Genomic DNA, 67270 nt, shown 5'->3' with positions numbered 1-67270 from the left:
TCCTGGTGACCATTATCTCCATATAGAGAAAGAAAATGACTAATTTTGAGTCACCAGAACAGAAATATTGGGGAAATCTTCCAATAGGGACGCTAATTCTGTTGATTTTGGTGACAACCTGCATTTCCTTTCCTGTGGCAGGATTTTCTCTCACTTCCTGTTGTGGTTATGGGACAGGAAGTGAAGGGAAATTTTCTCCTTGGAAAACAGATGGCCTAAAATATTCATACTCACGGGTTCATACTCTCCCTTACTCTATCCAAAATGAAAAAAAAAATGTTTTGGCTTTAGTTTTAGTTTTAAGTTATACAGAAACTACACAACAGAATAGGACTTGAATGGGTGTCAGCAGCTGAAGTACACCTCTGTAAACGATATTTTGCACAGGAGGGTCGGGAAGATAGCCACACAACCCTTTCCTTTGCCAATTTTTACAGAAGCCATTGCCAAATATGAACTGTTCAGCTTTTAGGAAGTCTCTGGTGCAGAACCAATGAACAAAGACTCTGCTCCAGCCTAAGCCCCGAGATCCATTTATTTTCTCATTGAACTCTGCCATCTCACATAGCGAGACGGTGAAGCCAGACTGTCAATCACAGACTGCACATCAAAGACACCTCGACCCTTCCGTGACAGTCAATGTGGCACTGGGTCTGTATTTCTACTTTTGCAGTCATATTTGAAAAACACTTTATATTTGTTACGTGATCTCATTCATAGAACATAACTTTAACAGCTTCCATACCGGGCGAATTACGTCATTCCTCACCTACACGTAAAAATCATCATTTTTTTTTTTGCTAGAAAATTACTCAGAACCCCCAAACATTATATGCTGTATGATTTTTTAGCAGAGACCCCAGGGAAGAAAATGGTGGTCATTGCAATTTTTTATGTTGCAGGGTATTTGCGCAGCAATTTTTCGAATGCAATTTTTTTGGGGGGAAAAACACTTTCATGAATTTAAAAAAAAAAAAACAGTAAAGTTAGCCCAATTTTTTTGTATAATGTGAAAGATGTTGTTACGCTGAGTAAATAGATACCCAACATGTCACGGTTTAAAAAAATTGCGCACACTCGTGGAATAGGACTAAACTTCGGTACTTGAAAATCCTTATAGGCTACGCTTTCAAATTTTTTACAGGTAACCACTTTAGAGTTACAGAGGAGGACTTGTGCTAAAATGATTGCTCTCTCTCTCTAACGTGCGCTGCAATACCTCACATGTGTGGTTTGAATATCGTTTACATATGCGGACGTGACCTACTTGGGGACTGGGGCGCTTTCATTTTTTTTTATTTTTATTTTAACTTTTTTATTTTTAGGCTGGCCATACACTATACAATTTTCTTGTTCAATTTCCTTTAGATTTACCTTCAACTGTGTAGTGCAAGGCGTGGCCTGATTCCATACAAATTGAAAGTGTTTAGGTTTGACCTCATATTATATGTTTTTTTGTAAATCTAAAGGAAAATTGATCAGGAAAATTGTATAGCAAAAAGAGAGAAATTCCCCTATGGGTGGGACTTTATAGGCACTTGATATACACAAATAGAGTTTCAAAATGTTTATTAGAAAATTTAATACAGAAAGTAAAAAAAATGGCAAGCTGTGTAATACATCACATTTGATAGATGGACAGTGACCACATGGCCCCAGGGTAAGTACCCAACGCGTTTCGGAGTGACAGTAATAGTCCTTCCTCAGGGGTGCCCTTAGAGAGTGGTCTGTAAATAATTAGTTCAATAAAAAATCATTTTACAATGATGACATCACATAATATTATCAAAAATATTTTTGAAAAATATATAGTAACAAACTTACATAATCCACTGTGGTGATTTTGAACAAATAGCTTGCCCAAATATTAAAAACAAGTAATCAGGGTGCTTCAGCCGAACATCAGGAGTGCCATTTGAAACTGATGACAAAGACTCTGAAACTGAACAGAGTCTCAGTTATACAGCTTTGGTATTGTGTGCTGACCAGCCTCAAAATGGGCTGGGTGGGGACAGCTGGAACCCAGGAAGATAGCAATGCTGCTGAACAAAAATCAAACAATCAGGTAATTGTGTCTCTATGAGGAACCAGGGTTAGAAGAAATCATTTGCCGGAAACAAAGGGAGCTGAAGGACCGATACTTTTGCGAAAGCTAGACACATAGCAGGTAATGATTTTATAAACGACTTGCATGTTACTCCAATTGCAAGAGGATCCAGAATGGCTCTAAGAAACCTTACAATGGTAATCAGAGCATTATATAGGAGATAGACTGATGCAAATGAATTTTAGTAATGGTAATACATCTATTTATCCACCAATAAGTCATTATTGTTGATCTCATTCCCCAATACCTGCTTTGTTCTTAGTATAAAGTGAAAATTGAGGCATTTCTAAAGTTACTTCTTTGCCTATATCTTATTACTTGTCACAAAGTAGGATTTGTCCCATATATGTAACAATTTCAGGAATCTGTATTGATTTCTTCTAACCCTGGTTCCTCATAGAGACACAATTACCTGATTGTTTGATTTTTGTTCAGCAGGATTGCTATTTTTACTATATATATAGTTTGTTACTTTTTATTTTTCAAAAATATGTTTGATAATATTATGTGATGTCATCATTGTAAAATGATTTTTTATTGAACTAATTATTTACAGACCACTCTCTAAGGGCACCCCTGAGGAAGGAGTATTACTGACACTCTGAAACGCGTTGGGTACTTACCCTGGGGCCATGTGGTCACTGTCCATCTGTCAAATGTGATGTATTACACAGCTTGCCAATTTTTTAACTTTCTGTATTCAATTTTCTAATAAACATTTTGAAACTCTATTTGTGTATATGTTATAATCAAGTGCCTATAAAGTCCCACCCATAGGGGAATTTCTCTCTTTTTGCTATATATTTGGGATGTGGCACTTTTGGGAACATACAACATGAGCACAATTTGCAGAAAAATTGTATAATGTATTGCCAGCCTTACACTTTCTCTTTAAAGGTTTTTTTTTTTGTTTTCTTTTTAAATCACTTTTATTGATAATACAAGGAATGTAAAGATCCCTTGTAAAAGGAATAGGGCACGGCAGATCCTCTTTGTGGAGGGATGTGGGGTCTATAAGCCCCCACGACTCTCCTCTAGTCTGAATTTATTGTTTTTACTGTGCAGGTAATCGCGGGAAGAAAAAAAAAAAAGATATCTGAATGATGCCTGGAGCTGCAGACATAATTCAAATATCTCCACTGAAAGCCCAGAATGTCATATGATGTTCAGCAGTATGGAAGTGGTAAAAATATTTAAAAACTGCTGCTTGGTTTTTTTTTTACTTGCTCTTACATTTCACTCCTTAACTAATGTAGCCCTGTCCCCGTAGGGCTTGCTGTGTGATGACTTCTTGGGCCTCCTCTGATTACCTGCAGGCAGTCACTAGGGAACAGTTCACTCATCCAACCTTACTCCCAGTTGCTCGTTACTCAATAAACAGCCCAGGGGATTGGGTTTTTTTGGTATTTATTGTGGAACTTGTATGGGAGAAGAGAATAGTGGGATACTCCAACTTAAATTTATTCACAGTTGATAAGGACAACTAAAGCCTCGTACACATGATCAGATTATCGAACGATCTGTCATCCAATTTTTGTGGCATGTTTGTCTCATATGGAAAGTGAAGAGGTTATTTTCATATGAAAATTCCCGTAAGACGGAATTCTACTTCAGAAGTGATGTCATATGTTGAATTGTTTTGTATGTGTTTTTTCGTCTCTGAGCATGCCTAGTCTTGCTCTTACGATTTTTTCGTATGAAAACTGTACTAATTAAACGAAAATCGGACGTTGTGTTGACGTACAATAAAAAATGTTATAGCCTGCACATTAGGGCTGTGCATCTTCACTTACCTCACGATTCGATGCGATTACGATTACGATTATTAGGGTCGCGATTCGATACGATTCGATTCCGCGATGCATCACGATTACTGCCCAATGCCCATGCCCAGCCCACTGCCCAATGGTTTTCAAAACTTTATAAAAAAAAACAAACAATCAAGCAGTCACAAATAAAAGAATCCTTTTTATTTTCATTTGCTTCAAAGGACACTTTCCTGGACCCTGTCATGGCCTGCAAGCCCTGCATACTTTAGTGCACTTGCACTGCAAACATATAGGAAGGTCTGAAAATGCAAACAGCATAGCAGAGACAGACAACAACACTAGTATTTTACTAGAAGTAACAGTAAAATTAGTAAAAAACTTGTAAACTAAGCCGCAACAAGTCAACCAAGCAACATCTTTCATAAAATATGACTGTCTGTCTGTCTGTCAGACTCCCTTCCTTGCATGCACTGAGCCAAAACCCCCGGGGCCCTGTAGTATGGTAAGCAACGGGTTAAGTTGCTGTCTGCAAAATGTTACAATTATGTATATGTCTGGGAGCTGGGTGTGGCTGAAGTTAGTTGTATGCTGATGTGCAGTGAATAAAGAAGCAACCTGTACAGCTTGTCTGTGTTAATACACTACATTTTGGCGACGAGGATGGCTAGCTTTCTGGATTTACCGGCTATCGGACCGTTTGATGTGTCTGGAGACCACACTAGTCTCTCACAGCGCTGGGACAAGTGGAAGAAGGGATTTCAGCTCTATGTTATAGCCACAGGAGTGACTGCACCTGCTCAGAAGAGAGCCATGCTGCTGCATCTAGCTGGACCTCAAGTTCAGGACATTTTTGAAACCCTGGGAGCAACAGGGGAAGATTCAGACTATGAGACAGCCATGAATAGACTGAGTGAGTACTTTGAGCCAAAGAAAAATATTCCCTATGAAAGATATAAGTTTAGACAGGCTGTGCAAGAACTGGGAGAAACCACAGACAGTTATGTGACTAGGCTGAAATATCTGGCAAAGTCTTGTGATTTTGGGACTGTAACTGAGGAGATAATCAGAGATCAGGTCATAGAGAAATGCACATCTGTGCACCTCAGGAGGAGATTATTGAGAGAACCTAGTCTCACACTTACTAGTCTGCAGGAGATTGCAAGAGCCATTGAACTGTCTGAGCTCCAGGCTTTGCATATTGAAACCAAGAACACTGCATCTGTCAATACAGTCTCCAAACCTACCTATAATAATAGGAATATCTGGAGTAGGAAAGAGAGTTTTCCAAAGAGGACTTTACATATCACCTGCAATAAATGTGGTACAGAATAAAATGTGCTATGCTTGTGGAAAGACAGGTCATTTTGCAGCTGTGTGTAGAAGTACAACCAGAGATAACAAAACCAAAGGACAATCTGCACAAGTAAATGTTATAGCTGAGGATAAAGAGAGTGCTCCTGACTGTGAATTTATATTCTCCCTGTGTTCTCTGCAAGCTGGGACATTAACCATTAAGATTGGAAATACAGATGTGTCAGTGTTGATTGACTCTGGAGCTACATGCAATGTTATGGACTTGGCTTCTTGGCACAGTCTTAATGGCAGAGGAAATCACCTTAAATTGTGTAACACCACTAAACAGATTTATACTTATGGCTCCAGTACACCACTGCAACTTAAAGGCAAATTTTATACCTCTGTTCAAACACATGAGACTGGTCCTCCATTGCAGACCGAATTCTATGTTGTAGATGGCACAGGGTCGCCTCTGCTTGGTCGTCAAACCGCAATGGCACTAGGGGTGTTACAGATTGGCCGTGATGTAGGCAGCGCAAGAGTGAATATGGTGTCTCCTGCTATTTCTGCATTGAAAGAGGAATTTAAAGATTGCTTCTCTGGGTTTGGAAAATTAAAGGATTTTCAGTTGGAGCTTCACATTGATCCACATGTAAAGCCTATTGCACAGCCAGTACGCAGACTTCCTTATAGCCTGAGATCACCTGTTGAGCACAAACTGGCAGAGCTGCTAGACCTTGACATTATTGAACCTGTGGAAGGGCCCACTCCGTGGGTATCGCCGTTAGTTGTTGTACCAAAGGGCACAGATATTCGGATTTGTGTGGACATGAGATGTGCTAACCAAGCTGTGCAGAGAGAGAGACATCCAATTCCCACTATTGAAGATGTTCTGCATGCAATGAATGGGGCAAGTGTCTTCAGTAAACTGGATTTGAAATGGGGTTATCATCAGATTGAATTGACCCCAGCATCTAGAGTCATCACTACATTTGCAAGCCATAAAGGTCTTTTTAGATACAAGAGGTTGATGTTTGGCGTATCGTCCGCACCGGAGGCCTATCAACATGTGATTCAGCAAGTGCTACATGGTTGTGAAGGCACGCATAACATTTCTGATGATATAATTGTGTGGGGAACAAACACACAGGAGCACGACGAACGTCTCTGTGCAGTGCTAAATCGCTTGAAGGAGAAAGGGTTAACATTAAATGAGAAGAAATGCACATTTCAAATGAATAAAATGACTTTTATGGGCCATGTGCTGTCTGACAGGGGCATTGGTCCGGAGGACTGTAAAATTAAAGCTGTGTCTGATGCCAGAAATCCTGAAAACCCTGCAGAAGTACGCAGTTTTCTTGGGCTAGTGAATTACTGTGCCAAGTTTATTCCAGATATGGCGACTGTCAGTGAACCTTTGAGAGTGTTGACTCGCAAAGCAGTCCCGTGGAAGTGGGGCTTTTTGGACCAAGGTGCATTTGATGAACTTAAGAGACGGCTGACTTGTGCCACAACTTTGGCTTATTTCAATCCTACTGCACACACCCAAGTTATTGTCGATGCTAGCCCTGTGGGGTTAGGCGCCATCTGGGTTCAGAGACAATGCACAGGCGATTACAGGCCTATTCAGTATGCAAGCAGATCCCTCACTGATGTAGAGAGACGTTATTCTCAGACCGAGAAAGAAGCTTTGGCTGTTGTTTGGGGATGTGAAAGGTTTCACACCTATCTCTACGGCCTTGATTTTGAAATCATCACAGACCACAAGCCTCTGGAAGTGATATATTCGCCACTCTCAAAACCATCCGCCAGAATTGAGAGATGGGTTCTCAGATTGTGACCATATCGCTTTACAGTGCGTACAGACCTGGACCGACTAATGCGGCAGATGCATTTTCCAGATTGCCTCAGTCTTCAGCACCTGTTCATAACCTAGCAGAAGAGTACATTCGTTTTGTGGCTACTAACGCCATGCCTCAGGCATTTACACCGCGGGAGGTTGAAGAATTGTCATCTGTGGATCCGGAAATTGCTCGGTTGAGAAAATGTGTAAGACAAGGGGTTTGGGTGGATTGTGACCCAAGCTATCACAGAATCAAACAAGAGCTGAGTATTGCAGGACAACTAGTTCTACGTGGCAATCGTATTGTGATGCCTAAAGAGTTACGGAAACGTACATTACATTTAGCCCATGAGGGCCATCAAGGCATTGTACGCACCAAACAAAGATTACGTGAGAAAGTCTGGTGGCCAGGAATTGACAAGGATGTGGAACGTTTGGTTTCTTCATGTCGAGCATGTCAGTTGGTGGGCAGCAAACCTAAACCAGAACCAGTAACTCACACTGTTCTACCTGAGGGACCATGGGAAGATTTAGCCATTGATCTGTGCGACATTCCATCTGGACACCATCTTTTAGTTGTTGTGGACTATTATTCAAGGTGGCAAGAGGTCGTAGTTCTCACTAAAGCTACATCATCAACTGTAATTGAGGGGTTGGAGAGCATTTTTGCATCTCATGGGTTGCCTAAACGGATTGTGAGTGATAATGGTGCCCAATTTAATTCTCAGGAATTTCAGGATTATCTGAAATCAAATGCTATTGAACATCATCGTACAACTCCATACTGGCCACAGGCTAACGGGGAAGTGGAACGCCAGAATCGAACCTTGCTGAAAGCTTTGCGGATTGCTCATTTAGAGAGAAGAGACTGGAAAAAGGAACTGTGGCGTTTTCTTTTGGCTTATCGCACAACTCCGCATACTGTCACTGGCGTTAGTCCTGCGGAACTTCTTTGTGGTCGCAAATTCAGGACAAAATTGCCTGACATTGGGGGTCCTCCTACAAGTCAGAAACCTTTTCGGCATATTGATGAGGAAAGGAAGATCCGGGCTGAACAGTATGCAAACCACCGCCGCCATTGTCAACCTAGTGGCCTTCAACAGGGTGATAAGGTGTTGCTTCAAAGTGATCGGTTTAACAAACTGGCTCCGTCCTTTGAACCTGAGCCTTATGTTGTAAAGGAGAAAAGAGGTACTCAAGTGGTTTTAGAGGATTTAGATGGACACACAAAAGTGCGTAATTCCTCATTTGTGAAGAAATTTATTGAGTCAGAAGGTCAAGTATCGGAAGATGGCGAACAGGCAAAGAGTAGTGATGATACTGCCAGTGATCCAGACTTCAATCCACAACCATCCACATCGGAATGGCCAAGAGAAAAACGAGCAACAAATCCACCGGCCTACCTTAAGGACTATGTGTATAGTCAGGAGTTTATAGGTTAAATTTTTAGTTGTTCATCCATGCATTTTGTTAATCTTATTAATACGTTGTGCATGTTATGTTTTATTCAAAGAGAGGAGGGAATGTAGTATGGTAAGCAACGGGTTAAGTTGCTGTCTGCAAAATGTTACAATTATGTATATGTCTGGGAGCTGGGTGTGGCTGAAGTTAGTTGTATGCTGATGTGCAGTGAATAAAGAAGCAACCTGTACAGCTTGTCTGTGTTAATACACTACAGCCCCCCCCTTACCCCACAGCTGCCTGTGACAGTGACACTGACAGAGACCCCCCCTCCCCCCACAGCTGAGCTGACTGCAGCCTGACACGCTGACAGAGACCTGGGTGGATGTCCCACACCTTCCCCAATCCCCCACAGCACTGACAAACACTGAGAGTGAGTCCCCCCCCCTTGCCCAGACCCCCACACTGACAGAGACCTGGATGTCCCACACCTTCCCCAATCCCCCACAGCACTGACAAATACTGAGTGAGTCCCCCCCTTGCCCAGACCCCCATAGCTGACTGACACTGACAGAGACCCCCAGGCCCCCACTGACACTGACCCCCCTGGCTGCCAGACTGCCACAGCAGAACAGTACCCCCGGGCCCGACCAACCGTCCCCTGTCCCAGGCCCCCCCCATCACAGACATCCCCCAGAGATACAGACGAGAGACCCCCATGAATGATTACACAATTTGTTCGGACATACCTGCTGTGTGACTGTGTGGGTTGTTGTGCACTGCATTGCAGAGGAGGACAGGTGCTGTGCTGCTCTCTGGGCTCTGTGGCGGGCGGCTGGCGTCACTGGCAGTGGCGTGGCGGCTGGGCCTCCAGGGCCTGTCGGCTGCTACGGTGAGGTGAGGCTGGCGGCGCTGGCTGGCTGCGATGGGGACGCACTTGGGGCTCCTCGCTCCTGTGTGTGGACTCACTGGACTGGCTTCTGGCTTGGCTGGCTGGCTTGGCTGCAAGGCCGCAGGTGGGACGCCGATACACGCGGGGGATGTCTTGCTGCGCCTCGGCCCGGGTCAAAGAGACGGAAGGGGAGGGGCGGAGCCTTTTTATTAAGCTCCCGCCACTAACCCACCAATCAGCTGCCGATCTTGCGATCTTGTGATTTTTTTCCCCTTGCGCGATAGGGCGTGGCCGCGGCTGATGACGTCATTTCGTATAATCGATTATGCCGGCAGCCCGCATCGATGCAGAATCGCGAAGGGTCGAATCGCGATGCATCGATCTTTCGATTATATTCCCCAGCCCTACTGCACATCCAGTTTTTGTCATCTAAAAATTCGTAATCGGCTGTCGAAAGCACCATACTAACAATCAGAAAATCGGCAGATCGTTCGTCAGACGAAATTTAACTTTTCGATTTTTGTATCATGTGTACGGGCGTTAACACTCGGCCTCACCAGGTTATTTGTGGAAGCAGACACACTGCTTTTACCATACTGCCACTTGTATGGAGGAATTAAAGTGGAGTTCCACTGAAAATTTTTTTTTCACTGTCCGCTTGCTCTAAATTACCTGTAAAACAATTGGATAATTACACTTTTTTTTTTTATCCACTTACCTTGTTTTTAAAGAAAATATACTTACCTTACTTCCTCTTCCTCCCTCTGTGGACACGGCCGCCGCCGTCACTTCCTGCTTGCGTTGACTCCTGGGAGCTGAACATCATCGCTCCCAGGAATCAATGCGCCTGCGCCGGCCCCGCTCGTCAGTTCCGGCGCAGGCGCGTCATTCCCTGCTAAACAGCTTCTGGGCATGCTAGAGGCAACGCATTTAAACGGTACTACATTATACGAGCCTTCTTTCCTCATATGTGTACCTGGAGTACATCTGGATATTGAGCTACAATGCCATAAGACCCCCATTGACAGTTCCCCGTCATGGTACATCCAGAGGAACCCAGGGAGGATCACTGAGGGGCATAGGAACCACGTCCAACCCGGAACATAGGCCCATTACCCCTGTAGGGGTTACCCTTTCTGGTAAGTGCGGTCCTGGGAGTGAGGGGAGCACAACTGACCCATCACACTGGCCACACTTAAAGAACCACTGGAAGCACTTAAGTCACCTTTGAAGGGATGCTGCACTGATTTGACCCTGCACTGGAGCACCTATTGTGCGATTGGGACTATTAATATTATCTTTTGGAAAGTTATATTTCACCCCAAACTAGTGATAGAGAACTTATTATACATGCCCTTTTGTACCTGAACTTTACCCACCTTTTTTCCATTTATTATGCGATTTTGGAATAGCATCACTTTGCACTATTATTTATTAGCACTTTCTTACTTAGATTATTAGTTGTGATACAATTCAGTATTCACTTGCACCTGCCCCTTTGGGGCTTGCTCTATTGGTTGGAGCTTATTCACAATCAGTCACTATAGCACTTTTATCTTGGATCTTGATTGTTATTTGCACTTTACTTGGTTTACAAAGAATATTTGAGTTATTAATTGGAGACACTCAGTTACTTTATATACACCCTAATTCTTGCAGGATGATAACTTTTTCAAATCACTACTGGTCACTTAGTGGTTTGTTAACCTGCATTAATATTTATTTGATGTTTTATTTATACATTTAGAGTATATTAAGTGTTTATAAGTTTTTACCAACATACGTATTTAGCACTTAGCTATTTATTTGGGACAGTGCAATCACATTTATACTTATTTATCTTTATACACCTTCATATACTTGACAGCGCCATTTACCTCCCTGTCCAACCCTCCATTTGCTGTTCACTTTTGTGAACATTTAAGAGGTAGGCTGCAGTCAAAACTCTTACACTCTCACCTATCCTAAGCACGGATTTTTCCCTTTTCTCTAGAGGCATCACCCCGGTACCGATGTCCACAGCCAACGGTCGGCTGTCTTGTAATGACAACCGATGCGGCTGAGGAGCTGCTCGCCTGTTATTCCAAGGAGCGGGAGGGGACATCCCCCCCTCCCGCCGCCTTCCGTGGTTTGTCCAGGTCTCATGTCCCACCGGGAATCCTACCTTCACTGCCGCCGTCTGACCCGGGTCTCCATTTCTTTGAATTCGGCGCCACAACGTACCCGGAAGTGATGTCATGACATCACTTCCGGGTACCGGCGGCGCCAAATTCAAAAACTTACAGCATTCAAAACAGCCAACGTCGGCAGACTTTGCAGGGGTATACCGGGATGATGCCTCTAGCTAGAGGCACCATTCCGGTACTGTGGTTAACAGCCGACGGTCGGCTTTCCGTCGGCAACGACCGATGCGGCTCGGGAGCCACTCGATCGTTACCCGGGTGAGCGGGAGGGGACGTCCCCCCTCCCGCCGCCTTCCGTGACTTTGCTCGGGGCTCCTGTCCCACCGGGAGCCCCGAGCACCCAGCCGACTGGATGGAGTCCCGATCAAAGCCGGAAATGACTTTGATCGGGTCTCCGATGACGTAACCCGGAGGCGGCGTCCATGACGTCACTTCCGGGTTACTCTGCTGCAAAAGGCGGCAGATTTAAAAAAAACGGCTGTATGCAAAAATGCCGTTTTCAGCGTTTTGCATACATGGAAGTGTAGTGGAGGGGTCTAGGGTCTTTTAGACCCTCGATCCCTGCATAAAGAGTACCTGTCACTGCATATTGGTGTCACAAGGGATGTTTACATTGCTTGTGACAGCAATAAAAGTGATCAGATTTTTATTTTTTTTTAAAAAAACCTGTAATAAAGTTAAAAAAAATAAATAAATAAAAATTGGAAAAAAAAAAATTAAAACATTTTTAGCCGCCCCCGTCACCGTTAGCTCGCGCACAAAAAAACGTATACGGAAGTCGAGCCGCGAATGAAATCGCTGTTCAAACCACACATGTGAGGTATCGCCGCGATCGCCAGAGCGTGAGCAATAATTTTAAAAAAAGAGCTACACTCTAACTCTAAACTGGTAACCGTTAAAAAAATTTAAAGCATCGCCTATTGAGATCTCTATTGACCGTAGTTTGTCGCCATTCCACGGGTGTGCGCAATTTTAAACCGTAACATGTTGGGTATCTATTTACTCAGCGTGACATCATCTTTCACAATATAGAAAAAAAATGGGCTAACTTTTCTTTAGTATTTTCTAAATGCAGTGAAATGTGATTTTTCAAAAATTTTCCAAAAAAAATGGCGTTTTAAAGACCGCTGCGCAAATACCGCATGACAAAAAATATTGCAATGACCGACATTTTATTCTCCAGAGTCTTTGCTAAAAAAATATATATATATATATAATGTTTGGGGGTTCTAAGTAGTTTTCTAGGAAAAAATACTGATTTTAACTTGTAAACAAAAAGTGTCCGAAATAGGGCTGGGGCTTAAGTGGTTAATGTCCGAAAATATTAGCAGATATCGACCGATACCCGATGACCAAAATATCGGTATCGGCGGTAAAAAAAACTATATCGGTCGATGACGATATTGCACCATGAGCAGACCTCACTAAAAGATCCTTTGCTCTGGTAGGCAGAGAGAAATATAAATTTACCTGGCACTCTCTCTGGTAAGCAGAATGATCCAAAAACTATACTCTCTCTTCTAGCACCTACCTAGGAGGGTGCTACACTACATTTTCAGGTGGAATGCAAGGGGGTTAGGGAGTTAAAGCATTCCTCCCAACAGTCCTGGAATGGGTGGGACCATCCCGAGGTTTTAATGAAATCTGGGCTAAATCCTGGAGCCCAGTGCCATAATTAAACCCCCCCTTATGGCCAGCCTAAGACAGGAAGTGGGTTATTGGCTGGATAACCAGGTGAAATAAAGGGGCAAAAAAAACAAACAAACGCATTTACCACATCTAATGCTGCCCATAGATGTTTGTTTTCATTCAGCAAGCAGGCCAAACATGTGGGGTGTCATTGTACTGTGAACCTGGAACCGCCAGCAAAATGGGTAAAATTGCTGTGAAAAAAATACCCGGTGCACCAAAAATCGCTATAGCAGCAGGATAGAGCCAAATAACACCCGCAGGGACTCACCACCTCCTTCACAGATGTGGATGCAGAGTGTCAGGCTGCACATCGTGCGGTGATCAGAGAGGAAGTTCATAGAACTGCCACTAGAGATACGCCGTCTCCAAAAACATGGCCTCCAATTGATAGCAATGGGAAACTACAAGAAAATGGCCATTGGAATACCCAAACATGGCCAATAGATACAGTAGCCATCCACAACAAAATGGCGGCTGCATGTGGCTCCCAGGACCCTCCAAGGATCACCAGGTACAGTTGGACATCAAGTGGGGCCCCCCACCAGGACCATCCCCCCTAAAAAGGAATTCGTTTAGCAGTGCACCCCCCGGCCCCTGCTTGACAACCCCACCATAAAAATTAGGCATGGCTACCCTGGTGGGGGGGGGGGGGCTTGGTATGGGTGAATGTTGGGTGGTACATAGAGGGACCCCCTATATTGAGGGGGGGGGGGGGCGAAAGGTGGGAAGGAAGGGAACTCGGGGGTCCGACCAAACCAGGGAGGGGCTCATGTCCACCCCGATGGGGCAGGGGAACACTGCTTACCACACTATGGGACCAGGCAGGCACCACTCCACACAGACCACCCACCATCTTGGAATGGGGGTGCTGTGAGCCAGAGGTACGCTGTGACTCAGGTCATGACTAGGATTGAGACCAGGGCTATACATCCTCGTGAGGCGTTTAACTCGCTGGCCAGCCCCTGTCCAGTGGGGCTATGTCGCGGCCAACCCAGCGTGGAGCTGAGGTCAGGTTGTGCCCTCTGGCCAGACTGGAAAGACCGTAAGGATCTAGAATATCCAGTCCGTTGCCCAGTCCCGCAGTTGATTGTAGTTCTCACAGAAAATAATAAAAAGGAAGAAATGCCAGGAGCAGAGATCCCAGCAAGGAACTAAATGTTTACTCCAGACTAGGCATAACTGAGTGCCTATAGCAGGAGTATACCCCCTGGGATTGCCCCATAGGTGTGGCCAGATTCTTTTCCACCTAGAGTCGTACTCCTGTAGGGGGCAGCATAACTCATCGGTCAAGAAGATCAGGAGCTGTGTCTGTCATTGAACGAAAGAGAAAATAATGTTTTTTTTAGGACTCTGCTTCCTCTTTAACCACTTACCGCATACTAACGTATATTTGCGTCGGTAAACTTTGTGGGGTTATACCGGGATGATGCCTCTAGCTAGAGACACCATCCCGGTACCGTGGTTTAGTGTCAACGGTCGGCTTTCCGTCGGTAACGACCGATGCGGCTCGGGAGCCGCTCGATCGTTACCCAGGTGAGCGGGAGGGGACGTCCCCCCCGCTGCCTTCCGTGACGCGACCCGGTGGGACGGGAGCCCCGAGCACCCAGCCGGCATGTCCACCGGCTGGATGGAGTCCCGATGAATGCCGGAAACGGCTTTGATCGGGTCTCCAATGACGTAACACGGAGGCCGCGTTCATGACGTCACTTCCAGGTTACTGTGCTGCAAATTTAAAGAACGGCTGTATGCAAAAACACCGTTTTCGGCGTTTTGCATACAGGGAAGTGTAGTGGAGGGGTCGAGGGTCTTTTAGACCCTCAATCCCTCCATAAAGTGTACCTGTCACTACATTTTGGTGTCACAAGGGATGTTTACATTGCTTGTGACAGCAATAAAAGTGATCAGATTTTTTATTTTTTTTAAAACCTGTAATAAAGTTAAAAAAAAAAAAAAATAGGAAAAAAAAAAATAATAATTTTAGCCGCCCCCCCTCTCCGTTAGCTCGCGCACGAAAAAAAACGTATACGGAAGTCAAGCAGCGAATGAAATCGCTGTTCAAACCACACGTGAGGTATCGCCGCGATTGCCAGAGCGTGGGCAATAATTAAAAAAAAAAGAGCTACACTCTAACTCTAAACTGGTAACCGTTAAATAAATTTAAAGCGTCGCAGATTGAGATCTCTATTGACCGTAGTTTGTCGCCATCCCACGGGGGGGGCGCAATTTTAAACCGTATCATGTTGGGTATCTATTTACTCGGCGTGACATCATCTTTCACAATATACAAAAAAATGGGCTAACTTTACTCTTTAGTATTTTTTAAATGCAGTGAAATGTGATTTTTCAAAATTTTCCAAAAAAATGGCGTTTTAAAGACCGCTGCGCAAATACCGCGTGACAAAAAATATTGCAATGACCGACATTTTATTCTCCAGAGTCTTTGCTAAAAAAATATATATAATGTTTGGGGGTTCTAAGTAGTTTTCTAGGAAAATGTACTGATTTTAACTTGTAAACAAAAAGTGTCTGAAATAGGGCTGGGGCTTAAGTGGTAACAGGGTGAGTTTTCCTTCAGAAACTCTTCAATGCGTGCTTTATTTTGCAGCTTTTCCTTCTATGTCTTTTCTATCTACAGTACTTGGAGTTACATTGACACTGAGCTCAGCCCGCCCTCCTCCTCCTCGCCCAGTGCAGGGCGGTGACTGGAGGCGTGACGTCAGCACATGACTACAAGTCCCATGATGCAGCGCGCCGCTTCCTCCCCCCACGTGGGGGCTGCCTGGCTGCTGAAACAGAAAGTGTGCGGACAGGGTTCACCTTCACCCTTCCAGCTTGTCACATCATCCGGGGAGGGGGGGAGACGAGGAAGACATGAGTGCCGGAGCCCGGGCCGCCGTGGAGGAGATCCAGCTGACCAGAGGGCCGGCCGGTAAGGAGGACAGGAGAGGGTGCAGAGGACGGGGGAGTGACAGGGCACATAGGAGGGGGGCCCCAGTCATGGCAGGCTGTGTGGGGGCGGGGATGGACTGTCCTGTGTGTGATGATGGGGCAGCAGGCTGGTTAACCCCTTCCTGGCCACACTGACTATATAGAATGGAACTTTATTGCTCTCTGTGATCGTCTCCTCCCCTCACTTCCCCCTTGGGATACAAAACAAAAAGCAGACATTGGTGAGGTTGCAGGATGGCCCCTGAAAACTGATCCACACCAGGTAGCTTTTCAGAGGGCAGTAGGCGTGGCCTCCTGTGTAATGGCTCATGCACACTGCAGCAAAAAAAGAAAAAGCTCTTTTCCAGGTGTTTGAGATTTTATTTTTTCTGCCGCTAAAGTTTAGCTACACATGTATTTTTATTCCTCCACAGCTTTATTCACCTCATTTACCTGTAATGAAGGATGGTCAGGACCCTGTGCTGACTGCAGGATCCTGTAGAAATCTTCCCTGCAGGGGTAACCTGTCCTCTTCCTGGGTCTGCAATTCCAGCACTGTGGGGGTTAACGGCTCTGGATCTCTGGGCTGATCTGCACTAAAGATGATTGGATGAGAACCCCCCCCCCCCCCATTTCCTTCATTGATTACACTGTGAATGGGAGGAGTCTGATCAATAACAGGATTCCCCCCTTTCCTTCATTGATTACACTGTGAATGGGAGGAGTCTGATCAATAACAGGATCCCCCCTTCCTTCATTGATTACACTGTGAATGGGAGGAGCCTGATCAATAACAGGATCCCCCCTTCCTTCATTGATTACACTGTGAATGGGAGGAGTCTGATCAATAACAGGACCCCCCCCTTTACTTCATTGATTACACTGTGAATGGGAGGAGTCTGATCAATAACAGGATCCCCCCCTTTCCTTCATTGATTACACTGTGAATGGGAGGAGTCTGATCAATAACAGGATTCCCCCCCCTTCCTTCATTGATTACACTGTGAATGGGAGGAGCCTGATCAATAACAGGATCCCCCTTCCTTCATTGATTACACTGTGAATGGGAGGAGTCTGATCAATAACAGGATCCCCCCCTTTACTTCATTGATTACACTGTGAATGGGAGGAGTCTGATCAATAACAGGATTCCCCCCTTTCCTTCATTGATTACACTGTGAATGGGAGGAGTCTGATCAATAACAGGATCCCCCCCCTTTACTTCATTGATTACACTGTGAATGGGAGGAGTCTGATCAATAACAGGATCCCCCCCCTTCCTTCATTGATTACACTGTGAATGGGAGGAGTCTGATCAATAACAGGATTCCCCCCTTTCCTTCATTGGTTACACTGTGAATGGGAGGAGTCTGATCAATAACAGGATCCCCCCCCTTCCTTCATTGATTACACTGTGAATGGGAGGAGTCAGATCAATAACCGGATTCCCCCCTTTCCTTCATTGGTTACACTGTGAATGGGAGGAGTCTGATCAATAACAGGATTCCCCCCTTTCCTTCATTGATTACACTGTGAATGGGAGGAGTCTGATCAATAACAGGATCCCCCCCCCCTTACTTCATTGATTACACTGTGAATGGGAGGAGCCTGATCAATAACAGGATCCCCCCCCTTCATTGATTACACTGTGAATGGGAGGAGTCTGATCAATAACATGTCCCCCCCCCTTCCTTCATTGATTACACTGTGAATGGGAGGAGTCTGATCAATAACAGGATTCCCCCCTTCCTTCATTGATTACACTGTGAATGGGAGGAGTCTGATCAATAACATGTTCCCCCCCCCCCTTCCTTCATTGATTACACTGTGAATGGGAGGAGTCTGATCAATAACATGTTCCCCCCCCCCCTTCCTTCATTGATTACACTGTGAATGGGAGGAGTCTGATCAATAACAGGATTCCCCCCTTCCTTCATTGATTACACTGTGAATGGGAGGAGTCTGATCAATAACATGTCCCCCCCCCCCTTCCTTCATTGATTACACTGTGAATGGGAGGAGTCTGATCAATAACAGGATTCCCCCCTTCCTTCATTGATTACACTGTGAATGGGAGGAGTCTGATCAATAACATGTTCCCCCCCCCCTTCCTTCATTGATTACACTGTGAATCGCAGGTCCCCCCCTCCCCCCCTTCACAGTTAATCTCCTTTCACACAAGGCGCCTCTGTATTGCTGATCCATGCTGACCGGTCGGCTCCGCTGTGCAGAGAACACAGACCGCCCACTCTTCTCTATCGGGAGATGGGGTAGAAACAGTCTATTGGATCCACCAGATGGATGGGAAATCGGACCGCCGTGTCTCTAGATTTTGCGGGCAGGATAGAGTAGAGGTGGGTGTGGGTGAACATGTATCCGCCGCTCCATAGAGGAGACTGCAAGGTCCAATCAGGTCCACCTAAAATACTTGACAGGCAGACCTGATTGGACAGCCCGTGTGAAAGGGGCCTTACAGGCAGTGTAATCAGTGAAGTCTTCTCATTGGAGGAGAGGACAGGACGGGGCTGGTCTTCATCAGACCATCCGAAGTGCAGCTCAGCCCAGAGACCAGTAACTGTTAACCCTCACAGCGCCAGATGTTTATCGCTAGGAAGAGAACAGGACATCCCTCCAGGGAAGTTGTCAAACCTTTTGTTTCAAAAGACATAAAGTATGCCTCACCCATCTCTTCACCTAAAGGAGAAGTATGGCCAAAGCTTTATTGGCTGTACTTCTCTTAGGGATCACAGGAGTTCAGCTTGTTCTGCTCGCCTGTGACCCGTCTTCAGCTGGCTAAAGCCCATTGGCTGACATCACTCAGCTGGTCCAGGTTGGGGGAAGATCCTGGCCCAGCTCGGTGCTCTGGTGAGTGCTGGAGGGGCAGAGCAGAGAGCTATTAACTGACAGTCCTGGCTCTCTGCTTAGAGCGGAAAGGGGAGAACTGAGTGATCAGCAGTGTTTGAGGAGGCAGGGGACAGATGCAGCATGCGATTGATACTGCATCCACCTAGGGCACTATCATTTTTTAATATACCCCATACTTTTTTTTTAATGATGTACATTGAACTATACATGTGACACTTGGAGTATAATTCTGACGTGTACAGGGATGAATGAACTCCTGTGTGCATGCGTGGAAAGTACATCACCCCAGCTCTACCAATCAAGATGGCCAAATATATCCCGAACCCAGGGCAGAGATGTTCGGGTTGGTGAGAGCTCATGGGCTTTGTCAAATAGGGGGGGTATAGTACCATGTGAAAAACTCCCCTTGCTGTGAGAACTTAATATTAACTCGGAGCTACGCATGCGCAACTTAGGGCACATTCCTGGCACAGTGCCTGTGGGTGGAAGTTTTCATCAAGGCAGCCAATGAGCTGGTACCCAGGAGAAGCTGGGGAGTAGATGCCAGTGAGGGACCTCGCAGACGTCAGACTGCCAGAAGAGAGTCCGGTATTATTCCTGCAGCAGAGTACTGGGAATGTGCACCTGTGTGTGTTATTGGTGCTCGGGAATAAAGGGGATCTGTCAGGATAGAAATCTGGGAGTGTCATTCCCTAATTGCTGTGTGCTCAGTTCCAGATCTGTCCTCCTCCTTCCATCACTACCTAGTAAGTCTCTGACCCGGAATCAGTGATGTGTTGGGACCCTGAGCACTTGTTCAAGGTCATTGGCTGACCATGTGGAGATGGAAGGATGAGGAGGACCAGCCCAGAGCATGGATCTTCAACAAGTGAGCCATGGCAGCCCCTGTATTTCAGTTCTGACATGTTCCTTTTTCTCAGTATTGCCTGTAGGCACTGTAGTACATACACAGTGATTTAACCCCTTGGCATCAGCCGCACGCAAATATGTGGCCCCTTGGCGCAGAGAAGCTGCATATTTGCGTGAATTGCAATAAATAACCCTGTGCCAAGAGCTCGCTCCCAGCACAGTGACTGACATCTAACAAAAAGCTCCCGATTGCAGCATGCAATCTGACGCTTTTGAATCACGTGACAGCCAATCATAGCGGTCACTTGATCTTAAGCCACGCCCGCCTCCCGGCATCTTAAAGTGATTGTTAAGTCTCAGGTTTTTTTCTATTAAAATCACAAACATGTTCTACTTACCTCCTCTGTGCAGTTGGTTTTGCACAGAGCAGCCCGGCTCCTCCTCTTCTCAGGTCCCTGGCTGGAGCTCCTGGCCCCTCCTTCCTGTTGAGTGCCCCCACAGCAAGCAGGTTGCCGAGCTGCAGCTTCATGTATCCATTCAGGCACGGAGGTCTTGCCCCCTCTTTCTCCTGATTTGGTAACTGAGTTTGCTTGACAGCCGTAGGAGCCAATGGCGTGGCTACTGTGTCTCAGCCAATCAGGAGAGAGAGTCCTGGGCAGCTTAGGCACTTGTTGATATCGCTGGATAGAGATGGGGCTCAGGTAAGTATTAAGGGGGGCTGCTGCACACAGAAGGCTTTTATCTTAATGCATAGAATGCAATAAGATAAAAAAAACAAAAAAAAAACCTTCTGACTTTACAATCCCTTTAAACCTCTTAAAGAGCTGGGGGGGGGGGGGGGGGGCACAGCGTGAAGAGGTTAACATATATCTATTGAACTGAACCTCCAAAGATTCTTTTTCATCCATTATATACAGTTAAATTTAGATGCCTACTTGCCTATCCGTAGGGGAGGACAGTGATAAATCCTGTGAGATTTGAGTTCACTTATTGGGTATGGAAAGGGTAGGTGTACATTATTCCGAAATACAGCGCTATGATTGGCCTTAGGTCCTAAGAGCAGGCACTTGTGGGAGTGCAGATATCGGGGTCATTGGCTCCCGCTGCTAGCAGTCAGCCTCTGCTTTCATGCACAGCTGTGGATCGAAATTGGGCTCAGGTAAGTATAGGGGGGGAGGGGGGGAGAGAATCTTGCAGCACAGAAGGTTTTTTTTTTTTTTTTACTTTAATGCATAGAATGCATGAAGGTAAAAAGCATTAAGGCTTTACAACCACTTTAGGCCAGTCATACATGGATTGAAATTCGGCCGGTTCTGCAGGAATCTATTGATTGGTGTACCAGCAGTCTTATGGAAATTTTTGCTCGGTCTGTGCTGATCAGTGTATTATGATGGCGGATAAGTTTCCTCACTGTCATAATACAATAGTTCAGTGAGGAAGGGATTCCTCCATCCACATCGAGCATTTGGATGGGGGAATCAAGTCATTTTATAAATAAGTTGTTTATGGCCAGCCTTAGTATAGGACTGCTTTATAGTCCTCTCTCCAGGACTGACCTTTGTTTAAAGGCAGCAATCATTTTTTTTTTTTTTCAGCATCTTGTATTTTAAAACTTTATGGATCTAAAACTCTTAACTTTTTCTTCCTGATTTGTATTGAAGTAGCGTCATTTATGTTTTTAAAAGGCAGATTGGCAAGCCTTTATAAAACTGTTCTAAAAATAGTTTTCTTAATTGACAACCTTAATTGCCGCCCCTTAGGCTGCCCATACACCGATCGAAATTCTGCTGTTTCAGCAGGGAAGAAATCGATCATTTGGCAGGAGCTGCTGTCGGAATACAATTTCTTGGCTGGAGGGGGATATTCTTCCATCCACCTCATTTGCCTGCTGGCTGAATGAAAAAAAAAAAAAACAAATGAGCAGTGTATGGCTAGTTTTATTTGCCTTGTTCACACAGTCGTACTTAAACGTACACTCGTGAGGGTCGTCCCATTCATGTCAATTGGGATGCTGTGGCTGGATGGACACAGGTGAGAAAACCCCTTCTGAAGACTCCTGGGATGTATGACCTCATTTGCCCAGGCCTGGAAACCAAGAAGTAACTGACAAATCGTAACCACTTGACCTCCGGAAGATTTACTCCCCACCTTCATGACCAGGCCATTTTTTACGATAACATCACTGCATTACTTTAACTGACAATTGCGCAGTCCTGCGGCACTTTACCCAATAAAATTTGTCCTTTTTTTTTTTTTTTCCCACAAATGGCTTTCTTTTAGTAGTATGCGATCACCTCCACAGGTTTTATTTTTTGCACTATAAACAAAAAAAGTTATAAAAACATTTAATAAAAAAAAAAAATTGAAAAACTAATTTCTTCATCAGTTTAGGCCAATATGTATTCTACTACATACTTTTGGTAAAAAAAACTCAAAAGCGTATATTCATTGGTTTACGCAAAAGTTATAGTGTCTACAAAATATAGGATATTTTTTTTTTTTTTTACTAGTAATGGCGGCCATCAGCAACTTCTAGTGGGACGGCAATATTGCCACGGACAGCCGGGACACTGACACTTTGACACATTTTGGGGTCCAGTGACAATAATACAGTGATCAGTGTGAACAATATGCACTGTCACTGTACTAATGCCACTGGCTGGGGAAGGTTAAACGGGCGATCAATGGGTTAAATGTGTCCCCGATCAGTGTTTTAGTGCACTGTGGGAGTTGCTCTACTAGGGGACGGCTTTGATCAATGCCTTCCCTACTCACAGAATGGCGATCTGCCTTGTTTACATAGGCAGACTGCTGTTCTGCCTCTGTCCTGAATGATTGGAGGGTGCTGGTGGACATAGTCCGCTGTCCCCGCAGTTCAGCCCCCGCGGTGTGCACTTACACCCCAGCTCCAGAAGTGTCGGATCATGTACTAGGTAAGTGATCCGGTGCAGCAGTTCCACATTGTCGCCATGTAAGTAAGTTATATGGGCGGCAAGTATTAAAAATAAAAAGGATATCCGCTCCTTTGTAAAGAGTGAAGAAGTGAAGGCACACCAAATCTTCATGTACACTGACAGCTCCTAAACTTAAGTTTAGGAGCTTTTGGTGTTTTTTTTTTTTTGTCAAAGCTCTTTAATTCTACAAAAGCCTCTGTTCCCATGTACACATTGGCTTTTAGCAGAGTTTAGGAGCAGCTGTGTTTAGTGGAGGTTAAACCTCCCTCTCCTGAACGTGGAAGAATTGCGTTCAGGATAGGAACATTTTGCCTGCTGGAAACCGCAAAACGTGGCACAATTGCGGAAAAAACAAACTCTCTTGCCATGGGCAGGGTAGGCTAGTGTATAATGGGGCTTTAGGTGAGTTTTTAACCCTGATATTCTCCTGTCAGGGGAAAGAGCATTCACTAGGGGTGCACCGATCCGACTTTTCTAGTCCTGATACCGTTACCTGGCATTGTGTATCTGCCGATACCGATCCGGAACCACACACATACACAATATGCATGCGGCTGCAGTACAGAGCAAAGCCGCTGCTTCCTGTGTGTGGCTCCTCCATTCACAGGCGGAGTGCATCTGATATCACCCCGCCTGTGAGCCAACCTATACAGGAAGTAGCGGCTCACATCCCATACTACCATCATACTACTACTACACAAAGTAAGGGATGGCTGAGTCGGGACTGAACAAAACCGGATCAGCCCGTGGATCGGTTCATTTTACCGATCCCCCGATCCAGCTATTTTGGCAGTATCGGCGCCGATATCCGATCCTAATATCGGATCCGTCCATCCCTAGCATTAACAATAAGCCAGTGTGCATGAAGCCTATGAATTAGGCCTCATGCACACAGGGCGTTTGGAAAAAAACGAGCTGCAAAGCCAGTTCTGCCGCCAGGAAAAAGCCGCTGTTAAAAACGTGCTTTTAGAAGCGTTTTGTATTGGCATTAATGCACGTTTTAACCATGTTTAGCAACGTTAGCTTTTAGTAGCCTTTCTCTGATCTCAAATCCAACTACTACAGCTTAAAAACGTCTGACGTGGCCTAACGCTGTATGCAGCCTTTAGCAGTGTCAGGCGTTTTTACAGCTTAACGCTGCTCCAGAACGCGCTGGCCCTGGGTTTTTTTACAGCTTAAAAATGCCTATGCCACTTACAGCTCCTAAAAGCCTGTGTGTGCATGAGGCCATAGAATAACATGGAGGAGTTTTTAAGCTGCAAAAAAACCGCCTGCTTCTCCTGAAAGCAGCTGTAAAAACGCTCTGTGTACATGAGGCCGAAGTGTAACAGGAGGCAAAACTTTTTTATTTTAGTTTTTGATAAGAGTGGAGAAAGATTAGAATCCCTGTCAGGTTTTATTGCTCTCTGTGCCCTCATTAGGGAGATTCACCCTCTCTATTTGTACCATTATCATTGAAAGTGAATGTAAAAGAAAATCCCACATTTTGGGTTGTCCCCAGAAAACGAATTGGACTGATCTTCAAATGGGGACACTAGTTTTGGTGACCTGGGCATCACCAAGGGATTCCCTTCTAGTTTGCCTGGATTTCCTCACTTCTTGTTTTGGCTGTGGCAGAGGAAATCTTTGCAGGGAGAAAAAACAGCCAGATCACTGTTCCCTATACACAAGAGTTTGTGTTTTTTAAAAATGGAGTGGTCAGGTCATCCTTCGATTTTTGTCCGCTTCTGCTTTTTAAACGTAACAAAAATGCAGACCTGTTCAGCTTAAAAATAAATAAAAAATGGACCTGAACGGAAGTAGATGAAAAACTGATGTAAATGAATGACCTCCAGTTTGCATTGGTTTGCCCATAGGAATAGCCCGGGTGAAAGGGGCCATAGTCAGCCAGGCGAGTTGCTTGTTAACCCCAACAAGTCTTGGTGTGGCAGACCATATACACCAATCAGGGAAACATCTGAATTGTCTGTCACTCCACATAAGCAACTTTAGAATTTTTATGATCTATTTTCATACCCTGTCTCTAATTATGAGTTTACCATCATAATTGTATCTGTATAGAGTTCCATAATATCCAGGTGTGTTTTTATTGGCAACTCATAGAATTTTTGGTTGGGTTTTGTTGGAAATACTCCACCCTGCAAGGACAGTGTTCTATTTAGCTTTGTAATACTGTTGAAATTAATGAAATAACAAACAGAATATGATGAAACTATCTCACTTAACATGAATACAGACAGACCATGCTTGGATTAGATGAAAGAACAGGTTCCCTTGATGGTAAGCTTCACAGGAAGTCCTAATGCCTTCTTTATGCTCCCTGCTTACCCGCTACAGCCTCCCAAAAAGGTATTTGCAGTCTTTGGCTTTCCGGTACCCAAGCACTGCACAGTTGGCTGGGTGGCCATCAGCCGGGCCCCCCTGATAACTTGATGGGGCTCAGACTCACAACTGGGGGGGCTGCCTGTCTCTCCCTCCCATTTGGAAGCCCTCGCCAAAGGATGCAGGAGAGAAGTGGGCCATGTTCCCCCATACTCCTGTAGCACTTTTTAATGTGCTCCAATAATGGGTGAGCTTGATAAAGTATAAATTCCAAAAGTGAAACTCTGCTTATCTGTCTCCTCTGCCCCTCTGGTGCTACATTTGGCACCTTTCGGGGGGCAGGGGTGCACTGATCCGACTTTTCTTGTCCCGGTACCGATATCTGGCATTCTGTACCTGCCGATACCGATCCGGAACTACACACATACACAATATGCATGCGGCTGCAGTACAGAGCAAAGCCGCTGCTTCATGTGTGTGGCTCCTTCATTCACAGGTGGAGTGCATCTGATATCACTCCGCCTGTGAGCCGGACCTATACAGGAAGTAGCAGCTCCCATCCCATACTACTACTACACCAAGTAAGGGACAGCTGAGCCGGTGTAACGTGAGAATTACCTACCCCGTGAGAAAAACCTACCCTCGTCACTTCCGGCCAGGAACAGCTGAGCAGTGCGCATGCTCACAGCCCCGGATACCTAATGTAACAGCTGAGGAGCTGAGTAGTGCGCATGCGCACTAGTATGAAAATATCACTGTTCCGTGAAAAAAACCTACCCACGCCGCGCTTACATTAAAACATCTCGGCTGCAATATGAGTCAACTCCGCTCCTGTCCCTGTGACTTCCCTCATCTCGGCTAGTAAATATAAAAGCGGCTGGCGGCTCCGTGATTTATCTTTTTATACACCCGCCGCCGCTTTTATATTTACTAGCCGAGATGAGGGAAGTGACAGGGGTAGGAGTGGAGATAACTCGTATTACAGCCGAGATGTTTTAATGTAAACGCCGCATTACAAATAGTGCCGTGCAACCGGAAGTGACGAGGGTAGGTTTTTCTCACGGGTAGGTAATTCTCACGGAACACCGGGACTCGGCAAAACTGGATCGGCGGCTTCATGCAAGTAAGGGATGGCTGAGCCGGGACTCAGCAAAACTGGATTGGCCCACGGATCGGTTAATTTTACCGATTCCCCCAATCCAGCTATTGTGGCAGTATCGGCGCCGATATCCGATCCTAATATCGGATCGGTGCATCCCTATCGGGGGGTGCATCACACTTGCGCAGTAGGGGATCGGCTTCACTGCCGGTTTTCCTTACAGGCTATGGCAGCCGAAGCACCAGAGAGCCAATGAAAACATCGGTTGGGATGCCGACGTCGCTGGATTCCAGGATAGGCAAGTGTCAGCAGCTATAGTATGTGTAGCTGTTCACTTTTAATTTTCCCATGGGGGGGGGGGGCTGGAGCACCACTTTAATGCTATCAAGTGAACCTCTTCATGTATGCAAAGTCTATGAACCTAGTCTATGCAAAGGACAAGTTCACTTTAGGGCCTCATGCACACTGGACGTCCTAAAAACGCCAGTAGTGTTCGCTGTAGAAAGCTGTAACTGTAAAATGAGTTTTACAGCAGTATCATTTTTTTAGCTGTTGCGTTTTTTAGCAAAACTATACTCACTATACCACAAACGTTTATGGCTCAAAAATGCTAATAAACGAAGAAAAGCTGCGTTTTTCATAGTTTTTAGGCTTTTATCAGAGTTAGAGCGTTTTCACAGCTGAAAATCTCCTCTTAAAACCCCTTGGTTCTGTTTTTTATTTCCCAGCCAGAAAACACCACTGCCAAAAACTGCTGATAACAGCCTATGTGTGCATGGACACATAGGATAACATGCTGGGAGTTTACTGGCTGCAGAAAAAAATGTCTGACACTAAAAACAGCAGCTGTATAAATGTCCAGTGTGCTTGAGGCCTTTAAGTGGTTGCTAACCCGCTATACTATGATAATGCTATCCCCCCTCTGTTATATAATGCAGTGTGTCCCTGTGCTATATAAAAAAATGCAGATTATTCCTTCTTTCAGAGTGATTCCCGGCGCTCACCTGACTCCTCAGCTCTCTCCTCTGCCTGGCTGACATCTATAGCGGGCGGGGCCAAGCAAACCCGCTGATGTTAGCCAGAGAGGAGAGAGAGCTGTGGAGTCACGCGAGTGCCGGGAGACGCTCTGAGATGAGGTATAATCGGCATTTTTTTATATAGCACAGTCACACACCGCGTTCTATAACAGAGGGGATGGCATGATCATAGTATAGATATAAGAGCAGCAGGAGGGGAGGATTGTGGAGTGGATGGAGCTGGCAGGGAGGGGAGGGAGAAGGACACAGGAGAGCAGAGAGGAGAGCTGCGGATGACGAAACTGACCACGGTGTCAGGGCTCAGCAGCCATGATAAAACGTGGTCAGTTTACAGGGGGGAGGGTATAGCCAGGCAAGATCAGCCAAGTATTTCAGGTGATATGGGGGCCAAATTTACACAGCACAAGTACTGTGCTGTTATTAATGCTTTAAGGGAACAGGATCCATTTTTTTTTTTTTTTTTGGTAACAAACACTTTGAATACCTGTCACAATGCAGAACTTTCTAACATAGGCACAGTGCAGGCTCCTACACATGCAATGTACATTCAGAATTCTAAGGGCCACTTCACATCGGTGTGGTGCCTTTTTGGCACATCACATTTTTAGGTAAACTACCATTTAACTCTATTATAACGTGTTTTTTGATTAGGCTGCTTTCACATGAAAAAAAGCAGAAGAAACATGCATGACCATGTAATCCTATGGATGGAACTCTTCACACTGATCTGTTGTGGGTCTGCTGCGTTTAGTAAAACCCTGCTTGCCTCATTTTTGGTGCAGGTTTGGTGTGGTTAAAAAAAAGAGCACCAAAAACACACCTCACCAGCGTGAAAGGGTCCTAAAAGAACGTCAAAGTCCCGCATGCCACATCTTTGATATGCTTTTCTCTATCGCTCATTGACAGACGTAGTCTTCTTGATTCTCAAGAGCTGGGTTATGTTGTCTCCGCAGGAGTAGGACTAGGCAGAAAGACAAAACGTTCTGGCTCCACCTTAGGGGCAGTCCCTGAGGGTATATCCTCCCTCTCTCTGCTACAGGGAATCAGTTTTTTTCTGTCTAGTCAGGAGTAAGGACCTAAGTTCCTTGCTGGGATCTTTTGGTCCTGGCAAGACTTTTTTTCTTTAAGAAAAAGACATTTTTTAGGTAGTTTCTCCAGTGTTTTTTCCTGTGAGATCTTCAAGCAAAAATGCCGGACTGGGCGACACTTGTGGTCACCCCAGCCGGCCTACGAGCGCGCGCAGACCATGGCATTGCGCTTGGTCGGCCGCGACATATTCAAGTAAGTATGCGGGGCCGGGCGACGTGCTGGATGTTGAGATCCAGTGGTCACCCCGGTTTCTGCCTACGAGCGCGTGCAGACCAGAGCTCCGCGCTGGGTCGGCCGCGACGGAGTCCCAGTGAAGGGACTGACTTTGCGAGTTAAAAGTCTCGCTTGGACGCCAGGTACCAGAGAGTCGAGGCGTCCACAAACCCCCACCCCGGTGGAGAGGGTATTGTGAAGAGAGGGTGCCTGTCGGTTCGGTATGGTGAGTAAACGTTCCCTTTTTTCCTCATTATGAGGCAGTATATATTATGGGCCCCTCCATATATGGTCAGTATATATCTGATACTTACAAGTCCCCCTTGTAATACAGCAGTGTTTGTGGGAAGTGGACTTGGTTCAAGAGCTAACACTCTACCCAGCAGACTGTAACATTACAGCAGACATAGGAGGTATAATCCTACCTTATGTGCAGTGTATCTCTGTAGATCCATATGTCACCTCTTAGCAGAGTGCAGGTGGATGTGCTGGGAAGACGATATCGGCGGTCCGCCGCCATTTTGCCGTAGACCGTATGCATGTATGTCCTCAGGTCACGCCGACCGCCATGTTTTTGGAGTCTTATGTCTCTTCTATGGGGGCGGCCATGTTTTGTGAGCCCAGCTACCTCGTGGAGGGCTGGGAACGCCGGAAGGCGTACACAGGGGGCGGAGCCACGCCTTCTACCCGGGAAAAAGCAAACAGCTCCTTCCAGTCTGTGTAAGACAGACGCTGACTGCAGTTGGTTGGAAACTGCACTGCATCGGTTGGTGAGCCTTGGGGGTCCCTCTCTCTCTCTCTGGGATCGAGAAGCAGGTACTCTGAGGAGCGCTATTGCGCTAGGGGGAGACACACAAAAAAAAAAAAAAAAAAAAAGAAAAAGTTTTTTTGTTTTTGCTGGCAAAGGTGTCCTGTATTAACATGGACCCTGCCACTCATGTATCTCCTCCGGATCCCCTCGAGGGGTCTGCGGGATCCTCCAGCACCCCATTGACAATTGAATCATTGTCAGCTATTATGGAAACGTTTGTGTCCCGGGTGGAAGTGGCTTGTCAGGGACAGGGCGCAAGAAAGCGACCCCCGCCTAACCCCTTATTATCTGAAACCTCGGATTCAGACTCTGAGCCTATTTCTGCAGTTGCAGGTACTTCATCTGGGATTGGTGTCTCTGGTCCTGTCTCTTCAGACAGTGAGGAAGATGTTTCGGCATCCGCCATAGCCCGAGAGGAAGCGTTGGTAAACGCACTCATTGTATCTGTTCAAGAGACCTTAAGGTTACAGGGTATTCCATCAGAAATAGCTGAAACTGAGATCCCTTTTGGGACTAAAAAACGCATCAAAGTGGCAAAGGTTTTTTCCATTGCCCAAATGTTTTGGCAATCCAATCGAAGAAGAATGGTGTCTGCCAAAACGCACGTTTACTATTTCTAAACGCATTGACAGGCGTTATCCGTTTGAGGAAACCCTTATTAAGAAATGGACAGAACCACCTGTGGTGGATTCACCAATTGCTAGATTGAATAAAGCCACGGTTATTCCTTTAGAAGACGCTCCGTCTTTTAAAGATCCAGTGGATCGCAAGATAGAAGCTATGTCTCGCACCATGTTTTCCTTGATTGGATCAGCTTTCAGACCTATAATAGCTATTGGTCTGGTTTCGCAGGCTGTAACTGAATGGACCAAGTGGTTACGCCGGGACTTAGAAGAAGTCCCTCAGGCGGTATCAGATTTGTTGGAACAAATGATACAGGGGTTACAGTTTGTGTGTGATGCGGCGTTAGACGCCACTCCATTAATGGCGCGAGCATCAGTCTCAGCAGTGGTTCTCAGGCGTACACTGTGGCTAAAAGGTTGGTTAGCCGACCAAGGTTCCAAAAAAGCATTGGCTAATGTCCCCTTTTCAGGAGAGCGTCTATTTGGAGCCAACTTAGATGAGATCATTAAGGATCTCACCGGTGGAAAGAGCACCTTTTTACCGCAAAATTTTAAAGGTAGAGGAACTCGTCAAAGACGAGGGCCTTCTTTTTCTGCTCACAAGAGGTTTTTTCGTCCAGCGGGTGAAAAAACTAAGTCCTCCAAAGCTCCTGCAGGAGGCGTCAGGGGTCGTTGGTCGGGCAAGCAAAAGCCCGCCCCCTCCAGACCTGAAGATAAACCATCCAAAGCCAGAAGGTGCGCCCCCACCCATAACTGGGGTGGGGGGACGTCTTCGCCGGTTCCCGGATCCATGGCTTTCCAGAATCCCGGACAAATGGGTTTGCGAAGTCATAAGGTCAGGGTACAAGATCGAGTTTCGATCTCTCCCACCGGCGCGATTCTTCCCTTCCAATATCCGACTATCCTCAGATCGTTTAGAAGATCTGCGGAGAGCAGTCACAGATCTACTACAACAAGGAGTGGTAGTCCACGTTCCTTGGACAGAACGGTTTCAAGGGTTTTATTCAAACCTATTTACAATACCCAGGAAAGAGGGCAAAGTGCGTCCAATTCTGGACTTAAGAGCACTCAATTCTTTCGTCAACATAAGAAGATTCAGAATGGAGTCCATTCGCACGGTAGCAGCCTTCCTGCATCCAGGGGATGTCCTAGCGTCCATAGACATCAAGGACGCCTATCTTCACATTCCCATTTTTCGCAGGACATCAGCGTTTTCTACGCTTTTCCGTAGAGGAGAACCACTATCAGTTTGTGGCGTTACCTTTCGGTCTCGCCACGGCTCCGCGGGTCTTCACAAAGGTGTTGGCCCCAATGTTGGCACTTCTGCGCCAAAGAGGTATATCGATTCTAGGTTACCTAGACGATCTTCTGCTTCATGCAGAGTCTCCTCAGACCTTGCTACAAAACATAGAAATTACTATGATTTCTTTACAGGAATTCGGGTGGCTGGTGAACCAGCAAAAGTCATTTCTGGTTCCCACCCAGAGGCTCGAATATCTGGGTCTAATTCTAGACACAGTCAGGACAAGAGTTTTCCTTCCGGTAGGGAAACTCCGAAAGATTCAATCAGCAGTCCAGTTGTTACTGTCCAACAGCTGGTCTTCCCTTCGGACTTGCATGAGGGTTCTGGGGTTGATGGTGGCTTCCTTCGAAGCAGTCCCATTTGCCCAGTCCCATACCCGAATTCTTCAGCAAGAGATTCTTCTCAGATGGAATCGGAATCCGGAATCCCTGGACAATCAGATACGATTGAGCAAACAGACCAGAGAGTCTCTGGTTTGGTGGCTTCGGTCTCCAATGCTCAGCCAGGGAAAGTCATTTCTGCCAATATATTGGACGATAGTGACCACGGATGCCAGTCTATCCGGATGGGGAGGAATTCTTGGTCAGTTATCTGTCCAGGGACTTTGGTCCCCGGAAGAATCCAGGTTACCGATAAATGTATTGGAACTGAGAGCGATCAGACTTTGTCTGATTCACTGGACCGAGCAGCTTCAGGGCAGCCCGGTTCGGATCCAGTCGGACAATGCCACGGCCGTGGCTTATGTCAATCACCAGGGGGGCACCAAGAGTGTCCGAGCGGCCAAAGAAGTGGCTTGCATTCTTCGCTGGGCGGAACGATTTGTTCCAGCAATCTCTGCGGTGTTCATTCCGGGGGTGGAGAATTGGCAGGCAGATTATCTCAGCCGTCAGACCCTGGATCAGGGGGAATGGTCCGTCCATCCAGACGTTTTTCACCAGTTGTGCCTACGGTGGGGCACCCCGGATGTGGATCTGTTGGCATCACGATTCAACAGGAAAGTTCAGAGATTCGTGGCTCGCTCCCGCGATCCTCTAGCAGAAACCGCAGACGCACTGATCGCCCCGTGGGGGCAATACCAGCTAATATATGCCTTCCCTCCTCTCGCGTTACTGCCAAGACTTCTTCGCAGGATAGAGGAGGAAGGAATCCCAGTAATCCTGGTAGCTCCGGACTGGCCTCGTCGAGCTTGGTACGCCGACATGGTCAGACTGGTGGCGGACGTCCCATGGAGACTTCCTCTCAGGGAGGATCTACTGTCTCAGGGACCGATCTTCCATCCTGCTTTACGATCGCTGGCTTTAACGGCCTGGCTATTGAGACCCAGGTGCTGAAGGACAAAGGTTTGTCAGCTTCAGTTATTCCTACTCTAGTTGAAGCAAGGAAAGCGACTTCCAGAAAGATTTATCATCGCACATGGAAGTCCTACATTGCATGGTGTGAACCTTTGGGGTTCCGTCCTCGGTCTTATTCGATTAGTCGAATATTGGCTTTTCTGCAACAAGGGGTTGAGCAGAAACTGGCCTTGAGTACTATCAAGGGTCAGGTCTCAGCATTAGCCATCTTCTTTCAGAAGCCTTTGGCTACTCATTCCTTGGTGCGGAACTTCATCCAGGGGGTGCGACATCTGGCTCCGCCAGTGCACGCGCCGTTACCCCCCTGGGATCTTAATTTAGTGTTGTCGGTTCTTCAGAAACCTCCCTTTGAAGATATTAGGGAGATTCCTCTACCCACGTTGTCCCAGAAGGTGGCCTTCTTGGTGGCTATTACTTCTGCACGCAGGGTGTCAGAACTGGCCGCATTATCTTGTCGTTCACCATATCTGGTGGTTCATAGAGATAAGGTGGTTCTTCATCCGAATCCATCCTTCCTACCAAAAGTGGTTTCAGAATTTCATCTGAATGAAGAAATTGTATTACCTTCCCTGTGTCCTAAGCCCAGTCATCCTCGGGAGTTTGCTTTACACTCCTTGGATGTGGTCCGGGCGATCAGGGTATACTTGAAAACGACAGACTCGTTTTGCAAGACGGATTCACTTTTTGTGATCCCAGATGGACCCAAAAAGGGGTTGCCTGCATCTGCCGCGACCATTTCCAGATGGATCAGACAGACGGTAGTGCAGGCTTATTCTATTAAGGGTCGGGAGCCCCCGTTCCCTGTTAAGGCGCACTCCACTCGGGCACTTAGTGCGTCATGGGCCTTTCGCCATCAGGCGTCAGTGGTCCAGGTGTGCAAGGCGGCTACCTGGTCGTCGGTGCATACCTTTTCTAAACATTATAAAGTTGATGTAATGGCATCATCTGATGCCTCATTTGGCCGCAAGGTTTTGCAGGCCGCAATTTGAGGAGACCAGTGGTCTACCTCGAGGGTTTTTTTCCGTTGGAAAATTTTTTCTTTAGTCTCATTCTTTGTTTTTAATGAGCCTTTAAAACTTCTAGTTTGGCACCGGTTGGGCCTTCTAGATTGGATTTGATTTTGTCAATCCCACCCCTCATTTGTGGCACTGCTTCTGGATGTCCCAGCTCTTGAGAATCAAGAAGACTACGTCTGTCAATGAGCGATAGAGAAAAATGGATTTTTGTAAGAACTTACCGTAAAATCCTTTTCTCTTAAGCTCATTGACAGACGTAGTACCCGCCCCTCTATCATTGAGTTGGGTTGGGTTAAATTCTCTGTACTGCTTTAAACAGAACTGATTCCCTGTAGCAGAGAGAGGGAGGATATACCCTCAGGGACTGCCCCTAAGGTGGAGCCAGAACGTTTTGTCTTTCTGCCTAGTCCTACTCCTGCGGAGACAACATAACCCAGCTCTTGAGAATCAAGAAGACTACGTCTGTCAATGAGCTTAAGAGAAAAGGATTTTACGGTAAGTTCTTACAAAAATCCATTTTTTTAATCAAAATGCGCATTCTGTAGAGTAAACCACTTGCCCACTGCCCTATAGCAGTTTTACTGCTACAGGGCCGCTGCGCAGGATCACGTGTGTGTATATACGTGATCTTGCACAACTGAGAGTGAGTGTGCACCGATGGTGGCTTGCTCCCGCTGTGATTTTATACAGCGGAAGCGGATGTCCGACTATACCCGCTGACTGTACGGTACACAGGCAGAGCGGTGATCTGTCAGTAGAGAAGGCATGGATCCATGCCTTCCCCTAGTAAAAGCACATCCCACACAGTAAGAAAACACTGGCTAGGCACACAGTTAACCCTTTGATCACCCCTGATGTTTAACCCCTTTCCAGCCAGTGTCAGCACAGTGACATATTTTTAGCACTAATCACTGTATTAGTGATATTGGTTCCCCAAAAAGTGTCAGTGTCCCGACTGTCTGCCGCAATATCGCAGTCCCGCTATAAGTCACCATTCACTGGCATTACTAGTAAAAGAAAAAGCAAATAAAATATCCCGTAGTTTGTAAATGCTATAACTTTTGCGCATACCAATCAATATATACGCTTATTGGGATTTTTTGTTTCCAAAATGTGTAGCGGAATACATATTGGCCTAAATTGATGAAGAAATTAGTGGTTTTTTTTTTTTTTGTTTTATAGATAAAAAAAAAAATCCATTTTTTTTTTTTTTTTCAAAATTGTCTTTTTTTTTTTTTTTTGATAGTGCAAAAAATAAAAAAATGCAGAGGTGATCAGATACCACCAAAAGAAAGCTCTATCTAACTGTGTGCTCTTCAATTTGTGCAAAAAAAACACAAAGCTTTTTCAAATAGTGACTATATCTTTTCTCATCTAAATCAATGTGTTTCCCTTTTTGAATCCAGTGATCCTGGCTCTCCACCGCATGCAGTGATCATTATTGTGTGGGTGTATAGATCACTCCAGCCTGTTAGCGCACCTCTCCTTAGTGCTGTCAGCGATGATGATCTGTCCATGTAGAGCCACTTCAGATGTTCCTTTCCACTTTACTCTCATGTATCGCCATAAATAAAATGTTCTCCCATCATGTAAAACCCTTTCAATTTATTAGAAAACAAAAAGCATCACTTACATTTACAGTAACGATAATTCGTTCAAAGTCGATAAAGTCTAAATGCAAGAGTACTCCCGGTCCGGCTGAGAAAGTTTGGTTTAGTGCCTTGGTCCGGTTGTGGTGAGGTGACCCCCCCTGTCTGAGGTGACCCCCCCTGTCTGAGGTGACCCCCCCTGTCTGAGGTGACCCCCCCGTCTGAGGTGACCCCTGTCTGAGCTGACCAGAGAAGCCAGCAGCACATGTGTAATGAAGTCAGAGATCTAGCAGAACACTGCAGCAAGGAGTTAACTTCTCCTGGTCTGACACTGACGCCAAACTGCTATTGACTGACCAGCTTGTTTCACTTCCGCTTCCTCCCGTACACTTCTTAGATTAAATTAAGTCTGAACGGTTACTTCAGACTTAACGGACAACAGTCTGAATGGTTATTTAACTTTGTTCTGAGGCTCTGATGAAGAGGGATTGACCCTAGAAACCCGTGAGCCTTTAGATGTTATGAGGACTTCCCAAACCACTGGCTGAGGACTCTGAATCTTGGAGTGGTCTCGTTGGCACCATTGTATTTGCCTGCTGCTAAGAGTTTCACCATCTGCAATTAATCCTTATTTTTAATATAGGGACGCATTTAGTAAATGTGAGCTGCTGCTACACTATAGCCACCTATACGTTCTTTATATCTACAGTAGCGCATAGGAACCCCTTCATTCAAATGTTGGGTTGTCCCCAGAAAAGTAATAGAGGGCAAATCTTCCAATGTGGAAACTAGTTCTGGTGACCTGGGGGCCCCAAAGAATTCCCCTATTTGCAGGGACTTTCTCTCACTTCCTCTTTGGCTATGGGACAGGAAGTGAAGGGAAATCTCTGCAATTGGACACAGGTATGTCCAAAAGAAATCTGACAGGTGTTATAACCCTCCCTTGTTCTATCCAAAATGACAAACAAAGTTTTATCTTTAGTTCTACTTTAATTGGAAGAGGACTAGTGGCTGTGTCTTATGCATTACCTATGTCTTGGGGCAGTGTCCTGGATTTTGGCATTCTCTAGTATTTTCTATGTTTTCTGTTGGCTGCCGTTCTTCTTTTTCCAGCATATTGTTGTCTGGTACATTTGCCGTTTCACTGAACTTTTTATTAAAAAAAAAAAAAAAAAAAAAATGCCCAGAAGTATTGAAAAGAAAAGGTCGGAGTGATGTTTCATATCGTATCCACCTGCGGGGCACCAGTAACCTGATCTGTGGGATGGGAGGGGAGAATGCACTGTGATTGTTGGAATAAAACTCTCTTCTAGGCTTCATTGATTCCACACAGAGAGGTTCTGCTGGCAGGAGATCTAATGGTGTCTGCAGAGCTCTAGAAACCCACATCATTGACTCCACACATACTTAATGTACTTGGTATTAGGATAATGGCTTACAGTAATCGTGGCCTTGTGTAGGATAGATATGGAAGATTTGGGATAAAGGTGGAACATGTGGTTCCATTTATTAACCTATCTATAAAACGAGGAAAAAGCAACCTAGCAGTGCCTCACTTACCAACATATTGCTACATTGGACCTTCACTCCCCTAATCGTGTACCCCCCCCCCCCTCTTCCAGCTCTTTTCTTGAACCTTTCCTAAGACAGAAATCTGCTGCCGACCTTCTGTTGCCTGGCTCCTCTGCTAACCGTCTTGCCTTTCGTGCTTTGATTTACTGACCTGAAAGCCATTGTTTGCATACTCGTTTTGCATCCGTGACTCCATGAAGTATTTAAAGCGTATCTGTGGTCAAAATTCATTTCCACTTTGTGTTTTATTTCTATCCTGCTCCTTTTAACCACTTGCCAACCACCAGCAATGTACTTGCGGGCTCTAGGTAAAGCGATGTACCCATGTATCACTACCTACTTCAGGTTTAGAGCGCATGCATGCGCACCCCCAGCCTGGCTCCCTCCATGATTATGCACAGCGGGCACCTGGCCAATGATTCACGCCCAGGACCTGCTGATTTGGCTGTGTGCAGTCACAGCCCAGAGCTCTGTGTCGGTAAGCAACACAGAGCTCTGAACAAAGTGAGCAATCTGTCAGTTCTCATGAGAGAACCTTAGTGAAAAGCAGCACGCTGTACACAGTTAGGCACACTTTTAACCCTGTGCTTGCCCTAGATGTTAACCCCCTCCAAGCCAGTGTCATTAGTACTGTTCCCACGAGCATCAGTTAGTGTCAGATTGATCGCCGCAGTATCACAGTCCTGTTGTAGATCGCTGAATGCCGCCATTAGTAGTATATAAAAAAAAAATTTGCAGCGTATATATACTATAGTCTGTAAGCGCTAAAACTTTTGCGCAAACACTTATTGTCATTTTTTTTTTTTTTTTTTAAATCGAAAACTTAGCAGAAAACATTTGCCACAATTTATGAAGAAATTAGATTTTTAATATTTTTATTGGATGTGTTTTATGGCAAAATGTAAAAAATATATATTTTTTATTTATTTTTTTAAATGTTCAGTCCCCCCACTAAAAGAGAGCTCAATTTGTGTAAAAAAAAAAAAAAAAGATATATATTTTGTTTGGGTACAGCGTTCTACAACCACGCAATTACCTGTTAAAGTAGTACAATGGCCTGGTCATGAAGGGGGTAAAATCTTCAGTGGTTAGCCTGAGTGATCTTTAAGTTTTTAAGCTTTGTAAAGATCCCCACACATTTACTTCCTTGAATTATGCCACATCTTCACTATGCTCTGTGAGTAGGCACTGCTGTGTCACACATGTCACAGAGCCTGCCTTCTGAATTAGAAAGGTTCTGAGGAGTTTGAAGCGGCAGAGTCAGTACAGGAATCCCTGCTTGCAGGCAGCATGGTACCATGGGATATGTAGTCCTTAGAAATTGAAGAGAAGCTGAGGTGGCCAGCAAACAAGTAGCACTTGCAATATGATAGGAGATTTTCTTTGAAGGAAGGTATTATTGGGTTGTCAAAAATAACTATTTATATTATTGCAATGTTGATGTTTAATCTAAAACAAGAGCATGCTGTGTCCCTAGATCTTTAGGCAGGATGTTCAACATGGCAGTAAGGCAACAAGCATTTGCCAAAATGATTCACCAAAGGCAGAGCCTGCATGTTTATCTTGGGAAATATCTAAGTGTCTTAACTTGTAGAACCCTGTTTTAGGGCCTAGGGGTGTGTATTTATTGAGCTGTAGCCCTGTTCTGACAGGCCATGTGCTCCACTTGTAATCCTAGGTGGCCAGACCATTTTTGGAATTTTTTTGCTTGCAACTTTCAGAGTTTGTAAAAGACCCCCCAAACTATACATTTTCTGTAATCGCAAGACTGAGAGATATGGTGCTACTGATTTTGTACATCGTGCGATAGTTGTGCAAATATTAATCAAAACAATAGTTTCAATAAAAATACTAGGGCTGAAACAAGGAGTCGACAATAATAGTGAAAATCATTGACAGATATTTTTATTATCTATTAGTTGGTCAGCCAATTGGTTGGCCTGCATACAGAATGCATTATTTGTTTACATGTCAGTTACGCTTGCCACTGACACTAGGGCTGTGGGGTGGCCTGGTTCTCCGCCTGGGGTGGGGGCGCTGCCTGCGACTGGGTGATCGGCTGTGGGGGAGGCAGTACCTGGTGAGGTCTCCTGCCAGAGTCCCCCCTTCCTGCCTGTGCCATTTTCTAAGGCCTAGGGATCCTCCCTGGGAGCCACCATTTTCTTGTAACCTCTGTGGTTAATTGCACGGTGGTCATGTTTGTGTAGTCCAGCGACCATTTTGCGGTGGTTTGCCTTTAAAAATGGCAGTGCCCGTGACAGTGGAACCCTCTGTGAGGCGATTTCAGGGTCGGGAGGTGGGAGCCCCCCCTCATCCTCTGACTCCTGGATCTTTTTCATTTCCTGATCTCTCCATGTGCAGGTTCTCCTGGTGGCTGCCTAGTTTCTGCTGGTTGGTGAGTCTGGTGGTGTCTCTGCTGATGATCGATTGTGGTCACTGTTACCGGGTGGTACTGCCGAAGCGGTGGGGGTGTCCCTTAGTGTTTTTTACACCTTTTTGTGGGGTCCTTGGAGCACATTTCCCCTTCTTATCCCATCTCAGAGGCTGCGGGGTCCTCTGTGTCCCCACCATCCATTGATGCACTGACGGTGGTCCTGGAGTCCTTTGTGTCCTGGATGGAGGTGGTTTTTGCACAACGAGCTAGCAAGAATCGTTCCCCCCCCCCCCCACCTTCCCTTGCCTCATCTGTCCCCTCAGATCCTGAATCTGATTCGGCCCCCATGGACGTGGGTCTGCGATCATGCGCCCTGAGTTCGCAGATAGTGAGGATGATTCCTCCACTCCTGTAGCCATGCACGAAATGGCGCTGGTGAATGCACTGATTGTATCTGTGTGTAACACCTTAAAAATGGAGGATACAGCTGAAGCTGTAACGGAGGCGCAGGTCCCCTTTGGCACTTACAAACCATCCAGAGCGGCAAAGGTCTTTCCTTTCCTCTCCTATTTTGACAGAATTGTTGCTAAAGAGTGGGAACGACCAAAACGTCCCCTTGTGGTCCCTAAGCAATTTGCTATGTGGTACCCCTACGAGGAGTCCCTTCTTACAAAGTGGACTGTTCCACCAGTGGTGGACCCTCCAGTCTCCAGATTGAACAAAGCAACCTTGATTCCGGTTGAAGAGTCCCCGGCCTTTAGGGACCCGGCTGACAGGAAGGCGGAGGCTTTGGTCTGCAATAGGTACACTGTGGCTGGTTTGGCAATGAGGCTGGTATTCACCATTGCACTGGTGTCACAAACTCCAACGATTAGGCTAAGCTTTTACGCTGTGACCTGGAGGGGAGCAGCTCCCCCCTGCCTTTGCTGAGTTAGCGGACCAGTTGGTCCAGGGGCTGCAATTTATCTGTGTTGCCACTTTGGATCCGGCTCCCCTAGTCGCTAGGATCTGCTTCTGCAGTGGTCCTTTGGCGTATTTTTTTTGGGCTAAAATGCTAGTCTGCGGACCAGACTTCTAAAAAGGCCTTGACTGATTTTGCCTTTTTAAGGAGATCGCCTGTTTGGAGCTACCCTGTTTGACATTATTAAGGGTCTCACAGGGGGAAGAGTACCTTTCTTCTGCAGGCTAGTAAGTGCAAGGACCCTCGTAGACGTGGACCATCCTTCTCTGCTCATAAGAAGTTTTTTTTAGTCCCTCAGGCGACTGACAAGGGATCAAAGACTTTCAGGGCCTCCTCTGGTGGATCCAAGCAAATTTGGATCTGGCAAATTGAGAGCAGGCTTATCCAGGCCCAGACAGGAGAAGGCCCCTTGAGCATAAAGGTGCGCCCTCACCCATATTGTGGGTGGGGGGGACGTCTTCCCTGGTTTCCGGACCTGTGGACCTCACTGATATTAGACAAGTGGGTCCACGGGAGTCATACGGCCCGGCTACAAGAGCGAGGCTGCTGAAATTTTAGTGCTTCTCTACTTTACACTTGTGTTTATTTTTGTTGAGTTCATTATTTCTACTGTTATTATTAATATTGTTGACTTTGTGCTGGGTTCAATGTCACTAACAATTTTAAAATGAATGTAAACCCTAACAATGAACTTCCTATTTTCTCCCTTTTTATTTACTAAATATACCAGGTTTGTAAATGTTTTTGGTTTTATCTATTCGATAAGCCCATATATTACCTGATGATATTGCCAGAAATCCTTTTAAACCAAAAAGTGTGTGTGCTCTTTGCCTATGCACAAGGAGGGGTTATGGAGAGGAGATCTGTGTTTTGTAATTCATCAGGTAGGCAGGGCTGACACCATGTGCTTAGTTTTTCTGTAGTGTGTTTAACCGGTTGCCGACTGCGCACAGTATATTTACTGCAGCAGTCAGCCCCGGCCAGGCAGAGTAACGTAGGTCTACGTCGCTAGCCTGTCACCGGCTTTTGAGCCAATAGCGAGCGAGCGCACGCCCGCCTCGGCTCGTTCACAGAGGAGTCCGAGCGTGTGACCGGCGGACCCGATGTCCGCCGGTTACACTACGATCGTCGGTAGAGCGGGAGAAAGGCGGACGGCTTATGTAAACAAGCCGCCTGTCATTCTCCCCTGTGTAAAAATGGAGATCAGACGGTTCTACTAGTAGCCATGTCCCATCACAGTTAGAATCACGCCCCTAGGACACACTTAACCCCTCCCTCTCCAATACAGTCAACCCCTTCCCTGCCAGTGTAATTTTTACAGTAACAGTGCATATGTATAGCACTGATTACCTTAGTAATGTCACTGGTACCCCCAAAAGTGTCAATGTCAGTCAAGGGTCCGATCTGTCCGCTGCAATGTCGCAGTACCGCAAAAAAATCGCAGATCGCCGCCATTACTCGTTAAAAAAAAAAAAAAACAAATATGACAAAAATCTTTCCCTTTGTTAGTAAACGCGATAACTTTTGCGCAAACCAATCTAAATACGCTTTTTGCCATTTTTACCAAACATATGTAGCATAAATCAAATTGGCTAAAAATGTTAAAAAATTTAGATTTTTACATTTTTTTTGGGGGGGGGGGAATTTCATATAAAAAAAGTGAAAAATATTGTTGTTTTTGCAAAATTTACGCTATTTTTTTGTTTATAGGGCATGATCAAAAAATCGCACAGGTGATCAAATACCACCAAAAGAAAGCTCTGTTTGTGGGAAAAAAAGGACGTGAAATTCGTTTAGGTACAGCGTCGTACGACCGCGCAATTGTCCGTTAAAGTCATGCAGTAAAAAATCGCAAAAAACCCCCGGGTCAGGAAGGGGGTAAAATCTTCCGGAGCTTAAGTGGTTAAAGCTCGGTTCACACATCTTCCGCCGCAGTTTCAGTGCGATTTTTTTTTTTTTTTTTTTTTTTTTTTTTTTTTTGGAGTCTGCGGTTGTTTCACTGGTTCAGGTAGGAATTTTTCCTTGAAATTGCACCTGAAACATACTTAGAAAACATATTATTTTTAAAAACAGACTGCAGCCGCCATGGACATAGCTGGTTCAGTTCACATGCCATGTGAATCGGATTTGGTTCAAAATGCATCCTATTCGCATATTTGTGATCTGAGCATAAAGGGATAAAATCTGGTGAAACGTACATGTATTACAAAAATGTTTCCCCTCCCCAACATATGCTTTTTGCTTTTATGACTTGTCTCCTCTGTAATTCTTTCTTGTTGGTTCAGGCCTAGGGTTCAACATTGTGGGTGGCACAGACCAGCAATACGTGTCTCATAATGACAGTGGAATATACGTTAGTAGCATCAAGGAGAATGGAGCTGCTGCTGTGGATGGTAGGCTGCAGGAGGGAGACCGAATACTGGAGGTAAGACACCATTGTATTGTTCTTCTGTTTGGGATTGCTTGTAGTGTAAACTGTCTGTCTGGATTTTCTTGTAGTGTGAAGGAACTACTGTACAATTGCCCTGTCTGCCCTCATTTAAACTGTTTACTTAATTCAGCCTACTCCCATTCAAAGTGGAGAACTCCGCAGTTGCACGCCCCTGAATCTGGCCTGTATTCTCATGGATGACTAGGTTTGTGCTATTGTAGACAACACCTGGGTGTGTTTCAGGGTCAAGTAACAAAGTTATTTTAAAGGATATGGAAGTGTTCATTTTTTTTGTTGTTCTTGTTGCATATCTGCCAATAGTTTACAGCACTAAATATTTGCTTTGCTTTCTTTTACCTTTTATGTACTCAGTCTTACATATTCTGATAGACTTGCAGCAAGGATCGGGATCAGCAGAGCGCAGCACTACAGAGAACAAAGCAGAAGCTGCACGTGTTCTCTGCAAATATGCCTATTACAAAATATGCATAGAAATGTGGGTTTTAAAGAGCTTCAAAAACCCAAAAGGGGATATACCAGCTCTTGAATGTAGTGGTTTCTTTATTTTTTTAGTTGAACACTTTTATCAAGTACAGAATATAGCTATTGACCTTCCCATACATGCAGTGTCCTTGTCATCTCCTGTGGGATGAAAGACAAGCATAAACAATTACTAGTCCAATCATGGAAGGGAAATGAACAAGGCAGATGGATCCATATCTATTTGAATACAGACACAATTCATTTTTTATTTTTAATGTATTTACCAAACCATATTCAAGTTGTATAGATATATAATGGATATGGGCTGAAAGTGCACACTCTCAGGTTTAATTTAGAGCAGGGATTCCCAAACTATGGCCCTCCAGTTGTTCAGGAACTACAATTCCCATCATGCCGAGTCATGTCTGTGAATGTCAGAGTTTTGCAATGCCTCATGGGAGGTGTAGTTCCGACACAGCTGGAGGGCCGTAGTTTGGGAATCCCTGATTTAGAGGTAGAAACATCCAAATCGGAGGGAGGGTTTCGAGTGACAGCTCTTAAGAGTAGCCACCCCCCCCCCCCTTTTTTTCAAGGGACCAAAAGTAATTGGACAATTGAATCAAAAGCTAAGTGTGGTATTTGCGTTTGGAATCTATTGCTGTGAACCTAAATCATGTGTTCAAAGGAGCTGTCCATGCAAGTGAAAAAGTTTGGTACGTTCTGGGGGAAGAAGAACGTACTGGTGAACCCTGCAACATAAAAAGGCCTGGACATCACCGGTAAAGAAAAACCCATTCACAACATCCAGACAAGTAAGGACACTCTCCAGGAGGTGGGCGTAGCATTGTCAAAGTCTACAATCAAGAGAAGACTACACAAGAACAAATACAGAGCATTCCCCACAAGGTGCCAACCATTCATAAGCCTGAAGAATAGAAAAGCCAGGTTAGACTTTGCAAAAAAAACATCTAAAAAAGACAGACCAGTTCTAAAAAAGCATTCTTTGGACGGATGAAACTAAGAATAATCTTTACCAGAATGACTGGAAGAAAAAAGGGTGGAGAAGGCTTGGAACAGCTCATGATCCAAAGCACACAGCGTCATCTGTAAAACATGGTGGAGGCAGTGTGATGGCATGGACATGCATGACTTTCAGTGGCACTGGGTCATTGGTGTTAATTGATGATGTGGCAGAGGACAGAAGCAGCCTGGATGAATTCTGCAGTGTTTAGAGATATACTGTCGGCCCAGATTCAGCCAAATGCAGCAAAGTTGATTGGATGGCGCTTCACAGTGCAGGTGGACAATGATCCAAAACACCCTACAAAGGCAACCCAGGAGCTTTTGAAGGAAAAGAAGTGGAATATTCTGCAATGGCCGAGTCAATCGCCTGATCTCAACCCAACTGAGCATGCATTTCACTTGCTGAAGGTAAAACTAAAGGCAGAAAGACCCACAAAGAACAACTGAAGACAGCTGCAGTTAGATCCTGGCAAAGCATCAGAAAGGAGGAAACCCAGTCTTTGGTAATGTGTTGGTTCTAGCTTTCAAGCAGTCTTTGCCAGTAAGGGATTCCCAAAAATTAAAAAATGAACATTTTATTTATTGTTATGTTCATTTGTCCAATTTACATTTGAGCCCCTGAAAATGGGGGGGACTATATATATATAATATAATGGTTGCAGTTTCCACAATTTGTACTTGATATTTATGTTCAACCCCTTGAATTAAAGCTGAAAGTCTGCACTTCAAATTCATTTGGATTGTTTAGTTTTAATTTTATTTTGGAGACATACAGAGCTAAAAGTATGAAAAGTGTGCCTATGTCCAAATATATATATGTATATATATATATATATATATATATATACCTAACCGTATGTTTAAAGTCCAGCCTGTATGACCACTATGGCTCCCTCTGTGGAGAAGTAACGCTTGACCATACGTGGATTGAAATTTGGCTTCTTCAGCAGGGACCGGTTGAATTCCGATCAATCTGTGGACACTCCTGTTTGAGAGAAGCCAATCTAATGATCTAATCTACTGGCTGATAAAAAAACATGAATCGTGTATGGCCAGCTCAAAGTGGAATGTCTCATAAAAGGGGAAGATCCGCTCATCCCCCCAATTACATTTTTTTGGGGGAGCAGGTGCCTGAGTTTGACAGGTACCCACTCCCCCGTTTTTGGTCAGATCGCCACAGCAATTCCCCCACAGCCTTCTGAGACACATCATGGGTCCCAGAAGACTGCAGGACCAATCCCAAAGCGCGGCATGCCCATGCACAGTTGGAAGCTGACTGTGATGCAGCAAGGCTTTACTGCCGTTGTCCCTTAGTGAAGATGCCTGCACCCAAAGCTGAATAAAGAGAACATTGCTGGATCCAGGGGCTGGTAGTGTCCTTCTATTAAAAGTCAGCAGCTACAGTATTTGTAGCTGCTGTTTCTTGAATTTTTTTTCTCGCGCTCCTCTAAGTGTGGGCCCAAAGGCACAGGAAGTTTTTTTTACAGAATTACCAAGTGAAGTAAAGGTAAAAAGCTTGAGAAAATAAAAAAAACACAGGTAACTTGGTAAAGTGCAATGTGTTGGGTTTTTGGGTTGGGGTTTAGATACACTTTAACTACTTCTGGACCGGAAGGTTTAACCCTCTAATGATCAGGCAATTTTTTGGGATACGGCACTGCGTTATAACTGACAATTGCGCTGTCGTGTGACGCTGTACCCAAATAAAATTGATGCCCTTTTTTTCCCACAAAAAAATAGTTTTTACTTTCGGTTCTAAAACACCACTAATAAAAAAAAAAAAACCCCAAATTTTTCATCAGTTTAGGCCAATATGTATTCTGCCACATATTTTTGCCAAAAAAAAAATCCCGATAGGTGTATATTCATTGGTTTGTACAAAAGCTTTTGCATTACAAACTAATGGGATATTTTCATTGCATTTTGAATTTTTTTACTAGTAATGGTGGCGATCAGCAAATTTTTTTTTTTTTTTTTTTTTATGGGACTGCGACATTGCGGCGGACAGATCGGACAGGGGGGACCAGTGACATTAATACAGTAAGCAGTGCTAAAAATATGCATGGTTACTGTACTAATTACACTGGCAGGGAAGGGGTTAACACCAGGGGTGATCAAGGGGTTAGGTGTGTCCCTAGGGGGTGCTTTCTAACTATGTGGGGGTTGTACTTAATAGATGAACATAGAGATGTGTTCCTAAATAGCAGGAACACATGATCCCTCTGTTCATCTCTGACAGAATGGCGGTCTGCCTTGTTTACATAGGCAGACCGCCGTTCTGTCTCTATGGGGAGTGATCGTGGGTGGCTAGCGGACATGCCGTCCGCCGGACTCGCTGATTGACTCCCACTGGCCAATCAGCTTGCGTGCGCCCCCACTGGCTATTACATGAAACTATGTAAAGGTAAGTATTTTCCCATAATAGAGCTGACCTGCCGCAGTTCTGCTGTTACAAACTGCCAGCAGGCAGGCTCTTTATTGCAGAAGACTCATGCAACGTCTCTCTTTTTGGCAATAAAATGCACCTACCTGCCTGCTCAGTGTTCTATGGCATGGCATGTAAGCTGAGCTTCGCATGTGCTGCTCAGCTTACATCTGCAGCATTGTCCCTGTGTGGCAGGACTGCACATGGGGGACATCTGCGGCAGCCAAAAGAAGATTCCAGTGAAGGACAGGGAACATTGAAGGAAAAGTAACTTTAGTTCCCCTTTAGGCCCTTTTCACACTTGTGCGACCTAAAAGCCACGCGATTTTGACTGGACTTGAAGCAATGCCTGTGTCTTTGGACCTCAAATCGCATTAAAATCGGCCCAAAGTAGTGCAGGGACTACTTTGAAGTTGTTGCGACTTAAAGTCGTACAGATGTGAACGGTACTCATTGGAAATCATGGAGTACGACTTTGCAGTCCCAAATCGCAGGACAAGTCGCACAAGTGTAAAAGGGACCTTAAGCTCTTTCACTTGTATATCTAAAGAAACATTAAAAAGCCTGTAGTTCCTCTTTAGTTATGAGAGAACCGTCCACCTTTTAAGTTAGTCTAGTCAGTACTAAAGGTTAAGCCTTGAGATACATACTGTTGTATGTGGAAATCACTGTGGGGTTGATTTACTAAGGGCAAATAGACTGTGCACTTTGCAAAGTGCAGTTGCCCTCTGAAAATGCAGTTGCTTCAGAGCTTAGTAAATGAGGTAAGGCTTCACTTTGCAAAGAGTACCCAATCACTTGCAAGGGAAATAAAATAAAAAAACAGCATTTTTGCTTGCATATGATTGGATGATGGAAGTCAGCAGAGTTTCTGCTCGTTTACTAAACTCTGGAGCAACTGCACTTTTCCCTTTAGAAAATCAACCCCTGTGTGTCCTTTTGGCAGCAATGCACATCTTCTTTAAATATCATTTTGACAATATCTTTGCTTTATACACACATGGTCTTTCTAAACACCATTTCCTTGGATATGTATTATGAAGTACAGACATAGCCTGCAGTGAAATCAAACCTAGGGCAAAGCAGGAGATTACAATGTAATGAAGTTTTTCCCCTTCAAAACACAATCCTAAATAGGTATTTGAAAAAGAAGGCTTGTGGGTTTTAATCCTTTGCATCTTCAGTAGAGTGGGGAAGGTTTAGAACCTGTGACTGAAGGTGCGTTTCATCTGCTATCTTGTCCCAGTGATGGCAGTCCCTGATAGTAGTGATCTTCCCCCTCCATGGGGAAACATACAGCAGGGGTTAGAATCTTCTTGGTCAATTTTCTTTCCTGTCCTGTTGAGGCAATTCACCCAACTTTCACTTACTGAGACAGGAAGGCAGGGCACATCTTTCCCAATACAACTATACCTGCAGGGGCAGGATGCCACAACATGTAGAGTTCCATTTACTGCATAAATACTAATAAATGCACATCTTTTTGCAGGTAAAAAAAAAAAATGCATTTATTTTCCACTGCAATCTGTAAGACCCATGATCAGATCGCGGTGCAATGCCTTGATCCTGCAGACACTCGGTAAGCTGTCTGCCCATACCTGATACGGGCAGGCAGTTACAGAATGGCAGGAAGAATCAGTGGACTACGAGAATACTCACCAGCGCCCTTGCAGTTCATTGAAAACTACAAGTGGTACTTATTCATTCATGGGTTCATGGTAGTAAACAAGCATTTTGAAAGTGTGAAACGCGTCTATATCTGTATCCTGTGTACCTTTTGATGTATGTTAATAAAGGATTCATCTTCCTAGCAGCTGGTGGTGTGCGGCCAATTTCTACTGTTGCAGCGGTGGGATGCCGGGGCCAGCACCCACAGCACCAGCATTGCTCACCTGAGCGGTGGTTGTCTTCTCATTTTCATTGTATAATTACACTGCACAAAAAAATTAAAGGAACACTTTGTAAACACATCAAATCTATGGGGAAACATATCATGCTGGATATATATACTGATATGGACTGGTTAATGTGTTAGGTACAAAAGGATGCCACATCCTTCGATGGAAATTAAAATTATCAACCTACACAGGGCTGAATTCAAAGATAACCTGAAAATCAAAGTGAAAAAATGATGCAGCAGGCTAGTCCATTTTGCTGAAATTTCATTGCAGCAACTCAAAATGATACTCAGTAGTTTGTATGGCCTCCACATGTTTGTATGCATGCCTGACAACATCGGGGCATGCTCCTAATGAGATGGCGGATGGAGTCCTGGGGTATTTCCTCCCAGATCCGGACCAGGGCATCCCTGAGCTCCTGAACAGAGTGAGATGCAACCTGGCAGCATCTGATGGATTGTAACATAATGTCCCCGAGGTGTTCTATTGAATTTGTCAGGCGATCAGCGGAGCCATTCAATGGTATCAATTCCTTCATCCTTCGGGAACTGGCTGCATACTCTACCACATGAGGCCGGGCATTTTCATGCACCAGGAGGAACCCAGGACCCCCTGCACCAAATTAGGGTCTGACAATGGGTCCAAATATTTCATCCCGATTCCTAATGGCAATCAGGGTGCCATAGCCTGTAGAGGTGTTTGCGTCCCTCCATGGATATGCCTCCCCAGAACAATACTGATCCTCCACCAAAACCGCTCATGCTAAACGATGTTACAGGCAGCATAAGATTCTCCACAGCTTCTCCAGACCATTTCACATCTGTCACATGTGCTCAGGGTGAACCTGCTCTCATCTGTGAAAAGCACAGGGTGCCAGTGGCAGACCTGACAATTCTGCTATTCATTGGCAAATGCCAATTGAGCTCCACGGTGCCGCTCCTGTGCTGAGACACACAGCATACCTTCTGGCACAGGCATGTATTGTGCCACCCTGGAGGAGTTGGACTGCCTATAGAACCTCCATTGGATCCAGGTATCGCCTCATGCTACCAGTAGTGACACTGACCCTAGCCAAATGTAAATCTAATGAAAAACAGTCAGCAAAGAGAAGTAAGGAAAAAAAATGTCAGTAACCTCCACCTGTAAAACCATTCCTGTTTTGGAGGTTGTCTCATTGTTGCCCATCTAGTAAACCTGTTGTCAATTTCATTAACCCCAAAGCAGCTGTAACTTAACCTCCTCTGCTACCTAACTGACCAGATCAAAATCCCTGGAGTTTAATTGATTTGATGCTATACTCGGGTTAAAAAGTGTTTCTTTAATTTTTTTTTTTTTTTTTGAGCAGTGTGTGTGTGTATATGTATGTATGTATATGTGTATGTATGTATATGTGTATGTATATATATATATATATATATATATATATATATATATATATATATATATATATATATATATATAAAATAAAAAAAGTTACCTGTATATATGATTCTCTTTGCATAAGCTGGAAAAGATCAAGGGCACACCAGTTTAAACAAAGGATTCAAAAAAGAATACAGAGTAGTTTGAAGTCACAAGCAGTGAATAATTGAGAGCACCTAAATATAAAAACATAAATGTGTCACAAATAAGTTGCCCAATATGGCACTATAGCACCTAATCACCAGGAGCTCCATCCGGGAAAGAAAACCCTACCTATAATCTATACAGGTAAGTGGTGCACACCACCAGGTTCTTGCAATGATCCTACCAATACAGACTAGCAATGATCATGACTGCCCATTATATAAGGAAGTGAGGTAAGCACATGACAGATAATAACCAATGAATGCGGTGGCAACACCCAAGCTGAAAAAGGGAAAAAACATAACCAATCAGAGGAAAGATATATGACGCCAAGAGGAGAGTCTTCATGCCTAACGAAGGGGTCCTGTATGGCACCAAAACAGTGCACTTATTCTTTTGTGATGTGATCTCTCTCTGATAAAAGTTTTTGGACTGCAATTGAAGATCCTTGGTGTGCTGGCGAACATGTGTATTCATCGTATTTTTAGGATTCTTTGACATTTGAAGCAAGGCATCCCTTCAAACCAAAGAGTAACAGTTGATTTTCTAGAACTACATTTGGATTATAGTTGGGTGGTTTAGATGCATCTAGATTTGAGCAGTTTCTATATTGAGCATATATAGAAGAATTTGTGCAAATATTTGCAATACAGGCACATGACCTGGTATTTTATTTTTTATTTTATTTTTTTTAAGGTGCTTTTTTTAATTGATGTATAAGATGTGCAGAAGGTAAGGTGCAAAGCAGTGCAAACGCCCCACAATTTTGTGATATTTTGTTGCACACCGTTTCCTTCTTTATAGGTAAGCATGTATTCTTCCAGGTAGAATACTAGATTTCAAGAGGAACTTTTCTTGTGCCATAATCCCCTAATGCAGCTGTCCCCTACTTTTTTTTGGCATTTTCCTCTTATATCACTGTTTCCCCCCTTAACCACTTGCCTACTGTGCACTTAAACCCCCTTCCCATCCAGACCAATTTTTAGCTTTCAGAGCTCTCACACTTTGAATGACAATTGCGCGGTCATGCTACACTGTACCCATATGACATTTTTATCATTTTTTTCACACAAATAGAGCTTTCTTTTGGTGGTATTTAATCATCTCTGGGTTTTTTATTTTTTACAAAAAAAAAGAAAAAAGACAGAAAATGTGGAAAAAAAAAAAGTTTTTCTTATTTTCTGCGAGTAAATTTTGAAAATAAATATTTCTCCTTCACTGATGTGCGCTGATGAGGTGGCACTTATGGGCACTGATGAGGTACTAATATGCCGCACTGATGGGCGCTGAGAGGTGGCACTGCTGGGCACTGAGAGGTGGCACTGCTGGGCACTGAGAGGTGGCACTGCTGGGCACTGAGAGGTGGCACTGCTGGGCACTGAGAGGTGGCACTGCTGGGCACTGAGAGGCAGCACTGCTGGGCACTGACGGGTGGCACTGATGAGCGGCACTGATGAGCAGCACCATCAGTGCCCATAGTGCTGCCAGTCAGTGCTCATCAGTGCCTAGATGAGCAGGCACTGATGGGCACTGACTGGCAGCACTATGGGTACTGATTGTGGGCACTGATGGCGGGCACTGTGGTCACTGATGGTGGGCACTTTGTGTATGTTTTTTACCTTGTGTAATCAGTGCACTGGTGATCAGTGCCCTGATTACATTCTTCTGTGTCCCCGGCGGCTGATCGGCTCTCCTCCTTTCTCGCACTGCAGTCTCTGTGTGAGGAAGGAGCGCTGGCGATGAGAGATGATCTCATATGTTTACATATGAGATCATCTCTCATTGCATGGGCCGATCACGTGGTAAATGGCCACTGTGATTGGCTATTTACCACGATCTGTGATTGGCTGTGTCCAAGGGACACGGCCGACACAGATTTTCCCCGATGCGCGCTCGTGGGAGCGCGCGGGGAGCCTGTCTCTGGGAGGCCGTTTAAAGACGGCCTCCCGAAAATTAGAGTCCGCGCTGCAGCCGTCTTTCGGCTATAGCGCGGACCGGAAGTAGTTAAAGCAGTCCCACAGTGTCGTCAGTTACCCTTCATATCACAGTCCCCCTTTACATTACAGGGCCCCCAAAAGGGGACTGCACTGTAAAGGGGACTGTGATATAAAGCAGAGTGCACTGTAATGTAGGGCTGAACGATAGTCGATATGATATCGACTATCGTTCTGTGGCCGTAGGCGATATTCATATTGCCGAGGTCACGATATTTGCATAGGCAGGGGGAGGGACTCGGAGGAGGACTCGCAGACTTCCGTGTTAGGCGTGTTAGGTCGGAGGAGAACTCACACATCCAATCCACTGCAGGCTGCAGCCCGCCCCACACGTTCAGTGAGTCTCACTCTCCGCCCTAGTTTTTTCAATGGCACATTCAGGCAACCAATCACGCCGTGAGCAGCTGCACAGCTAACCAATCATGCGTGCCTGCACACCTGATTGGTTCGCTGTGCCGCTACTCACGGCGTGATTGGCTCCCTGAATGTGCCTTTGAGAAAACTAGGGCGGAGAGTGAGACTCACTGAACGTGTGGGGCGGGCTGCAGCCTGCACGAGACGAGTGAGTAATGTAATGTATGGCATGCGGCTGTGCTCCTTTCTAATCCACCGCTCCAGCCTCCTACCACCACTGCCAGTAGCAGTATATATGTGAAATACAATAAATAATCTATATTGACATGGTGTGTATACAAAAAGGGAAAAGTAGATGTATGTATATGTAGAGGAAAATAAATTATTAATAATTCAGAGGTGATTTATATATTAATAATTTATTTTCCTCTACATATACATACATACATACATCTACTTTTCCTTTTTTTTTATACACACCATGTCAATATAGATTATTTATTGTATTTCACATATATACTGGCAGCGCCAATCACTTCCTCTTCCTTTTTATAATCTATTATATAACCCCTTCCAGGGTTATATTCTGAAGTGGGCTGCAGCCAACCTCCTTTATATTTCTCCATATAAAGGACGGGTCCCACAATATCGCAATATATATCGTTGGAAAAAAAATATTGCAATATATTTTTTTTCCAATATCGTGCAGGCCTACTGTAATGTTTACAGTCCCCTTCACAATGCAGCCCCATTTATATCACTGTGCCCCTTTACACTACAGTGCCCCTAGCAATCATGCCCCCCCCCCTTTCAATCTCCGTTTCATTCCCCCCTTGCACAGTCCTACTTTCAGCTGTTCAGAGGCAGTTAGCAGGGCACCCAGCCAATTATGCCATCCTATCAGCAGGAGGAGCTGCAGATCTGGATGGATAATGGGAGCTGTCCAACTTTTCATGTGTACAAGCGGGTGATAACTACTCTCGGTCACGATCTGTAGCTCCTCCCGCCCCCTGCCCTGCAGACAGAATGACATCATCGGCGGGTTGGGAGACCCGGGAGAGAGCAAACAGCCTAAGTGGCATGGCCACACAGCAGTGGGTGAGCGGCGACCATTGTCTGTGATAATCCTGTCCGGACCACAGTTGCTGCTCACCTCCTGCTGTGCGGCCCAGTTAACAACAAGCCACGGGTCGGTACCGGTCTGCGGACTAGTGGTTGAGGACCCCTGCCTTAATGGGCATAGAAGCACTGTTGTCTATAAAATCTTTGAAGTTTTTTGTTAGGAATTAAATCATGTTTTTAGAATACAGAATGTGTACTACAATAGTGTAGGACATTGAATTTTCTCAAAAACCGTAATTACTTGAATGTCTACACATTCTATATATTCAAGCTGGTGTTTAGAATATGCCAAGTAGGTAGCAATTTATCAATATTTTTTTTTTTTGTCCATTCAGGTGAACGGTATTAAGCTAGAAAATCTTTTGCACAGAAATGCAGTGGATCTCTTCAGGAATGCTGGTGAACATGTGGTCTTAAAGGTTCAGCACCAGGTACGTTAAACTGGGTCTCAATGCTGTATTTGAAAGATTTCTTGATTGTTACATGAGAAGAACATAAGCTGTGTAACACTTTTTGCGTAACACGTGTGTGTGTGTGTATATATATATATATATATATATATATATATATATATATATATATATATATATATATATATATATATATACATACATACATACATACATACATACATACATACATACATACATACATACATACATACATACTCACTCTCACAAGAGTGAGTACACCCCTAACATTTCTGTAAATATTTTATTATATCTTTTCATGTGACAACACTGAAGAAATGACACTTTGCTACAATGTAGTGAGTGTACAGCTTGTATAACAGTGTAAAATTGCTGTCCTCTCAAAATAACTCAACACACAGCCAACAATGTCTAAACCGCTGGTAACAAAAGTGAGTACACCCCAAGTGAAAATGTCCAAATTGGGCCCAATTACCCTTCCTGGGGTCATGTGACTCATTAGTGTTACAATGTCTCAGGTGTGAATGGGGAGCAGGTGTGTTAAATTTGGTGTTATTGCTCTCACTCTCTCATACTGGTCACTGGAAGTTCAACATGGCACCTCATGGCAAAGAACTCTCTGAGATCTGAAAAAAAGAATTGTTACTCTACATAAAGATGGTCTAGGCTATAAGAAGATTGCCAAGACCCTGAAACTGAGCTGCAGCACGGTGGCCAAGACCATACAACGATTTAACAGGACAGGTTACACTCAGAACAGGCCTCGCCATGGTTGACCAAAGAAGTTGAGTGCACAACGTCATATCCAGAGGTTGTCTTTGGGAAATAGACGTATGAGTGCTGCCAGCATTGCTGCAGAGGTTGAAGGGGTGGGGTGTCAGCCTGTCAGTGCTCAGACCATACGCCGCACACTGCATCATATTGGTCTGCATGGCTGTCATCCCAGAAGGAAGCCTCTTCTAAAGATGATGCACAAGAAATCCCACAAACAGTTTGCTGAAGAGAAGCAGACTAAGGACATCGATTACTGGAACCATGTCCTGTGGTCTGATGAGACCAAGATAAACGTATTTGCTTCAGATGGTGTCATGCGTGTGGTGGCAACCTGGTGAGGAGTACAAAGAAAAGTGTGTCTTGCCTACAGTCAAACATGGTGGTGGGAGTGTCATGGTCTGGGGCTGCATGAGTGCTGCTGGCACTGGGGAGCTACAGTTCATTGAGGGAACCATGAATGCCAACATTTACTGTTACAAACTAAAGCAGAGCATGCCGCAGGGCAATATTCCAACATAAAGACCCCAAACACACCTCCAAGACGACCACTGCCTTGCTAAAGAAGCTGAGGGTAAAGGTGATGGACTGGCCAAGCATGTGTCCAGACCTAAACCCTATTGAGCATCTGTGGGGCATCCTCAAACGGAAGGTGGAGGAGCACAAGGTCTCCAACATCCACCAGCTCCGTGATGTCATCATGGAGTGGAAGAGGACTCCAGTGGCAACCTGTGAAACTCTGGTGAACTCCATGCCCAAGAGGGTTAGGCAGGGCTGGCAAATAATGGTGGCCACACAAAATATTGACACTTTCAGCCCAATTATGACAATTGACATAAGGGTATACTCACTATAGTTGCCAGTGGTTTAGACATTAATGGCTGTGAGTTATTTTGAGGGGACAGCAAATTTACACTGTTATACAAGCTGTACACTCACTACTTTACATTGTAGCAAAGTGTCATTTATTCAGTGTTGTCACATGAAAGATATAATAAAATATTTACAAATATTTATATATAGATCTACTTTAAAATGCACTTTTTGTAGGAATATGCAAGTAAACTGATGTTTTGAGATGCTGTATAGCTATAGTGCAAGCCTATTCTTCTAGATGCATTTTGTAGGGCTGTCAACTTGCAGAACATCCGGAAAGCATTCACAGCACTTCACGTTTTCCACGTTTTTTATGTTACAGCCTTATTTCAAAATGGATTAAATTCATTATTTTCTTCAAAATTCTACAAACATTACCCCATAATGGCAACGTAAAAGAAGTTTTTTTTTTTTTTTTTTAAAAAAAAAATGATATTAAATAAGAAATAAATAATTAATTTAATTAAATTTAATTAAAATAATAAGTAAAAAAAAAAAATCACGTATGTAAGTATTCACAGCCTTTGCTCAATACTTGGTTGAAGCACCTTTGCCACCAATTACAGCCTCAAGTCTTTTTGAGTATGATGCTACAAGCTTGGCTCACCATTTTTTGGGCAGTTTCTCCCATTCTTCTTTGCAGGACCTCTCAAGCTCCATCAGGTTGGATGGGGAGCATCAATGCACAGCCATTTTCAGATCTCTCCAGAGATGTTCAATCGGGTTCAAGTCTGGGCCACTCAAGGACATTCACAGAGTTGTCCCATAGCCACTCTTTTATCTCAACTGTGTGCTTAGGGTCGTTGTCCTGTTGGAAGATGAACCTTCGCCCCAGTCTGAAGTCCAGAGTGCTCTGGAGCAGGTTTTCATCAAGGATGTCTCTGCACATTGCTGTATTCGTCTTTCCCTTAATCCTAATTAGTCTCCCAGTTCCTGCAGCTGAAATACATCCCCACAGCATTCTGTTGCCACCACCATGCTTCACTGTAGGGATAGTATTGGCCAGGTGATGAGCGGTGCCTGGTTTCCTCCAGACATGACACTTGCCATTCAAGCATTCAAAAGAGTTCAATCTTTGTTTCATCAGATCAGAGAATTTTGTTTCCCATGGTCTGAGAGTCCTTCATGTGCCTTTTGGCAAACTCCAGGGGGGCTGTCGTGTGCCTTTTACTAAGGAGTGGCTTCCATCTGGCCACTCTGCCATACAGGCCTGATTGGTAGAGTGCTGCAGAGATGGTTGTTCTTCTGGAAGGTTCTTCGCTCTCCACAGAGAAACGCTGGAGCTCTGTCAGAGTGACTATCAAGTTCTTGGTCCACCTCCCTAAGGCCCTTTCCCCCCGATCGCTCAGTTTGGCCGGGCAGCCCACTCTAGGAAGAGTCCTGGTGGCCCAAAACTTCTTCCATTTATGGATGATGGAGACCACAGTTCTCCCTGGAGCCTTCATTGTTACAGAAATGTTTCTGTACCCTTTCCCAGATCTGTGCCTCTATACAATCCTGTCTTGAAGGTCTGCAGACAATTACTTGGACTTCATGGCTGAGGCTGGCCATACATGTACAATTTTCTGTTAGATTTACCACAGGCCACATAATGAGGTCAAAGCGAAAGAACACTTTCACTTGTATCCAATTAGGCAGGCCTTTGTACTATATCGTTAAAGGTAAATTTCAAGAAAATTGTATCATGTATGGCCAGCCTTAGGCTGGCCATACATGGTACAATTTTCTTTCAGTTTTCTTAAAATTTACCTTCAAGTATGTAGTATGAAGGCCTGCCTAATTGGATACAAGTGAATGTGTTGTTTAGCTTTGACCTCACATTATGTGGTTTGTGGTAGATCTGACAGAAAATTGTACAACAAAAGTTGAACATGTATGGCCAGCCTTAGTTTGTGCTTTGACATGCACTGTTAACTGTTAGACCTTGTATAGACAGGTGCGCGCCTTTCCAAATCCTGTCCAATCAACTGAATTTACCAAGTTGTAGAAACATCTCAAGGATGATGAGTGGAAACAGGACACCGGAGATCAATTTTGAGTGTAATGGCAAAAGCTGTGAATACTTATGTACATGTGATTTTTTTTTATTTTTTAAAGAATTTGCACAAATTTCAAACAAACCTTTTTTCACATTGTCATTATGGGGTATTGTTTGTAGAATTTTGAGGAAAATAATGAATTTAATCCATTTTGGAATAAGGCTGTAACGTAACAAAATGTGGAAAAAGTGAAGCACTGTGAATACTTTCCGGATGCTCTGTATGTTGCTACTTAATGTTTTCTTGAGGCTTTGAGGATAGCAAAGAGAAAAGTGAATTTATCTTAATTATGTTGGGGACTGTGGATTGAGCATTTTGCTAGTCTCTATTAAAGGGTAACTCCACATTTGTGGGGGAAAAAATAGCAAAAAAATAAAATTGCGAATACAAGTCATATTATTTATTTTAATGTTATTAAAAATTACCTTTCCTTTTCAATCTGCAGCACTGTCATTTTCAGTAAAATGCAATTGCAGACTGTGTACAGAACACCCCCTGAAAATGTCATAACCTGCTTGTGTGATTGGCTCACAGTTTTTCCCAGAAGTCTGCACTAAGATACAAATCCAATTTCAGGCATCCCCTGCAACAAAATTGTCATTTTTGGTGAGCTACTGTCATTAGGAAATCACAGGATGCACACCCTGCAGTTTTCCTCATTCGAGCCCTGAAAGTGCAGTATCTGATTGGTACCGTATATACTCGAGTATAAGCCGAGTTTTTCAGCACATTTTTTTGTGCTGAAAACGTCCCCCTCGGCTTATACTTGAGTCAAGGAAAAAAAAAAAAAAAAAGTCCCTGGCCGCTCCGACGGGCTTAAGCTTTAAAAATGGCGCCGCCCGTCGCATACATGTCACCGCGCACGAGCCGCCGCCGCTCGGGAGAGGCCGGGAATAGCCGAAATTATACGCAATGACGTGTCGGCGCCATTTTTAAAATGAAGGCGCCTCTGGAACAGGTAAGTGAAACAGCTTCACTACCTGCCATTATGCAGGGCTGCGGGCACAGTACAAGGGATGCAGTGCTGCGGGCATGGTCCACCTGTACCATGCCCACAGCACTGCATCTCCTGTAGTATGCCCACAACCCCGGATCCTCTTGTACCATGCCCACAACCCCGGATCCTCCTGCACCATGCCAGTACCCTGCATTCTCCTGCACCATGCCAGTACCCTGCATTCTCCTGCACCATGCCAGTACCCTGCATTCTCCTGCACCATGCCAGTACCCTGCATTCTCCTGCACCATGCCAGTACCCTGCATTCTCCTGCACCATGCCAGTACCCTGCATTCTCCTGCACCATGCCAGTACCCTGCATTCTCCTGCACCATGCCAGTACCCTGCATTCTCCTGCACCATGCCAGTCACCCTGCATTCTCCTGCACCATGCCAGTCACCCTGCATTCTCCTGCACCATGCCAGTCGCCCTGCATTCTCCTGTACCATGCCCGCCGCCCTGCATTTTCACCCTAGGCTTGTACTCGAGTCAATGATTTTTCCCATCTTTTTGTGGTAAAAGTAAGAGCCTCGGCTTATACTCGGGTCGGCTTATACTCGAGTATATACGGTAATTATGAAATCCCTCCCATACAGATTCACTTTGCACATGGACACAGACAAACAAGTCTTGAGAGATGTAGGTAAATCTAACCAAGGGTTCATCACATTAGGTTTTTGAATTTAGATTTTCTCTACGGTGATCTTTAGCCCATGTTCACATTGGTCGGATTTGACAAATGCGATTTGACATGTCAAATCGGAGCCAATTGCCGGCAATGGCGCTGTCCAAATCGATCAAACGGCGTTGCACCGATTCCCAAAAGTAGTTTCTGTTCTACTTATGGCGACTCCGGGGGAATTTCAGTAGACATCTGTGCAGGAACCCATACAGATGTCTGTCAAATCGCCCCTGAGGTCGGATTGAAATTGCACGATTTTAAACCGACCTCAGTGAGATCCTAGGCTTAGACTGCACTTCATTCCTGTAGATCATGGATTCATTTTCATCTTTCCAGGGTGTTCACCAGTGAGCTCTTCCTCAAAATATAATGATGTAAGCATTAGTTTTTACCAGTCTTCGTCCAGAAAATACATTATGAGTTGCAGCTGTAGCCATAGAAACTGATCTCCTCTATATTTATAATGGGGAGCAGCAGATGTGTGATACCTGGTATCATCACTCATGGCTTTTATTATGTTCTGGAAACCATCAGGTTTCATGTCTTATCCTCCATGAATTTCTCTGAGCAGCAGAGCAGGAAGTTCCACTCCAGAACCTCTGTCTGCTCTGTGTAACTCCAGGGGAGAATGGCTTTCAAACCTTTTTTTTTTTTTTTTAACTAGAATTAAACAAAGGAGAAAAAATTGCAGTCCAAATTTTACAGACAGTCAATATGAAACTTTGAGTAACCCCACTTATGTTGAGAAAAAAATCATTCCCCTCTGGGTGATCTATGTACAAGGATTTTAACAAACTTTGTTGCAGATTCCTACCTTTTGTTCTGAAGGAATAAGTTTGTGTCCATGTGTGACATCCATGAATCTGTATAGGAGTAGGAGTGGTTTTATAATTATCAATCAGCTGCTGCACTTGCATGGCTGTAAAGAGGGAAGTGGCAGGGTCTGCATCACTTTAGACGTGATTCCCCTTTGAGAGTATCTCACCAAAATCTGACTTTCATTTTAGTGCAGACTTAAAAAAAAAATTAGTAATCGAATCACATTGTACAGACTACTTAACTCTGCCTTACTACATTCTAGGGCTTTTTCACTGCGCTGGAATGCATATGAAATCATGCGTTTTCATGCACTGCACAAAAATGAGCTGCCTTTTGCAGATATGTGGGGGTGCCATTAATTTTTTATTGGCACATTCACACATCCACCAATTGCATGTACATTTGCGCCCACTAAACTGCATGGCACCGCAGTACCATGCATTTTTGGTGTGATTTAAAAATTAGGCCAGGACCTTTTTTCTATGTTTTATGAGTATAGAGGAGCCTATTAAAAAAACACAACACATGGGAACATGCAAAAACGCTTGGACGCTCCATTTTGTTTGAATGAGCTCTCAAACTGGTGTGTACCAGGATTGTGCGCGATACTAAAGGGTGCTTTGACTGAAAAAAGGTTAGGCAACATTGGTATACGCTATATTTATTTATTTGCTATTTTTTTCCTCACGTAAGTGGAGTTACCCTTTCAACTTATAGCAAAAAATGAATTGGTGTAACTTTGTTTTTTCTGTGGATCAAACAATCCCCTTCCCCCCCCCCCTCCCTGATTATTTGTATACATTGCTAGAGTTTTAGCAATCTCCACTTCTAAAGCCTACCTGATACCATTATCATGAATTAAAACCCACACATGGATTCCAATCAATAGTTCAGTCCTGCTATAGTCAAATGATCAGCCCCAGTTAAGTTTGCCAAATGTTAGTACTTTACATTTTTAAATAGCCTGTTTTCTCCAGTCCGTGGTCGGGGGGAAAACTGTCTAAAAAGAAAAAAAAAACAGCATTGGTACTGTTGGCAAGCTTAGCTAAGCAAGATCTCTATTAACCACTTGCTGACCGCTCTATAGAAGTTTTACTTCTACAGGGTGGCAGCTGTGTACCGGATCAGGTATATATACGTGATCCCACACTTCTGCCTGCAGGGGGCGCGCACACCACTTCTGATGGGTGCATTCATAGTAGAAGTTTATCTGCGGGTGCTGTGCCCTCGATACCCGCTGATCGTCGGGCAGAGACTCAAAATAGAATTCTGCCTATGTAAACAAGGCAAAGTATTTTGACAGGGGGAAGAGGATGGATTCTGTGTTCCTGCAAAGCAGGGACTCAAATCCATCTCTTCACCTAGTAAAAGCAGCACACATAGTAAACACAAACACTGGCTAGGCACACATTTAACCCTTTGATCGTCCTAGATGTTTAATTTTTTCCCAGCCAGTGTCATTAGTACAGTGACAGTGCATAATTTTAGCAAGTGTCCGTGTCCGATTGGCCGCCGCAATATCGCAGTCCCACTATAAGTCGCTGATTGCACCCATTACTAGTATAAAAAATTCCAGTATAGGTAAATCCCATAGTTTGTAGACTCTAACGTAAACCAATAAATATACTTATTGTGATTTTTTTTTTTACCGAAAACGTGTATACATATTGGCCTAATTTTATGAATAAATTGGGTTTTTTTTCTACTTTTTTTTTTTTTATTGGACAGGTTTAATAGCAGAAAGTAGGGTCTGGCTACGCTTATGGGCAGTCGCAGGTGGTATACTCCCTCTCTCTGCTGTAGGTACTCAGCTTTTTTTCTGCCTAGTCAGGAGTAAGGACCTTGTTCCCTGCTGGGATCTCTAGGCCTGGCAATTTTTCTCTTTTTAGATAGATTTTTTTTTTTTCTCTTGTTTTTCTCCTGTGAGATCTATCAACTGCCAGACTGGGTGACGGGCTGGATAATATAGATGCAGTGGTTACCCCAGTCTGGCCAGTGAGCGTGTGCAGACCTCAGCTCCGCGCTAGGTCGGCCGCAACATAGCCCCACCGGACGGGGGCTGGCCTGCGAGTTAAACGCCTTGCGAGGTCGCATATGACCGTGTCTTGGCCCGAGTCGCAGCATTCCTCCTGGCTGACGGCACCCCCCATTTCATTGGAGAGGAGGGTTCTGTATGGAGCGGTGCCCACCTGGTTTCCGGTATGGTGAGTAGCTGTCCCTCCTCTCCCTCTGGAGCGTTATGGGGTGGACGCGGGCCCCTCCCTGGGACGAACGGACTTCCGGTAGGCCCCCCCTGTAGTCTAGTGGTCCGGGTGGGTCATCTAGCTCCCCATTCACCCCCCTTCCCCCCTCCCCTCCTATCATGGTGTAGTGTGACTTTGGACTCGACCCTGAAGCCAGGTACTTAGCCTATGGTCCATACCTACGTACCTTAGTTTGTACAGTAAATGTTTATGGCAAACTGTATCAAATGCCTTTGCAAAATCCAGATATGCCACATCCACAGGCCTTCCTTTATCTAGATGGCAGCTCACTTCTTCATAGAAGGTTAATAGATTGGTCTGGCAAGAACGATTTTTCATAAATCCATGCTGATTACTGCCAATGATACCGGTTTCATTACTAAAGTCTTGTATATAATCCCTTATCCCCTCCAATAGCTTGCAGACTGTTAATGTCAGGCTAACCGGCCTGTAGTTCCCAGGGATATATCTCGGCCCTTTTTTAAATATTGGTACCACGTTGGCTTTTCTCCAATCAGCTGGTAAAATTCCCGTCAGTAGACTCTCCAAAAAAATTAGCAACAATGGTCTGGCTATCACGTTACCCCGCCTGACCACCTCTCAGAGGCTGCGGGGCCCTCCGGGTCCCAACCATCCATTGATGCACTGACTGCGGTCCTGGAGTCCTCTGTGCCCCGGGTGGAGGTGGCTTTTGAGCGGCGGGCTGGTAAAAAGCGCCCCCGCTTTTCCCTGCCTCGTCTGTCTCCCCAGATCCTGAATCTGATTCGGCCCACCCTGAGGAGTCTACGGCCATGTGCCCTGATTTTTCATATAGTGAGGATGATTCCTCCACACCTGTAACCACGTACGATAAGGCGCTGGTGGACGCACTGATTGTGTCTGTGCGTGAGACTTTTCAAAATGGAGAATGCAGCTGAAACTATGGCGGAGGCACCAGTTCCTTTTGGCACTCACAAGCCGTCTAGGTGTTTCCTTTACCCTCCTATTTTGACAGATTTGTCACGAAAAGAATGGGAACGACCTAAATGTAGCTTTGTGGTCCCTAAGCGATTTGCAATGAGGTACCCCTTTAAAGAGTCTCTCCTTAAAAAGTGGTAGATCCCCCCCCATTTCCCAGGTTAAATAAGGCAACCATGATCCCGGTTGAAGAATCACCGGCCTTTAAGGATCCGGATGACAGAAAAGTGGAGGCTGTGGCCCACAATATGTTCGCTTTTGTGGGTTCAGCACTTAGGCCAGTCTTCACCATTGCCCTGGTGTCGCAAACTCTGACCGTGTGGGCTAAACTTTTACGCCGTGACCTGGAGGGTGAGCAGCTCCCCCCTGCCATTGCTGAGCTCATTAGATCAACTTCTCTTGAATGGGAGAGGCCATAGATGGGTGGAAGTCCAGCTGGTGCAAACATCAAATGGAGATGCTGCCAGGCAGTCCACACACATCACTTTTGCTGTCAGTAGGCTGACCAAAGGAGACGGCGCTAAACTTTCTATGATGATGATTTTTTTTTGTTTTTTTTTTTTAATGTAGTGTCAAATCTTTAAAGCTGCACAGCAGCATATTATTTTATATTTTAGCATTTTCAGACCAGTAAATCAACAAACTCTACTTTCTAAGTACTTTAACCACTTCAGCCCCAGAAGGATTTACCCCTTAATGACCAGGTCATTTTTTGCGATAAAGCATTGTATTACTTTAACTGACAATTGTGCGGTCGTGCGACGCTGTACCCAAATAAAATTGATGTCCTTTTTTTTCCCACAAATACAGCTTTCTTTTGGTGGTATTTTTTTTTTTTAATTTTTGGCGCTTTAAACAAAAAAAAAAGGGCCAATATTGAAAAAAAACAATGTTTATTACTTTCTGCTATAAAACACAGCCATTAAAAAAATGTAAACATCAAATTTCTTCATCAATTTAGGCCAATATGTATTCATATTTTTGGTTAAAAAAAATACCAATAAGCACTGTATTGATTGGTTTGTGCAAAAGTTATAAAGTTATTGTGTCTATAAACTATGGGATATTTTCATGGCTTTTTTTTTTTTTTTTTACCAGTAATGTTTTACTACAGCAATCATCAGCGATTTTTAGTGGGACTGTGACATTGCGGCGGACAAATCAGACACCCAGCTGACAGTTTTGACACTTTTTTGGGACCAGTGACATTATTACAGTGATCAGTGCTAAAAGTATGCACTGTTAATATACTAATGACACTGGCAGGGAAGGGTTAACATCAGGGGCTATCAAAGGGTTAAATGTGACCCTAAGGGGTGCTTGCTAACTGTGTGGGGGTTGCTCTGACTGGGGGAAGATGGGGATCCATGTGCCTGCTTAACAGGAACTTTAGATTTCTATCTTCTCCCCTGTCAGAACAGGGATTTGCCTTGTTTACATAGCCATCCTGCGCCTCTCAGGAACGATCACAGGTGGTTGGCGGACATCCGGGTCCACCGGACCCGCTAATTGGCTCCCCCTCTGTCCTGGTGACTATTGTACAAAATGGCGTACAGGAACGTGATTTTGCGCAATAGAGCGGACCTGCCGCAGTACATGTACCTTAAGTGGTTGGAAAGTGGTTAAGGGATAACACATGTACATGCATATTTTTTTTTCCTGAAACAATACAATATTTGTAACCAGGATCTGATTACGTTTTTCAGTCTGCTTTATTAGTAGCAGAGCACCATTTATTCATGGTCCAAGTTGATTTTCACTTTATAAGGGGAAACCGAGCCCTGGGGTCCTGGGTTCAATACTGCCCAGGCACCCTAGCTATATAGTGGTTTTGTGCATTACCTTTGGCTGCTCTGATATATAAAAACATATTAAAGTATATGTAAACCCTAACAACAAACGTCTCTTGGTTGCTCACTTGTGGTCTAAAATATCATTAAAAGTATATCAGACAAGTGTAAAAGACACCCCTTGATCTGCTTGAAATTAATTTGGTTTGTGCACCACTTGTAACTCCTTCAGTTAACCCCCAGCCCCCCTAAGCCCCCTGCATCAATTATCTCTTTTTTGGCGCAGCACATGCAGCATGACTAATGCACCAGTTTTGTCACGGTGCTTTGCGCGTACGTCACTGCTTCCCGTTCCCCACCTCCATTCTCAGGCTGCTGACTCCAAAAGTTCCCAGATATGATAATTAGTACACCAACAAGAATATAAAAATAGCAGATTAGTTATCAGTTCTCAGTAAAGAGTCCAAAGCACCCAATTAACCAATTAGTTGAGCTCAAATTTTGTTACGCTCAAGGCTTGATTTTTCAGCTATAAAGCAAGACCGTTTACTTGTGCTCATTGTGTGTGTGTGTGTGTGTGTGTATATATATATATCTATATATATAGATATATATATATATATTTGTTTAAATATTGAATATTTTCAATAGGAAGCTATGTTTTCTGCCATTTCTCACATTGTTACAAGTTACCCTTTTATTTGGCATTTTCTTAGCTCCCTATGGTGTTTTTACATTACTCTTTACTGGTAATCTTTTTATTTTTACTACCATTCCATGGATCTCTCCCTAGGGAAAAACTAAACTAACTAAACTACCATGGAAAATACCTTTTAAAGGGGAAGTATATCCAAAGGTCCTTTGCATTAAGTGCACTCCTGTGACCCATATTCAACTGACAGCGGGCTAAAGCCTGCTGTTGGCTGATGTCACAGAGCCGGTCCAGGCTCTGCAGGGATCCTGACAAAAAATGTGGGGCTCCACACAGATGCCTGACCTCTTGGCATGCCACTGTGAGCCTCCGCCAGCTGCTTCCACCCCCTGCAGTAGGGTCCTGCCTGCACTTCAAGGATTATTTACTCATTTAGGTCTAGGGGACATAGGAAAGAAGATCTACTTACCCAGTCCTCCATGCTGCTACACTGGTCTGTGCACCATCTTTTCCCTTATACAATCAAACAAAAAGCCAGCCACTCAATGCTTCTTCCTTAGTTGACTTTATTAAAGCAGAACAGCAGTAACAGAAGCCATATGTGCTAACGCATTTCAGCCGCAGCCTTATTCATACCTCTATCCTACAGAAAATGACTCACTGCAAGAAATAATTTTCACATTTCTGTCTGTTGGGCTTCAACAAGCTTTTGTGACTAATCCTGGTAGAGTCCATCCAAAACTAGCAGAACCTTTTGGGGGGCCTTTTAAGTATTTATGAAACCAAATGCAATTATTTTGTTTCCTTCCCTTCATACTTTGCTACTACCTGCCTCTGTTTTTTTTTTTTCTTAACAGAATCATCTAAATGGGCCTCTTGGAGGCAGAAGCGACACAGACTCCGAAGGAACGTCAATAGCCATGATATTGGTGCCTGTAATATTAGCTGCCGTGGCTGTCTTCGCCTTTGTAAAATATCGGCAACGTATGACAAGATATTAGACTGCCAAAACATGCAAACGCAAAGAACACAAGAAAATAATACAGCTGTAATTACACTAGTCCTTGTATGCTATCATGTATGATCCCTACATCCTATGTACTGCCTGTAAATATATTCAAAAGCTTTGAATAGTACTGGCCACAAGAATGTTTCAGTATAACCTTTCTGACCATATACGGTATATAGCAGTAGAAATTGCACTAAACTTTTCTCTCTGCTATATGTTTAGTCTGAACTTTATTCACCTGATGTAAGGTATTCTTATCAATGTTTTGCGTTCCTGAATATTTTAAATAATTTAATTTGTGGTACTGTATCTTGTCGGAAGAAGAGGAATGTATCAATATTTAATTAGACATTCCACGTATAGTGGAAAATAATTTTCTTTGAAGTGATGTCCAATGAAGTAGGCTACACCCCCCTAGGTCACAACTCATCAGCTGATGGGGACCCACTGTCGTGACTGGTTGGCTTTCTACATCTGATAAAAAAAAAAAAAAAAAAAAACAGAGCCGAGTGGTTTTCAGTGGGCTTTTTTAATTAACTGACTTTTGGAGGATTTGAGAAGAATCTT

At 44.6% G+C, this 67270-nt stretch overlaps 1 protein-coding gene across 1 annotated transcript; it reads left to right on the top strand.

The window, feature by feature from the left end:
- Positions 1-15936: 15936 nt before the first annotated feature.
- Positions 15937-66830, top strand: SYNJ2BP (synaptojanin 2 binding protein). Its single transcript, XM_082275493.1, has 4 exons — positions 15937-16112; positions 42426-42565; positions 53772-53867; positions 66552-66830. Exons 1-4 carry the CDS (start codon positions 16055-16057, stop codon positions 66693-66695), a joined length of 438 nt encoding a protein of 145 aa, XP_082131619.1. The 5' UTR covers positions 15937-16054; the 3' UTR covers positions 66696-66830.
- Positions 66831-67270: the final 440 nt, after the last annotated feature.

Source organism: Pelophylax lessonae (assembly GCF_965119305.1).
Source record: "Pelophylax lessonae genome assembly, chromosome: 13".
NCBI classification, from domain to species: Eukaryota; Metazoa; Chordata; class Amphibia; order Anura; family Ranidae; genus Pelophylax; species Pelophylax lessonae.
The sequence above is the reverse complement of the archived record's forward strand: the minus strand, read 5'-3'. Positions and strand labels throughout refer to the sequence as shown.

Bases quoted from the DNA above. Each gene is read 5' to 3' on its own strand.
- SYNJ2BP (XM_082275493.1), top strand. From the start codon at position 16,055: ATGAGTGCCGGAGCCCGGGCCGCCGTGGAGGAGATCCAGCTGACCAGA. The intron at 16,113-42,425 runs GTAAGGAGGACA...TTGTTGGTTCAG, and splicing joins GCTGACCAGAGGGCCGGCCG to GCCTAGGGTTCAACATTGTG. The intron at 42,566-53,771 runs GTAAGACACCAT...TTGTCCATTCAG, and splicing joins AGGGAGACCGAATACTGGAG to GTGAACGGTATTAAGCTAGA.